Below are 72,089 nucleotides of genomic sequence, written 5' to 3'. Positions count from 1 at the left end.
ACAGTCATCTTTTCCTAGCAGAATGTGAATTCTGACCACGATACCTATTTCCAGCCCAGTCCCTTTAGCCTTGTTAACTACTCAACTTCCAACTCATAGAAATGTTTGTCTGGTTTTTGAGCTCAGCTATGTCATTTTGGTTTTACCACTGTTAAAAGATAAAACTGGAGGGGGAGGAGCAAGATGGAGGAGGAGTAGGAGACCTAAATTTCGTCTGGTCCCAGGAATTCAGCTAGATAGGGATCAAACCATTCTGAATACCTGCGAACTCAACAGGAGATCAAAGAAAAGAATAGCAACAACTCTCGGAACAGAAAAGCGACCACTTTCTGGGAGGTAGGATGTGGGGAGAAGTGAATTTGAGGCAATATTCGGGAAGATAGACGGTGGGTCGGGACCTCCATCAGCTGCTACTGGCAAGTAATAGAGCAGCGGAGCACAAAATCAGAATTTTAGAAGTCTGCTCCACTGAGGGACTCATTCCAGTGGCTAGCGGGGGGTGGAACCCTCGCTGGGACAGTGTGGTCTCAGGACCTTCGGGCCCACAGAAAGACTGGGGGTGCCTGAGGAGAGCAGGGCTCCCAGGTATCAGAGCAGGGAAGCCAGCTGCAGAGCCAGAGCCGAGAAGTGGGTGCTCAGCTCGGGGTTGCCATAAACCATGATCCATGGCACAGTTGGGCCACTGCTCTTCCAGCAAAGACCCAACAAGCAGCAGATCTGGGGAGACTCCCCTTCCTCCCTAGGAAGGAGCAGCACAGGAGTGCACCACAGGAATCTTCTGGGTTTGGAGATTACAAACAGGGTCCTGTGCCAGAGATAGAAATGCTCGGTCACAGGCCAGATGAGCACGGAGTGCGGCCGAGACCAGGGAGAAAAGAGTGATTGACTGCTTTTCTTTGGGAGCACATTGAGGAGTGGGGCTCCGAGTTCTGGGCTCCTCCAGGGTAGAGATTGGGGCCTCCATTTTCACTCTTGTCCTCCAAAGCTGTAGGGAAAACTTGCAGGGAACAAAAGCTATGAGAGCAAATCCGAGCAGATTACTTAGACCGGACTGGCAAGGGCATGGCAATTCTGCCTCCGGCAAAGACATTTGAGAACCATGGCAACAGGCCCCTCCCCCAGGAGATCAGCAAGAACAGCCAGCCAAGACCAAGTTTACCGATCAATGAGAACGGCAGAATTCCAGCACTAGGGGGATACAGCACATAGAATTCAAGGCATTTTTCTCCCTGATTCTTTAGTCGTTCAAAGTTAATTTTTTAAATTTTCTTTTTTTCTCTTTTTCTTCTGAATTTTTCTTTCCCCTTTTTCAACCAACATCTTATCAATCCCTTTTTTAAAAATATTTTTTATTTTTCATTTTTAGAGTCATATTCTATCCCTTCATAGTAGTTAACCTCATTTTTGGTGTATATATATAAGTTTTATCTTTTTAAAATTTTGAGATACAATTTCTTCTAACAGACCAAAATATACCTTAAATCTCTAGTGTATGGCTTTTTTCTAGTCTCCTGCCTGATCATATTCTCTCCCCCTTTTTTTTTTAATTCCTCTTCTTTCTTTTTTCAACCAACTTCTTATCTTATCAATTCCTTTAATAAAATCTTTTATAATTTTCATCTTTACAGTCATATTCCATCCCTTCATCATATTTACCCTTATTTTTGTACATATATAAGTTTTTCTTTCTTTAAAATTTTGGGAGGCACTTACTTCTAATACACCAAAATACACCCAAAATCTAGAGTGTGGCACTGATCTATGCACCAGCCTGATCATATTTGATCATATTCTTTTCTTTTATATTTTTCTTTTTCTTTCCTTTTCTCTTTCTTTCTTTCCCTTCCTTTTCCCCCGGTTTCAGGTCTCTTCTGATTTGTTTAGTGTATATTTTTCTGGGGTTGTTGTTACCCTGCTAGCATTTTGTTCTCTCATTCATCTATTCTTCTCTGGACAAAAGGACAAGACGGAAAAAATCACCTCAAAAAAAAGGAACAAGAGGCAGTACCAACTGCCAGGGAACTAATCAATATGGACATTAGTAAGATGTCGGAACTAGAGTTCAGAATTTTAGAGATACTAGTTGACTTTAAAAAAGCAGGGAAGATATTAGAGAAACCTTTCTGGAGAAAAAAAAAAGAACTAAAATCTAACCAACTCGAAATCAAAAAGGCTATTAATGAGGTGCAATAAAAAATGGAGGCTCTAAGTGCTAGAATAAATGAGGCAGAAGAGAGAATTAGTGACATAGGAGACCAAATGATGGAAAATAAAGAAGCTGAGAAAAAGAGAGTTAAACAACTCCTGGATCACTAGGGAAGAATTCAAGAAATAAGTGATACCATAACAAAAAACAATATTAGAATAATTGGGATCCCAGAAGAAGAAGAAAGAGAGAGAGGGGCAGAAGGTATATTGGAGCAAATTGTAGCAGAGAACTTCCCTAATTTGGGGAAGGAAACAGGCATCAAAATCCAGGAGGCACAGAAACCCCACTCAAAATCAATAAAAATATTTGAACACCCCGACATCTAATAGTAAAACTTATGAGTCTCAGAGACAATGAGAAAATCCTGAAAGTAGCTCAGGAGAAGACATCTGTAACCTACAATCATAGAAACATTGGATTGGCGACAGACCTATCCACAGAGACCTGGCAGGCCAGAAAGGACTGGCATGATATATTCAGAGCACTAAATGAGAAAAATATGCAGCCAAGAATACTTTATCCAGCTAAGCTGTCATTGAAAATGGAGGATAAAAAGCTTCCAGGACAAACAAAAACTAAAGGAATTTGGAAACATGAAACCAGCCCTCCAAGAAATATTGAAAGGGGTCCTCCAAGCAAAGAGAGAGCCTAAAAGCAACATAGACCAGAAAGGAACAGAGACAATATACAGTAACAGTCCCCTTACAGACAATACAATGGCACTAAATTCATATATTTCAATAGTTACCCTGAATATAAATGGGCTAAATGCCCTAATCCAAAGACACAGGCTATCAGATTAGATAAAAAAACAAGACCCATTGATATGCTGTCTGCAAGAGACTCATTTTAGATGCAAAGACACCTCCAGATGGAAAGTGAAGGGGTGAAAAACAATTTACCATGCTAGTGGACACCAAAAGAAAGCTGGGGTGGCAATCCTTATATCAGACAAATTAGGTTTTAAACCAAAGACTATAATAAGAGATGAGGAAGGACACTATATTGTACTTAAAGGATCTATTCCAACAAGAAGATCTAACTATTGTAAATATCTATACCCTTAACATGGGAGCAGACAATTATATAAGCCAATTAATAACAAAAGCAAACAAACACATTGACAACAATACAATAATAGTGCAGGACTTTAAGACCCCCCCTCACTGAAAAGGACAGATCATCTAAGCAAAAGATCAACAAGGAAATAAAGACTTTAAATGACACACTGACCAAATGGACTTCACGGATCTATTCAGAACATTCCATTCCAGAGGAAGAGAATACACATTCTTCTCTAGTGCCCATGGAACATTCTCTGGAATAGATCACATCCTAGGTCACAAATCAAGTCTCAGCCGGTACCAAAAGATTGGGATCATTCCCTGTATATTTTCAGACCACAGTGCTTAGAAACTAGAACTCAATCACAAGAGGAAAGTCAGAAAGAACTCAAATACATGGAGGCTAAAGAGCATCCTACTAAAGAATGAATGGGTCAACCAGGAAATTAAAGAAGAATTAAAAAAAATTCATGGAAACCAATGAAAATGAAATCACAACTGTTCAAAATCTCTGGGATGCAGCAAAGGCAGTCCTAAGAGGAAAGTATATAGCAATACAAGCCTTTTTCATGAAACAAGAAAGGTCTCAAATACACAACCTAATCCTACACCTAAAGGACCTGGAGAAAGAACAGCAAATAAGGTCTAAACCCAGCAGGAGAAGAGAAATAATAAGGATCAGAGCAGAAATCAATGAAATAGAAACCAAAAGAACAGTAGAACAGATCAATGAAATTAGAAGCTGGTTCTTTGAAAGAATTAACAAGATTGATAAACCCCTGGCCAGACTTATCAAAAAGAAAAGAAAATTGACCCAAATAAAATCATGAATGAAGGAGGAGAGATCCCAGCCAACACCAAAGAAATACAAACAATTATAAGAACATTTTATGAGCAACTCTATGCCAGCCAATTAGATAACCTTGAAGAAATGGATGCATTCCTAGAGATTTATCAACTACCAAAACTAAGCCAGGAAGAAATAGGAAACCTGAACAGACCTATAACCACTAAGGAAATTGAAGCAGTCATCAAAAATCTCCCAAAAAATAAGAGCCCAGGGCCAGATGGCTTCCCAGGGGAATTCTACCAAACATTTCTGGAAGAATTAATACCTCTTCCTCTGAAACTGTTCCAAAAAATAGAAATGGAAGGAAAACTTCCAAACTCATTCTACAAGGCCAGTATTATCCTCATTCCAAAAGCAAAGACCCCATCAAAAAGGAGAATTACAGACCAATATCCCTGATGAACATGGATGCAAAAATTCTCACCAAAATACTACCCAATAGGATCCAACAGTACATTAAAAGGATTATTCACCACAACCAGGTGGGATTTATCCCTGGGCTGCAAGGTTGGTTCAACATCTGCAAATCAATCAATGTGATACAATACATTAATCAAAGAAAGAACAAGAACCATATGATCCTCTCAATAGATGCAGAAAAAGCATTTGAGAAAGCACAGCATCCTTTCTTGATCAATACTCTTCAGAGTTAGGGAGAGAGGGTACGTACCTCAATATCATAAAAGCCATCTGTGAAAAACACACAGAGAATATCATTCTCAATGGGGAAAAACTGAGAGCTTTCCCCCTAAGGTCAGGAACATGCCAGGGATGTCCACTATCACCACTGCTATTCAACATAATATTAGAAGTCCTAGCCATAGCAATCAGACAACTAAAAGAAATAAAAGGCATCCAAATCAGCAAAGAATGAGTCAAACTCTTACTCTTTGCAGATGATATGATACTTTATGTGGAAAACCCAAAAGACTCCACCTCAAAACTGCTAGAACTCATACAGGAATTCAGTAAAGTGGCAGGATATAAAATCAATGCACAGAAATCAGTGGCATTCCTATACACCAACAACGAGACAGAAGAAAGAGAAAGTAAGGAGTCAATCCCATTTCAATTGCACCCAAATCCATAAGATATCTAGGAATAAATATAACCAAAGAGGCAAAGAATCTGTACTCAAAAAACTATAAAATACTAATGAAAGAAATTGAGGAAGACACAAAGAAATAGAAAAACATTCCATGCTCATGGATTGGAAGAACAAATATTGTGAAGATGTCAATGTTACCTAGAGCAATCTGCACATTCAATGCAATCCCTCTCAAAATACCATCAACTTTATTCAAAGAAATGGAACAAATAATCCTAAAATTTGTGTGGAACCAGAAAAGACCCCGAATAGCCAGAAGAATGTTGAAAAAGAAAAGCAAAGCTGGCAGCACCACAATTCCGTTTTCAAGTTCTATTACAAAGCTGTCATCATCAAGACAGCATGGTACTGGAACAAAAACAGACACATAGATCAATGGAACAGAATAGAGAGCCCAGAAACGGACCCTCAACTCTATGGTCAACTAAACTTCGACAAAGCAGGAAAGAATGTCCACTGGAAAAAAGAGAGTCTCTTCAACAGTGGTGTTGGGAAAATTGGACAGCCACACCCAGAGGAATGAAACTGGACTATTTCCTTACCCCACACACAAAAATAGATTCAAAATGGTTGAAAGACCTAAATATGAGACAGGAGTCCATCAAAATCCTAAAGGAGAACACAGGCAGCAACCTCTTTGACCTCAGCCACAGCAACTTCTTCCTAGAAACATCACCAAAGGCAAGGGAAGCAAGGGCAAAAATGAACTATTGGGACTTCATCAAGATAAAAAGTTTTTGCACAGCAAAAGGAACAGTCAACAAAACCAAAAGACAACCGACAGAATGGGAGAATATATTTGCAAAAGACATATCAAAGGCTAATATCCAAAATCTATAAAGAACTTATCAAACTCAACAACCAAAGAACAAATGATCCAATCAGGAAATGGGCAGAAGATGTGGACAGACATTTTTCCAAAGAAGACATCCAAATGGCCAACAGACACACGAAAAAGTGCTCAACATCGCTCAGCATCAGGGAAATCCAAATCAAAACCTCAGTGAGATACCACCTCACACCAGTCAGAATGGCTAAAATTAACAAGTCAGGAAATGACAGATGTTGGCGGGGACGCAGAGAAAGGGGAACCCTCCTACACTGTTGGTGGGAATGCAAGCTGGTGCAGCCACTCTGGAAAGCAGTATGGAGGTTTCTCAAAAAGTTGGAAATAGAGCTACCATATGACCCAGCAATTGCATTACTGGGTATTTACCCCAAAGATACATATGTAGGGGTCCGAAGAGGTACATGCACCCCGATGTTTATAGCAGCAATGTCCACAGTAGCCAAACTGTGGAAAGAGCCAAGATGTCCATTGACAGATGAATGGATAAAGACGATGTGGTTTATATATACAATGGACTACTATGCAGCCATCAAAAGGAATGAAATCTTTCCATTTGCAATGACATGGATGGAACTGGAGGGTGTTATGCTGAGTGAAATAAGTCAACCAGAGAAAGACATGTATCATATAACCTCAGTGATTTGAGGAATTCTTAATCTCAGGAAACAAACTGAGGGTTGCTGGAGTGGTGGGGGGTGGGAGGGATGGGGTGGCTGGGTGATAGACATTGGGGAGGTTATGTGCTATGGTGAGCACTGTGAATTGTGTAAGACCGTTGAATCACAGACCTGTACCTCTGAAACAAATAATACATTATATGTTTTAAAAAAAAAGAAGAAGATAGTAGGAAGGGGAAAATGAAGGGGGAGAAACTGGAGGGGAAGATGAACCATGAGAAACTATGGACTCTGAGAAAGAAACTGAGGGTTCTAGAGGGGAGGCCAGGTGGGGGAATGGGTTAGCCTGGTGAAGGGTATTAAAGAGGGCACGTACTGCATGGAGCACTGGGTGTTATATGCAATGAATCATGGAACACTACATTAAAAACCAATGATGTAATGTATGGTGATTAACATAACCTAATAAAATTAAATTTAAAAAATAAAACTAAGCATATTAAACGCTTTGCTTTATTTTCACAAATATCACCTCAAATCAGGCAGCAAGAAACCATAAGTGGTTAGGAGCACCCCACTCACAGCAGCTAGAGGAAAGATTTTTATAGAGAAATTGTGAAAGCAAAACAAGGAAATTATTTGATTGGCATCAGGAGTTGCATTATTTGGAAAAGACTAGTTGATTATTTGTAACTGGTTGTCCTTAGGTTTTGATTTCTTAACTTTGAGGCATTTATAGGCTTAGGTTTTAGTTTATTTACCTAGGCTGCTAAGGTGTTAGGGCTGCCTCAGCCTAATGGCCTTGTTTAATTAATTTAACACCAGTAATTGCTATGTCATTTGATCAGAGAGGGCAATTAAAGCATGAATTCTTTGTGTCACTTTGGCTGGAGTTTTTAATCATGTTTATACATAACTGTATCCTTAACTAGGGTTCACGCCTTATTCATCTTGGTGTTAGTCCAGCAACTGACACAGTGCCTGCTGTGTGGTAGAACTAAACAGAAATGATTAGATGAATGAAATGAACACTTTTTTTATTTCAAAACTTATCTCAGTGTCATTTTATAATGTTTTCTTTTATTTAGTTTAATATGGGACTCTGAGTTTCTATTTTTGTTCTTTCTTACAAGATTTAAGTGTCATGAATTTTTGTTTGCTTTTTTTTTAATTTTAAATATTTATTTTTTTGAGAGAGAGAGAGAGAGAGAGCGGGGGAGGAGGAGCAGAGGGAGAGAGAGTCTTAAGCAGACTCCAAACTCAGCACAGAGCCAGATGTGGGGCTCGATATCACAACCCTGAGATCATGACTTGAACTGAAACAAAGAGTCAGACACTTAACCAACTATGCCACCCAGGCACCACTTGTTTGCTTTTTTTATGCAAGTTTTTTTTAATAGTTTTAAATCTATAGAAAAGTTACTAGGGCAGTATAAAAAACTCTAGGTTTTCCACTTAAAATTTCTATTTACTACATTATTGCCATCCTCATCCTCCTCTCCCTTCTCTATGTAATATGTGTACACACACACACACACACACACACACACACACACAGAAATGATGCCCCATCACCCCTAAATACTAGAGGGCATAACTCCTAAAAACAAGAACACTCTCTTACATCACGATCTATAATCCTCCCAGTCAGAAAATCACCAATGTAACAATACAAGCGTCCAATCTATAGACTCCATTCAAATTTTCCTCATTATTTCAACCACTTATTTTTTCCTTTCTGGTTTAGGATCTTATGAAGAAACTAGTACATAGTTAGTTGTTATGTGTCTTAGTCCATGACCATAGTCTAGGTAGCTTATAAACAACACACATTTATTTCTTAGAGTTCTGGAAACTGGAAGTCTGAGATCAGGATGCCAGCACGGTTGGGTTGAGGGCCCTCTTCTTGTGGCAGTTTTCTTGTATCTTCATGTAGTGGAGAAATAATACTTTTTCTCTAGCCTTCTGTGTTCATGGCTGAGACCTGCCTATAATACAAGACAGATTAACAAGAGAAATAAAACAATTTTAATTACGTATGTACATATGGGAGCCCCACAAAAACATTAACCTCAAAAGGCAGCCAGACTATTAAGGCTTATATATCAGCCTGAGCTGGGATAGAAATTGGAAATGATAGGGGTGGGGCTTCAAAGAGGGGAAGGCAATTCACAGGAAGGTGAGAGGAGAAAATGTTCCACAAACAAATATTCCTTGCCCTGCAGCTAAGTCTCTCAGGTGAAAAAGTTTTCTTTGGTAGTAGTTCTCTACCTGGTATAGGCTCACTTTGTAATGGAAATTTCCTTTATAAGTCAAGATTTTCCTTACAATAGGGTAACTTCTACTCTGCTTTCTGAGCTTCTTTTGTGTATGCAGTTTCTTAAAATAATCAGCTCAAGATAATTCTTATGACAAAAAAAAAAAAACATATGTTGGAATGGCATATTCTGCTACCCTTCACCCACATGGTGGAAGGGCAAACAAATTCTCTCTGGCCTCTTTTATAAGGGCATGGATCTCATGACCTAATGATTTCCGGAAGGCCTCACTTCTGAATAACATCATATTGGGGGCTAAAGTTTCAACATAAATTTGAGGTGGGCACAAACATTCAGAGCATAGTATCACACTGCATCAGTTTCCTTCAATCTGGAACAGTTCTTCTCTCCTGCTGTCTTGGTCCTTCTCAGGCATTTCCTTCTGTTAAATGTTCCTTCACCTGGGCCCATTCAACATTACCCTGGCCAGACTCAGGCCATGCATGCTTGCCAGGGAATCCCACAAAATTTCTGCTGCTCCTTTCTTAGCTCATCAATTATATGGGACACAATGTTGGTCCAGACCATTGTTGGTCATGTTACTCTTGATCATCTGGTCAACTTGGTCTCTCCCAGGTTTCTTTACAAAAAAAATTGTCATTTTCTTTGTATTTGATTAGCATTTTGTAAGGAGATAGTCCAATATTACACCAATATCATATTTCTCACCAAATCTCCTCCATTGAAGAGGAACAGAATGTGACACCCCAAAATATGTCTCTTTGGCATAAGTATTATCCTGAGATGGTTAATTTTAGGAAACACCAGGCATAGGTGAAGCTCCAAAAACTGAGGGGAAGTTATTCTTTTCCAAGGGACATTTACATTTATAAAGGAAATCTCTTTTTAAAAAAAAGTTTTTATTTAAAGTTTGATTAGTTAACATACAGTGTAATATTAGTTTCAGGTGTACAATTAGTAATTCAACACTTACATACAACACCCAGTGCTCATCACAACAAATGCATCACCTATTTCTCCCACTCCCCCACTTCGTCTCTGGTGACCATCAGTTTGTTCTCTAGAGTTGAGTCTGTTTCTTGGTTTGCCTCTTTTTCCCCCTTTGATTGAAATCTCCATTTGTAAGCGTGTATCCTTTTCTCTACCAGGAAGAGAAGAAAGGCTCTAAATCACATGGCACTCTTATTAATGAAGAAGTCACTTACTTAAATCTACATAATAGCTTTACCCTGGTTTTCTGTGTTTTTCCCTGATAACCTCCCATAATGGCACTCCTCCCTCTGCTGACACCAGTATCTTTTGTCTTTAGCTGAAGATGGTATTTAAGGTATTGTCTCAAGCCATTTGTGCATGTTATTCAGTTTTCTTGGGTATCTCTCATGTATACAGAAGTTTACATGTTATTAAACATCTGTTTTTCTATTGTTAATTTGTCTTTTATAATAGAGGAGTCTCAGCTAAAAACCTAGAAAGGTAGAGAGGAAATTAATTTTCCTCTTCTGTTCATCAACTTCAGCATCCATTGATGATTCCTGCCTATATCAACTGGCACTGTCACAGTTGACAAAGAATTATTCCCTATTTCCATTGATGGGGTTCAGAGTAGTCCACCATAAAATATGCCACTTTGGCATATTGATCACTTTGAATCAAAGTTACTTAAGAAGCAGCTGGTATAAGGTGCATTTGACCCTCCCCTGTCCCCCTGAAAGCAGGAAGTATATCTTCCCTATGAAAGGTACCCTCCCTATACCAGAAGGTAGAGAGATATTTTTATCACGAGAGAGAGAACTTAGGGTTCCAAGCCTATATAGACTGACCTATTTCTTCACCAATTTACTACAGAAGCCCAAATTTTTTTGTCTTGTCAATTCCTTGTGAATGCATTGTCCTTTTGTCCAAAACATGCCTGCTTTGGTCACTTCTTTGAGTCTCATATTTCTATAAGCTCCCAGATTTTTGAGATTAAAATTTGTTTTTTCTTCTGTTAATTTGTCTTGTGTCAATTAAATTATTAGACTAGAACTGAGAAAGGAAGAAAGGAAAACTTCCTTCCCTACAGTTTTGGTGCCCAATATGAGATCCTCCACTGGCTGCACACTGCCCATCTTAGGACTATTGCAGCTGAGAGATCCCGGGACCTTTGACAATAGCTGGCATAAGGTAGAAATTCTTACCACAAAAGCCTCTTGGATCTCTGCCTGCAAAATCTGGTGGAAGCAAGAGTGGTGAAAGTCCTTTTCTTTGTCTAAATTTAAAATAGCAGGAAAAAATACTTGTGTGAATTCATTTCTGGCATATAGTGACTTTGATAAAGATTTGTTATAAGTAGTCTTCATGTCTACTGATCCCATTCCTCCCAGAGATAGTCCTTGTTTCCTTTTGTTTCTGCTACATTTTCTTTGTCCAGCCATGCCAGCTCTCAGAGGAGTTTGTCATAAGAGGTTCCAGTCCATTAGGGGCTTGTGAGAGAGAAGAGACACTGTTTACACTATACTTACTGCCTATGACAATAAAGGTCTTTGCTTTCTTAGGATAACTCTGAGAGTAAACTTTTCAGTCATGGATGCTGTATCTTCTGCACCCACTTCAGGACTGCCTCTCACATTCATGGTAAATATTTATTCTAAACCTCGGAAGTCACCTCCAAGTCTTTCCATAAAAAGACACATAGGAATATCAGGGCTAGCCTTAGAGACTCCTTTAACAAGATGAAAAAAAAAAAAGAAAAAAGAAATTGAACTTAGAACAAAAATTAAAATCCACATCCAATGTAAATTCCCTCTTTACACCCTCTCCTACATCTCATTATTCCCAACTCCCTGTCTTTGACCCTCCAGAAGATTTTTTGGATGTCTGGGCCCCTGGTCTAAATTCCCCTTTTCAAAATCCAACCCTATCACCTCAACAAATTTCCTTAGCTCCCCAAACTTCTCCAATGTCCTCAGAAAATACCTAAACACACACCTACTTGTTTTATCATCTCTTTCCTTAGAAGATTTACAGAAAACACCATGACCTGACCTCCACGTCCAGGGTATACAGTTTATTTCTATAAATGCCAAATGTCAGGAATGAATGTAGCAGAAACACCTAGGACAGGTGGTGATGATGATTGTTTTATTGTGTCTTGCAGCTCCTCCTTCCTTCCAGTGATCAGTAATCAGGTACTACCAGTTTGGGGCCTTCCTATGCAATGTCCATTGTGGGTATATCTTGGACCCCCACAGTGAAGAATTCATTTCCCTTGTATAACAGATCTTTTAAATTATAAATTATAAATTAAATTATAAAGCCCTTTTACTTCTATGTTCAGAAGATCCTACGAAATTTAGAGGGCAATTAGAAAGATTGGTGGCCATTCACGATTCCTCTCACAGAGACTGCTAAGGGGTGTTTTTCCCCTCCCATGATTATACTGTAGTTAAATAAGACAGATGGACCCCTAGAGAAAACCTCCCCTCACAAGGAAAAAACAGATGGCCAGAAACTCTCCCAGACCCTTATAAACGTGACCAGGAAATAGCTCAGCTAGAGGATGATATTCAAGACTTGATAGGTAAAATTTTAGAGGCTTTCCACCCTAAAATGAATTAGTCTAATGTTGTATTGCGCACTCAGAAAGGAGAGCATCTGAAGGTCTTTGCTGAATGCTTTATGCAAAATTTTCAAAGGCATTACTACACTAAACCCAGAAGCTCCAGAGCACAGGAATCTTTTTTTTTTTTTAAGAAAGGAAACTTTTAATTTCCACTTTAGTAGGAAATTTCTCCCTGACATAAAGAGGCAAATATAAAATAATGTAGTTGGATGGGCCAGCCAGCCTATAAGTGTCATGATAGAAATAGTTACTCAATTATTTGAGAATAGGTTTTAGGAAAACAGGGGGAAAAACTTAAAATCAAAAATTGTTGCTCTGCAACTTAAATCTTTAGAGAGATGAAAGTATAGCTTTAAAACCAACTCAAAGCCTTCCTATTTTTCCTCTAAGCATTTGCAGACATTGTGAAAGAAAAAAAAAGCAGGCCATTGGAAGAATAATTGTCCTGCACTTAAGAGAAAAGAACATTTTAAAAATAATCCTCCAAGGTCCCAGCACCCCCAGAGAGTCAACTTTTTCCCTTCCTATTAGACAATTCACTACTGACTGATGAGATCAGCTGATCCTCAGTCACGTCCCAGAGCTCACCATTAGATTTTTTTAAGAAGAATCAAAATCTGGATTTTAAAATTGACACTGGTGGGAATTTACGATCTGCTAAGAGGATTTATCTCTACCTGTCACCTCTGATTCTAATGAGGTTGTCAGAGTCTCAGGGCAATCTATTTCATTACCAATATCTCAGGTCACCCCAATATCTTTAGGCTTTCTTAACAACACCATGCCTTTCTAGTTTCCAACTCCTCACCAGCAAAACTTTTGGTAGAGATCTATTATGCGACATTTAATGCCACTATGAAATGTAATGAGAAATGCATTTTTATTTCTCCCCTTTCAGACAAAACCTTAAATTTTCTACTTTTCTTTTTAGCAAGCCCTCATGTTCAACTATAGACCACAACAGTTAAAACCAGAAATAGATACGATCACTTAACTCACATTCTTAACTGAAAACTATTGTGTTTATTTCTTATCACACTTTATTGAGACATTAATGAAGGTGTATTGCAATGACTGGAACATCCCAATGCCAGACCAGAAAAGCCCTGATCATAATGGAATGCTGAGAGGATCACACCTCACACATCCTCTCCCTGTCCCTGATAATTGGCTGAACACATACCAGCCCCCATCCATGATCACCCACTCTCTGCCTGCTCTCTTGTATATACTTCCTTAATCTTTCCTCATAAAACTCTGTCCATCTTGTAGGCAGAGAGGTGGGATTTTAAGGTTGAACCTGCCACCTCCCCTGGCTGCCAGCACCCAAAATAAATTTCTCCTTTATTCTTTTCCAAATGCTCATCTCTTGAGTTATTGGCTTCTCTTGCACTGAGCTTATCCAAGTTTGGCAACAGTGTTGTGAGTGTGGCTGGGGACTGTGCTCTCGATTTGTCCAGCCCTCCTGGGATTCCCTGGGAGGGAACAGTTGGTCACAGTAGCACACCAGGGTTTACCTCTTCATTTCCTGAGTTAGCAGCTGTGATAGACCAGTCAGCAACATCCTTACTAGAAATTCATTTAGATTTAAATTCCTCTGAAGAGTATCAGTCTTTAAAAGATATTGTGGATATGGCTGCCATGAACATTGGGGTGCAAGTGCCCCTTTGTTTCACTACCTCTGTATCTTTGGGGTAAATATCCAGTAGTGCAATTGCTGGTTCATACAGTAGCTCTATTTTTAACTTCTTGAACAACATCCATACTGTTTTCCAGAGTGGGCCTGTACCAGCTTGCATTCTCACCAACAGTGTAAGAGGTTTCCCCTTTCTCCACATCCTCACCAACACTTGTTGTTCCCTGTCTTATTAATTTTTGCCATTCTAACTGGTGTAAGGTGGTATCTCATTGTGGTTTTGATTTGTATTTCCCTGGTGGCTAGTGATGTTGAGCATTTTTTCATGTGTCTGTTGGCCATTCGTATGTCTTCTTTGGAGAAATGTGTGTTCATGTCTTCTGCCATTTTTTGACTGGGTTATTTGTTTTTTGGGTGTTGAGTTTGATAAGTTCTTTATAGATCTTGGATGCCAGCCCTTTATCTGTAATGTCATTTGCAAATATCCTCTTCCATTCCGTGGGCTGTCTCTCAGTTTTGTGGACTGTTTCCTTTGCTGTGCAGAAGATTTTTATCTTGATGAAGTCCCAGTAGTTCAATTTTGCTTTTGTTTCCCTTGTCTTTAGGATGTGTCTTGTAAGAAGTTGTTGTGCCCAATGTCAAAGAGGTTATTGCCTAAGTTCTTCTCTAGGATTCAATGGATTCCTGTCTCACATTGAGGTCTTTCATCCATTTTGAGTTTATCTTTGTGTATGGTGTAAGAGAATGGTTGTTTCATCCTTCTGCATGTGGCTGTTCAATTTTCCCAGCACCATTTATTTTTTTATTAATTTTTTATTGTTATGTTAATCACTATACATTACATCATTAGTTTTTGATGTAGTGTTCCATGATTCATTGTTTGTGCATAACACCCAGTACTCCATGCAGAATGTGCCCTTTTTAATACCCATCACCAGGCTAACCCATCCCCCTACACCCCTCCCCTCTAGAACCCTCAGTTTGTTTTTCAGAGTCCATTGTCTCTCATGGTTCATCTCCCCCTCTGACTTACTCCCCTTCATTCTTCCCCTCCTGCTATCTTCTTCTTCTTTTTCTTTTTTCTTAACATATGTTGCATTATTTGTTTCAGAAGTATAGATCTGTGATTCAACAGTCTTGCACAATTCACAGTGCTCACCATAGCACATACGCTCCCCAATGTCTATCACCCAGCCACCCCATCCCTCCCACCATCCACCATTCCAGCAACACTCAGTGTGTTTCCTGAGATTAAGAATTACTCATATCAGTGAGGTCATATAATACATGTCTTTCTCTGATTGACTTATTTCACTCAGCGTAACACCCGCCAGTTCCATCCACGTCGCTATCTCCAATCATAGCCTTTTAGCCAGTATAAGAAAGCTGGTATGGTAGACATCCTTCAAAGATGGCTCTCTTTATAAACCATGCCTCTTGCAATCCACACCCTTATGTAGTCCCTCCTCTCAGAATCTGTGACTTGCTTGTAACTACTAGAATGTGATAGAAATGAAGTCTTGTTGCTGCCCCCAATCTCTTTGAATTTTCACTCTGAAGGAAGCCATGTGCTGTGTAAGAAATTTGACAACCAGTCCACCATACCTCAGGAAAACCCAAACTAGCCACAGGCCGAAGCCATATGTGGATAGAGAGAGGGATGCCAGGTCACCTTGACCCCTCCCAGCCCACAACAATTTACATCACCCTAGTTGGGGTCCCAGATACTGTGCTTCTAAATCAAACCATCCCTGAGGAATCCATCCGAATTCTTAACCTATATATAAATTTGTGAAATATAAAAATAAAACTTTTTTTAGCCACTAAGTTTCAAGGTAGTTTTTTATACAATAGATAATTGGAACCCCTACAAAGTCATTGAGCCATTAAATGACCTGCTGAGCCCCTTTTTATGGCTTTTATATCATAGGATTCCAAGCCCATCACTTTCAGTTAGGATTCCATCATCCTATTTATTTATTCAACTATCTTATTTATATTATTTCTTAAATCTTCAGATTTATTTGAGTCAATCAGCATCTAATCTGAAGGTTACAGCAACTTCCCTCATGGCTTGGTTGGATCTTACTTTTGTTTGTTAGTTAATTTATTTTCTTTTTGTCTGGACTAAAAATTTCACAGAAATTAAATGACGTCTGATTGGATTCTGCATCCCTTTCTTTGTCAGGCTCCAAGACCACAGATTGAAAATCTGCTAGTGAGAAAAAGACTCCTGCCTCTGACAGCATGTAGAATCCCCTAAATCAGCAGTTCAGGGAGGTACTTCCCTGAGGTAGAAAGCATTTGCCTCAACTCTGACCCATTGCTGCCATGAGACCAGGCAGCTGGAGGACTGATTTGCTCAAAAGACACTAGAGCTATAGTGCTTAGGGACTTGAAACTTGTTAAGGTTTGAGACCTACAGAATATATTACGGCTTCAAAATATGCTGACAAAGCTACAAAATCCAAATAGAAAACTATTAAATTAAAATGCCCACAAATACATGTTAACTTCATTAAACACTGAATTTAGTACTTACAAAAAGTTTCATTATGTTTAAACACAATTTCAAGTTAAATGTTTTTTTAATATTACAAGAATTCTTGAGAATGTACCATGAGTGCCAAAACATTAGTCATTAGTAAAATAAATTACAAAAAAATCAAAAGTAAAAATATACTTTAAATTTTTAAAATTATATTAATGTGGATTAAGGTATATTGCAATATTTTCATGATGACAGTAAGACTCCCACAAATAGGAATTTGAAATCTCTACTTGGTCCTAACATGGTCTTGGAAAACAGGCTGGCTTGCTTTAAAAACAACCCAGGCCCATTTTTAACATACAGTCATTCCCCTTTCTGTCTGCTTAGTCGTCCTTGGCTGTACACCATCCTTTCACTGCATCTCTTACAGAATTAGAACCTAAATGGTCCTGTAGTGGGGTACCTGGGTGGCTCAGTCTGACTCTTACTTTCAGTTCAGGTTGTGATCTCATGGATCATGGGATCAAGGCCCACATGGATCTTCCTGCTGAGCAGGGAGTCTGCTTGAAATTCTCTCTCCTGCCCACCCCCTCTAGTTCTCTCCCTCTCTCTCTCACACTCAAACTAACTAACTAAATAACTAACTAACAAAATAAATAAATAAATAAATAATGTTTTAAAAAAATAAATGGTCCTATAGAGATTTGTTCCTATCTTTAGACAGGTAGTGTGTTATTGACAATTTTAGAAACAAGTCACAAACAAATGAAATGCTTTGCCCAAAATTTCATGGCTAGTAAATAGAAGAGGGGCCAAGACTGGAATCCATGTTTCCTGACTTTGACATTCTTTATTCTCCTTATTTTTCCCTTCAAAGCACCTTATAACATTCATTTTATTCACATTTTGAAAAGCATTATTGGGGCAGGAAAGGTATACCATGCAATTGTCTCATTCTGCTGGCTCGTGAATCTACACCCGTTGACCAAAGAATCATTCTTAGAACTGTGCCTTAACAAAAATGGAGATTAAGAAAGACTACGTTGCAAAGGAAGAAAAGATTTTGAGCAGTACAAAGTTTAATAATACCCCAAACCAAAACTGCTCTGTGTTGTCTTGAGCCAGTCCTTCTGCTAACATACATCCTAGATGGGGTTCAGGCAGAGGTTGGAGTATAGGAGCCAGAGTAGTTTCTGTGATTGGATCCTGAGAAGCAAGGAGCTAAGAGGGACAGATTATTAGAAACAGACTTGATTGTCTTTGGGAAACTAGTGTTTTTATCTCCCTTAAAATAAAACCCAATTCCCAGAAAAAAAAAAAAATCTGTTCTTGGTCACTTACACAATCCAAGTCAGTAAATAACCTCTCCAAGGGGTGTTTGCATTTTAGCTGTCTTATTTTGGCTGTAAGAAATAGAACTAAATTTTGGCTAACTTTTGTTAATCATGTGGGATTTCATGTTGTGTCTTTCTGTTTACATATACACCTCTGCTTTCATGTTGAGATTTGGCCTTAATTTTTCTTACCATTAAATTCTTTATTGTAGAAACAATTATATTTAAAGGTACCTCTGGACATTTTTGTTGCTAGAGTATAATTTATTAAGCTGAGGAATAACTATGTCCCCTGCAAATATTTATTTTCCCTAAGGTGATTTCATCTCTTAAATCACATCATATAATCTTAGCCTATTCCACTGACAGAAGGTAGCTGCCTTGTCCTCATCATCCCCAAAGAGGCTGCAGAAGCCCCTGACCCATCAGAACTCTTTTTTTTTTTGGAATTCTAAGCAAAGGACAAAACACCCAGGCAGTCTGTGTGCCTTGAAACTTAGAGAAAAGCAAGCCAAAAAAACCAGGGGAATAAGTAACCCTTTAAAGAATTTAAAAGTAAATGAAAGTTCTTTTCAGTATTTTGATAGGAAAAAACTGAAATAATCCTAAATATCAAGAAGTTAATTTACTTTACCTTCATGTTAATTCTCTGATGGTTCTGCCAGCTCTTCTTCACTCCTTCCCCTCCTTTTGAGAGTGTTTCCTTAGTTTCTCCACCCATCTAATACTGGTCCTGGCTCCATCTCTCAAACATTCCCATAGGAGATCCTCTCAAGTTCACTGGAAGAACATCCAGAGAGGTATCCCAATCTCTACTCTGTGATGCTCTGCCTGGACTGTGCCTTCCATCTGGAGGCCATTGTGACTGGATCAGAAGTGTGAGTCTTTCCCAGTCAGGAGAGCGGGCCTGTCAGTTCCTGTTGCCCCACAGTAACCTGTAAGACTCCGCATCTTTCACTGCCCTGCAATAACCCCATCCAGCTCTCTTGTGTCAGGGAAACAATTGTTGTGTGTTTATTGAAGATGATACCCAGAAAGGATCATAAAGAGACCATTAAGCAACTCCCCTAGAAGAACATGGTCTACTAACCTAGTTTAGGAGCTTAGACCCAGGGCCTGTGTTATTTTTTATAATTCCATCCATTCTATTCTATTTCCTCCTTGCTGCAGGCTCAGCAGAAATGAAACACAGCTGGTTGTCATTATTTTCTCCACCACTACTGTCCACAAAATTGAAAACAATTACTCCAGACTTTCCTTCCTCAGACGAAATAATGCTAAATCTATAAATATTTCCTCCATGTTCCATTTTTCAACCTAAATAATTTTCAGTGTGAACATCTCATTTGGGTAATTGATTTAAAATCAATGTATTTTTTCAAAGACAGATATTCAAATTAGATAATGTTAAATTATTTTTAAAAAATAATTTATGCATATGTGCAAAAACTTAAAAGGTGCAAGAGTGGATAGAGTGCAAAGGTAGTCTCTCTCCTACCTCCATCCCTCAACAACCCAGCTCCCTGACCCAGAAGCAGTTACTATCACTAGTTTCTGAGGGTTCTAGTAGAAATGGTCAGTGCATTACAAAACTTACATGATTCTATATTTCCCCCCCACACAAGTGGTAACAAACACACTGTTCCGTAATTATTTCACTTAATATATTTTTAGATCTTCCCAAGTCAATATACATAAGCTACATCTTTGAAATGACAACATATAGCAATATAGTGATACAGCATAATTTATTTAGCTTTTCACTATATTAAATTCATTTTCAATATTTTGTTATTACAAACAACAATGTAATTAGTATCTGTGTATATTTACCACTTCACATATGTAAGAATTTATATGTAGGATAAAAACTTAAAAGTATTGCTGGGTAAAACATATATCAATTTTCAATTCTGAAAGATACAGTTGTAAAAGTACTCCCTCCCACCTGCAGTAGAGTCAGTCCCCCTGCACTCTCATTGGCACCATTTTTTATGAAACTTTCTTTCTTCTTTCTTTTTTTAATCACCTCATTGTAATTTTAGTTTGCATTTTTATTACTTTGACTGAGTCTGAATATCTTTTCATAAATTTTAAAACCATTCATATTTCTTAACATGTGACTATCTGGTCATATCTCTGCCCAGTTTTATAAGAATTCACTAGACTCTTCAGTATTGACTTGTGGTGCTAAGGAATTTAACTCTGTGATTTGTGTTTACTTTCTTTATGTTTAAATTTTTAAACCATATGGAATTTATTTAGATGTGACATATGAAATAGTGATCAATTATTTTCCCAGAAGGCTACTCTGTTGTTCCAATACCATTGGTTAAATAATCAATTCTTTTTCAATGATGTGAAATGTTAATTTATAATATACGTATATGTACATATTAAATATAAACACATATGCACTAAAATTATATGTGTATTGAGTCTCTTTTTTCTCCATTGATCTGTCTTTTCATGCACCAGACAACACTATTTTAATGACTTGTAGTTTTTTAATATATGTTAATATTTGGCACAGTTTGTCCTTAGACATTATTTTTATTATTTTTCAGAATCTTATTCTTACCTCTTTATTTTCCATGTGATTTTCAGAAATGTAAATATTTGTTGTTATTAAAAAATTGTATTGGTATATTTATTAGTTTCAAAATAAAATCTATCGATCAATTTAAGGATAAAATATATTTTTACAATTCTTAATTCAGCAATTAAGTCAGCAGTTCTAATCAAGATCATGGTATGTGATTCCATTTGTTTATCTTTTTCTGTGTCCAAAATAACAACTTTGAAATCCATTCTTATTCTTTTTTAAACTACTTCCTACATATTCAATCTTTTTTGTTGCTGTTGTAAAGTCTTTCAATTTATATACCAACTTTGTACATATGAAGGCTATATACTTTTTGTGTATTAATTTCACCCCCAGCCACCATACTGAATTTTGTATCAAGTATAATAAAATTTCAGTTGGTTATATTAGAGTTTTTAGATATATAATCTTATCATCTTCATGTAATCATAATTTTCTCTTCCTTCCTTATGTTTATATAACCTTGTTTTTCAATAAGTTTCTCAAATTTATTTATATAGAGTTCAGCAAAGTAATCTCTTTTGATTATTTATGATAATTTAAATTTCCTCTAGAGCTATAGTTATTTCCCTAAATATCCTTTCTTATCTTCAGAATTTACAAGTTTTCCTTTTTATGTGATTAAGTTAGCCAATCATATACTCATTTAATCTTTATAAAGATGTAACTTTTGAATTAATTTATTAGTTCCATTATTTTTTCTGTTTTCCTACTCATTTTTTTGTGTTTCTTCCTTTTTTTTTTTGTTTCTATGTCCCTTAGGTTTATTTTGTTATTATTTTTTCTAATCTCTGAATAGATGTTTCATTTATTTTCATAATTCCTTTTTTTAAAGATTTTATTTATTTGAGAGCAAATGAGAGAGAGAGAGCGTGAGGGGGGAGGGTCAGAGGGAGAAGCAGACTCCCCGCTGAGCAGGGAGCTTGATGTGAGACTCTATCCCAGGACTCCAGGATCATGACCTCAGCCGAAGGCAGTCGCTTAACCAACTGAGCCACCCAGGAACCCTATTTTCATAATTCTTATTTATTAAGTGCTTAGAAGCATGAGCATTGTTTTAGCTGAATTCTGTGAGTACTGATATGTAATGTTTTTATGATTGTTATATTCTAGGATTCTGTCATTTGTATTTTATTTTTCTCTTAAACCACAGAGTTCTGTGAGAAAATTTTTTGTTTTTCACCTCTCTATTGTCAGTTTGTTTGTTTCTTTCTTTTTAGTTATGTTATTTATTATTGGTTTTATTATATTGTGATCGTGGCTATCTGTACCATGTCTACTTTTTGGAATTTATCGAGATTTTATTACTGGTTTTGTATTTATGGTCAGTTATTTTTATAATGTTACACATGACCAGAAGACATTCTCCCTATTTTAAGGAGAAAATGACAGAGATGAAAATAAGAATGGCTTCATCTCATTGTTATTTAGGCATTTTATGCCATTACCTAACTTTTGACCACTCAAATATTCATAGGTTTAAAAGTGATTCAAAGCCTTTGATAGTCTATTTTTTAATTTCCTATGAAGTTTGCTGTGTGAATAGTGATTCTCTATTATTTGATATATTAGCAACTATTGGATTTTTATTTTAGATTGTGCATCTTATTATGAAAAGACATCTTCGTCTCACTTAGTGTTTTGGCTCTGAAAATAATTTGGTCTGCTACTAACCTTACAACTATGCTTTTTGTTTTCTTTTTGTTTTTTTTAAGATTTATTTATTTTAGAGAAAGCAAGTGAGCAAGTAGGGGGAGCAGAGAGGGAGGGGGAGAGAATCTCAAGCAGACTCCCATTGAGCATGGAGCCTGATATAGGCTCCATCTCAGGGCCCTGAGATCATGACCTGAGCTGAAATCAAGAGTCAGAGGCTTCACCAACTGAGCCACCCAAGGGCCCCTGCTTTTTGTTTTCAATTGCATATATGCCTTTTTCAACTTCTATTCTCAGCTTGACTGAATTCTTTTGTTTTAAATATTTTTCAAGCATGCTGTACAAAGTTGGATTTTTCTTTTTGATCATAGCTGAGTCACTTGCTTTTAATAGGTGGGTTTATATCAAACATTTGCCTTTACTGAAGTTACAACATATACAAGATAGGCTTGTAGTTAATTTTTAAAATGTTCCTATATAAATATTCAAACTTTTGCACAATAGAAGGTATGACAGACCAGTTTTAAAATTTTTACCCAAGAGTACTGAAGAACAATTTTGATGTATTTGGATACAAGAATTCTGAGGCATATTCCTGTTCCGTTGTCTCATGTTTAAAACAAAGCTAAATATATAAAATGGATCAAATAAAATCTAATATACATATACATATATCAACATAAATACCAACAAATATGTCAGATACTTTCACATCTCATTTAATTTTTATTAAATCAAAGTATAAAATTTGGCTCAAAAATCAACAGGAGCAGAGGAGTTAAATGAAAAATGACAATTCTCTGCCTCAGAGGCGGCCACTTTGAATTATTTTTATTTTTAGTTGTTTAATAACTATATATTCACATTTCTAAACAATACCTTTACTCACCTGTTTCTATGTTTATTAATTTTAGACATTATCCATTGACATTTTATTGTGGCAAATGAGGGTTTTGTTCATTTATACACAGTTCCTTCGTCCCACTCTATACTACCAATATCATTGCCTTCTTTATTTACTTTTTTGTTGATTACTTTGTTATTCTTATTATTTATTATTCTTGTATTGTTTATTGCTATGCAACAAATTACACTAAATTTTAGTGATTTACAACAGCAATAAACATTTATTATCTCACACCGTCTCTGGGTCAGGACTTCAGAAGCAAATCATCTCAGTGGTCCTGGCTCATGAGATCGTAATCAAGATGTCAGCCGGAACTGCAGTCATCTGAAGACTTAACCAGGGCTTTGAGAATTTGCTTCCAAAATGGCTCACTCACATGGATGATGAGTTTGTGCTATTATCAGAAGACCTTTGTTCCTTGCCATGTGAACTGCTTTACAGGGCTATGTAATTGTCTTCACTACAAGACATTAGCTTCCCCCAGAGTAAGTGATCCAAGGAAACGCCAGGTAGAATCCTCCACATGTTTTATGGCCTGTCCTTGAAAGTCACACACCATTATTTCTACAATATCATCTTGATTTATATAAGTCAGCCTGGTTTAAAGATGACACAAGGTCAAGGTCAAGGATAACAGAAATGGGATCAGCTTGGAAATTGCCTCCAGTCTTCCTTCTGGTCTCCCATGATTCATATCTCTCCTACATGAAACAAACAAAAAAAACACTTAACCCTTCCCAAGATGTTATACAGGACTGATCCCTTTATAGACTGCTGGAAGTCCAGGATCTTAAATCAGCTATAGGTGTAAGTGTGGTTACCTCAGTACAAGTCCTAGAGTATAATTCCTGCTAATCTGAAGAACTGTGAACTGAGGAGACAGGTTATTGCTCCACACATCCAACACATAATGACAGACATAGGATAATCACCATAGACTCATTTGAAAAGGGGGTAAAAGTAATCATTGCTCCATATAATTCCAAAATCCAGTTGGAATTTTCTTGACTTAAAAGTTCCTTGCCTTAGTCCTACTCTTTTCCTGGAATGATTCTCCATGGCTTGTGGCAATATGCCTCCTGGGCTACTGTAGCCATCTTTGGATTATTCTACATTTTCCATAAAAGATTGTCTGTGTTTCCAGCTGAATAATCTCTTTGCTTGCTTCTTGCCTGTAAGTTTGTGGGTCCTTCTTTTTTTTCCCATATGGTTCCTATCCCTTTCAATACAAACTAGCAATATTTTTTCTGATATAATTTTCTTTTTGGGGATTCACTCCATTGGACAGAAGATTCACACACCTCGGGGGGTTCTTTATGGTAAGTTCTTCATCTTGATCTTCAGCTACCACTGTTGAGAGACAGCACCCTCAACTTCTTAGAAAGTTCTATTGCTTAAAGCATCACCATAGATCTTTCTGGGGTGTTAACAGGATTTTATAGTCAGACCCTGGGTTTTTACCTTTAGAAACTGTTTTCATGACAGTGAGCAAGCTTGCATCTTTTCCTAGAAGTCATATCTTAATTTAGCATTTTTTCCACATCAAGATGCTGGAAAATTTCAAAACCTGCCTTCATCAAGTTCTGGCTTCTTTCTGTATAGAAGTTATTTTCTTAGCTTATCTTTTTCCTCTGATATTTTAATATAAGCTGTAAGAAGAAACCAGCTGACACCATCAACTCCCTGTCTGGAAATCTTCATTAGATCATTCAGGTTATTAGGGACATTTTCTGTTTTCCATATTATTTCAGGCAGCAATATTGCTACTTTATGTCACTACATAACAAGGATTCTCATTCCTGTTTTCAGTAACATTTTCACTAGTTTCTTTTAAGCTCTCACCAGTAGCCTCCTCAATGGCTATCCAGGGTCTACTAAAGTCACTTCAAGGCACTTTAGGTTTTCACTAACACTCTTTTTAAAGTCCTTGCAATTTCCACCCCAGTTCCCATGACATGCCCACACTTTAGGTATATGTTATGGCATCACCTCACTTCTAGTAATAGGTCTGTATCAGTTTTCTATTGTTACTTAAATAATTGCTCCAAAACTTAGCTTAAATTAAGTTTAAATCAATTCCACTTCCTTCTAACTCAACAGTGATCAAAATTATGCCACTTATTAATTTCTTATTTATATAAACCATGCCCTTCCTCTGTCATTTTTACTTCTCTGGAGTTTAATTGTCCATTTTTTTTTTATCATTAGAAGAAACCCATGCCTCCTAAATACATCCTTGTTCTTAATTTTTTTTCCTATTAATTCAGTCTGATTTTTCTGTTGTTATGGATGTACCTACTCAGTGCTTTCAGTCTCAAAGAATAAAAAGCAACTCAAACTGAATTAAATGACTGAAAATCCAAAGTAAGATGTCTTTTCAGGTATCTGGGGGTTTTGTTGCTGTTGTTGTTTTTGTTGTTGTTTTTCAAGAATATAGGGTAGCTACCTTCACTTCAAGGTGCTTTTTTCCTCATTATGACAAGTTAAAATAGAGAGTAACTCCCAGAAGCTTTTCCAGAAGAATAAGGAATGTTTCCAAATCACCCAGGCAAATCTTTTCTACTGCCTTTGTGACCTGGATTATTGTTCCTCCTGACCATTCTTGAACCTGTCATTCAGAAAAATTTACTCAGATTGGCATATGCCAATAAGGCTCTGTTCCTAATGCTGGAGACAGAGCCATTGTCTCCTAAATCATATTAGCTAAATGGAAGTCTAGAAAACTGAGTATCAGGGTTCTCTTAGGAGGGAGTTGTGAATTCTGGGTTGGCAGTTAACTATACATTAACTATAACTATAAATTGTTAAATGGATGGCCTTTTATTGTCTTTGAATTCTTTAGATTTGGAAATTTTGCAGTGATGTTTTAGGGTGTAGTTCTTTTTCCTTTATCTTACTTGGCACATAATAGGCTTTTTCAATTTGAAGTCTTATGTTTTCCTTCAACTACAAATTTTTTTATGTTATTTCTTTGATAATATCTCTCCCATGATTTTTCTCTCTCTCTAGCCTTTAGGTCCATTATCTGATTTGTCTTCATGAAGTAAATGACTGTCTCTAATGAATCTCCAGTTTTGATCCCTAGTTTCAATCCAGATATTCATCCTTTCCTAAACTTACTGAATCATTTACTAAAATTCTGCTAACTACTATTACATAATAGACACTGAGCTATGTGTTAAAAGTACAAATATAGTTAAGATATTTCCCTTGTGCTCAAAGGGCACACAGTCTAGTGGGGAAGATATACTTTTAAATGGGGGCAGTGCTATAGTTAAAATATGTGCAGAATAGAGTTGGAGTATAAAGGAAGAGGTAAATTATTCAATGGGCAGTAAACAGAAAGGACATTGTCAAGAATGTAATACTTAGGCTGCATCTTGAAAGATGAGCAGCTACTTAGCAGATCAATGGTGGGCAAGGGGTCAGGACTTTCCAGGCAAGAGAAGCAAAGTAGCGTGATGCCATTAGAGAAACTTGAAAGAGTTTGAGATGGTGTAATTGTAGAGTTATGGTGTTATAGAATGAGGAGGAGGACCTAGGCAGTACCCAAATCATGGAAGACCTTATATGACAGGCTATGGAGTTTTGATTTTATCTTGTAGGCAATGGGATTCCCTTAAAGGGAAGTCTAGAGAGTGGCATGATCATAATTATGTGTTAGATATACTACGCTGGTTATTGTACAGAAAGTGAATTGAGGTTCTTAGAGCCTAGGAAACTAGTTAGAATACTTTTGTTATACTTCAAGTGTGGGATAATGATTACATGATCTTGTAGGAGATCAGAACATGTTACCCCAAAATATGCCACTCTGGCATAAGGATTATTTTGAACTCAAGGCAATTGAGAAAAAAGGCACAGGATGAGCTCTCTGCCTTCCTACTATCTATCTGAAAACAATATAATAAAATCCTCTTGTGAAGACGTACCCCCATCTCTTACCTAAACCAGGGAGGGAATTAACAGTCTTATGACCAATGATGAGATGGCACTGAGAAAGAGTCTACACAAACAAACCTTACTAACTACTTCTTACCTACCATTAGTTTCCCATATTTTTGCCTTCCTGCAATTTATTATCCCTAGAAGCTCAAAATTCTTTTCCTTTGTCTTGTTAGTTCTCTTTAAATTTATCCTAATTTGGTCAAATGGCATAAAAGCTCAAAGATTAGCCATTTCTTTGGAAGTTTTCTCTTCTTTCTATGAAGACCTACTTACCCACCCCATACCACATAACACTCATAACATCAAATAAATGTGTATGCCTTTTCTTAATCTCTCTGTTGTCTGTTTATTTCACAGACCCACCTAAAGACCCTAAGAGAATAAAGAATTTTTCTCCCCTACAATCTGAAGTCACAGAAAAGGGTATGAAGAAATATGAATAATGTGATTGAGTTTTAGTTAGATGTGAATGAAGATAAGATAAGGAAATATCCAGAATGACAATCAAGTTTCTGGCTGGATGAACGGCTGTGCTTTGATACCATTCACTGAATTATCAAACACAGGATGAAGAATAACAGAATATTTCAAGAGAAGATAATGTATTTATGTGTGTGTCCTGTTTAATTTCACATACTTGTAGGACATTCAATAGATATCTAATGGAGAGTTGTATGGGTTTGTGCATGCATGTGCATGAGTCCACATGTCAGTGCATGCACACACACAGCACAGGAAAGGTGATTGACTATAGATAAAGATTTCAATTGAATTTAGCATTACATGTGTTAGGTGAAGACATGAGAGTTGATGAGGTCACCCAGGGACTGTATAAAGAATTAGAAAAGTAAATGATCAAGAACAGACTCCAGGAAGCACTAGTACCTAGTAGGTACCTGATAAATTTATTTTCAATACATGCACTTTAATCTACATGATTTGCTTGAACAACTTAGAGTATAAACACAGCCACATTTCTTCTATTTTTTCAACTATCTTGAGTTCTCACATGCCTTCACTAGCAGCAAGTCTAGTACCTACCTCAGAAGACCCCCCCTAATATCTGAATTTGGGTATAAATCTTTATCAGCTTCCTCCCAGAAGACTCTTGGACCCCCCTAGTACTGGTGTCTAACCAGGTGCCCAAGCCAAAAACAAAAATCTAAAAGTCATTCTTAATTCCGCTTTGTTCTTTATTCCCCACCACACACTAATCCTGTAGCAAGGTCTATTACCTCTATCTCTAAGCATATCTTAAATATGTTCATTTACTTTTCCCCATAGCCACTACTACCAAAACACTATCAGCTCTTGACTGGACAATTGCAATGGCTTACAAATTTCCCACTTTTACTCTTGTCATATAAAATTCATTTTCCATGTAACAGCAAAAATTATCTTTTTAAAAAGGTAAATAGATCATATTATTATTTGGGTTAAATACCTCGGTGCTTTCCACTGTATTTTGAATAAAATCTAACATTATTACAATGTGCTACAAAGACTGCAGGATAATTTCAATTCCTCTGTCTATTCTCTTTCTCAATTTTCTCTAGTACCATTGTACTGTAACCCTACTCCACTCTCCAGCCCCACCCTTTGGAAAACACCAATCTTGTTCCTTCATTAGGATACTTGCATTAGCTCCTCCCACAACCCACCTATAGGGCTCTTCCCCTTGCTCTGTCCATGGTTTGCTCTCTCCTGTTATTTAGGTCTTAGTTTACATGTCACTCCCTCACAGAGACCTTCCTTGACCACCTAAATTAGAATAGCACCATGTGTCCCATTACATCATATTGTTCAGCACTCCCTGCTATCTACAAAGACAAAAAATAGCGCACAATGAAGGAGATAATTTTATTCAGCCTATTACAATAGAAAGAACATTCATTAATGAGAAGTGTCTCAAAGGAAAAGAAGGGAGTCTGGAGTTTTATCGGGGTAGGTAAACAAGAAAGTTCATAGCAAGACTTAGTGGGAGTAATGAAGAAGTAGGGAGGGGGATATGCAAGAACAGGGTGAGTCTTTGTGGCTGGCTCTTTCTCACAATACAGAAAAATTTGTCAACATCATTGCTTTCTGTAAGCCCAGGGCTTAAAGTTCAACACACTCTCTCTCTCTCTTTCTCTCTCTCCTCCCTCCCTGTTTATTTATCTGTTTAATAGCAAACTTATAGATATTTGAAATAAAACTCTTAATAGTTTCAGTAGGATTAGATTAGATGCTCAAAAATCACTTTTTCTGGCTTAAAATCAAATTTTAAAATGCTATATTGGGTATTTATTATCTACTTTGACTTAAGGCTTACCGGCATATTACAAGTCTTTGGATTTGCCATCTTGAAAATGTTCAGTGATAGATCCAGAGATTAATCTAAATCTGAATTTTGAAGGAAATAGTGGAAACTTAAGCCTAAAAGACAAACCTTCAAAGTACTCAAATATGACAGGAAGTCAGATTTCCAAAACAATACCATGGGTAACTACATAAAGTCAGAATATTAGAACTGTTGGAGACCTCAACCAGTCTAAACCCATAATTTTCCAAAAAAAGAAACTGAGTCCCAGAGGAAATGAAATTATTTCTCCAAGGGCATATGGGACAGAGAGGAGTCTGGAGCCAAGTCTCCTAATTTCTAGTCCAGTGTTCTTTTCAATATATCATTTCTCCATGTGTTTAAACACAGAAACAAAAGTCAAGAACATTGTTTTATAAGTTGTCTCCTCTCAAATAAAAATTAAATTGTAGTCATTTTAAACTAAAAACAAAAAAAGAAAAAGAAAAGTGGATGAATCTTATCGGATTCTTATCTTTTAAACTCAAGTGGACTTAAGCCAGATTGTTGAAATAAAGTTCATTTAAAGTTTGAATTTCATTAATAATTTATAGACATACCCATTGCAAATTTTTCCTTGGACAAATCGTTCTGAGAGCCCATGCCCTTGATTAAGTCTTTGCCCTGGGGACACCTTTATTTTGAGAGGCAAGAGTTCTGCTTTTGAAAAATTTTTAGGGTCTTAGATTAGTGAATAAATAAGAATGCTTTTAATTAGCATATCAGTTCATTTTGGGAAAATTGATCCAAAGAAGTCATAAGTATGTTTCTTAGAAATAGGTCTCTTAAAGTACTGAAATGGTTTAAAAAACTTCCCAGAGATGTTAGTTAAAATGCTGAAAATATTTTCTTTTTATTCTTAGATAAGATACTTTAACCCATGCTATACCTTTTCATTGGTAGTAAAAAAAAAAAATCTCAAAACCAGGGGAGTTCAAATTAATGAGTTTTAGAGTCCCTTCAATATGTGATTTACATTATACCTGGTATTTTTAAGGAAGCAAAATCTAATAGGCCAATTACTAGATACGTTGTCAATATTTAATAAATATCAAAGAGAATAAGATCACTTTTTTTAAAGATTTTATTTATTTATTTATTTATTTATTTGACAGAGAGAGAGAGACAGTGAGAGAGGGAACACAAGCAGGGGGAGTGGAAGGGGGAGAAGCAGGCTTCCTGCAGAGTAGAGAGCCCAGTGCAGGGCTCGATCCCAGGACCCTGGGATCATGACCTGAGCCGAAGGCAGACGCTTAACAACTGAGCCACCCAGGCACCACTAAGATCACTAAAAGAATAACTTGGATTATAACCTTTTACATAGGATTGCTTTCCTCCCAAAATGAATTCATAAAAGTCCAAGATTCTTTAGGAGAGTTCATTTTTTAAACTCTTAAGAAAACAAGAAATTCAAATCTTAGTTTATGCAGTTTTTATACTTAAAAACAGTAGGTCAAGAAAAAATACCTTTATAAAAAAAACATGGTCCAAACAATTAGTATCTTTTGAGCATTGACTATTTATAAAGTATCATCTTAGGCTGGACAGTGAGAGAAGTTGAGGTAGATAAGACTGAAACAGGGTTCCTAACTTTAAGAAGCTTGCAATCCACTAGAAGAGATAAGATATATGAAGAAATATCCTTAATGCAAAATAATTTTGGTATGTCAAAAGACAGGCAAAAACACAAGGATATAACATTTCAGAAAGGGGCAACAGGGATGCAGCAGCAAGCAAAACAAAATCCTTTTTCAAGGAGATTTCATTCTACTGGGAAAGTCACATTGTATACAAATAAATAATCTATATCCATATCTATAATCATACTTATCTATATGTGTATATAATGTCAGATACAAACTAAGGTGAAGACAGAAGAGTGAAACTATTTTAGACAGGGTGTTCTGAGAAGGGCTCTCCTGATACTGTGCTACTTGAGACTTGATAGAAGAAAGAAAATTAGCCAAAGGAGTATCTGACGGAGAAGAGCATTCTATGCACATGGGGAAAAATTTCTGGGAATATTTCAGTGTGGCTAGAGCTCAGTCAGTATTGGGGGAAGTAGTCATGAGGTTAGTTAAGAAATGTGGCTGGAAAGATAGCTGGGACTAAATCATCACTCCTCAATGCCAAGGGCTTTGAAGGTTCTTGAAAGGACACTGGATTTTGCTCTGAATAAGATAGGAACCACTGGAGAGCTTTGACTAAAGCAGTGGTATAATCTGACTTGGGTTCCAAAAGGATTACTCTGATTGCTATGGGGCACAAGTACAGAGGAAGGAAGACCATTAGAGGGATGTATCAGTTTCCTAGGACTGTATAACAAATTACCAGGCAAAAACACTAGGTGGCTTAAAACAAGAGAAATATATTCTCACACAGTTTTGGAAGCTAGAAGGTGACCATACAGTTGATTCCTTCTGGAGTCTCTAAGGAACAATCCATTTCATCCCTTTCTTTCAGCATCTACTGGTAGCCAACAATCCTTGGTGTTCCTTGAATTGTAGACATATCACTCTAATCTCTGTCACCCTTTTCATATGGACTTCCTTTCTGTGTCTATGTCCATTTCTACTTTTTTTTTCATCTCTTATAAGAATATTTGTCGTTGCATTTAAGGCCCGTTCTAAGCCAAGAAAATCTCAAGATCCTTAACTGAATTATATTGACAAAGACCCTTCCTCCAAATAAGATCACATGCTGAGGTTCTGGGTGGACATGTATTTTTAGGAAGCTACTATTCAACCCAGTGCAGGGAGTGTTTGAGTAATTCAGACCAAGGGCATTAGAGTGATGTGGGGAAAAGTCAGATTCTAAGGTTCTTCTTGAAGGCAAAGAGCAGGGTGTGTCTATTTTGTTTATTTTGTGTGCTCAGGCAGTAGAACAATGCCTGGCACATATGAGGTGCTCCATAAATGTTGAAATAATCTGCATTATATCCTCTGCTCATCAGAAGGCCAGGACATCAACAATACTCCATGGTCAGGAAAACCCCTTGCTTCACTGAGGTATGCCAGCCTTGCTCAGGCCATTCCCCATGAAGCCCTCAATGACTCTTCCTGTTCCTTCTTTAACCTCCTATAACCCTGACTGTCACTTCTTAAGTGAGCATTCGCAGAAGCCTTTTATTTATTGTATTTTTATCAATTTATCAACTCTGCTGAGGGCTCAAGGAACATTTCCTACCTTTGCATTCAGCAAAACAAAAACTATTAACATCCTATGTCTAAAACCCCTCTACACTCGGATTGAATAACTGTTGATTGCTTGTCTGAACAATCCAGAACAGCCTAGGAAGCTAGAGATCTTTAAGCTTTCTAACTACCCCTGTATCGAGAGGAGGAGGGGGGTTTAGTCTACAACTCACAGATACCTATGTCTAATAATATGATTATACTCATAATCTGTGCTGAAGGTCTTGTCTTTCTCATTTGTGATTTCTCTCTGAATTGGGGGAGAAACCCATTCTATTCTTTAATTCCCATATTTCTAAGTCAGTATCATCATTCCTGGAGGTCCCTGTTAGGACAATGGTTCTCAGACTTCCATGGCTATACATGGAAATCACCTGGAGGAATTTTTAAAAATAGAGATGCCTGTGTCCCATCCTTAGAAATTTAGTTCATAGGAGATGTGGCTGGGCACTTGCATTTGTCAAATATCCCCAGTTAATTATAATATACAGTAAACTTTGAGAACCATTGTCTTGGGGTGCCTGGGTGGCTCAGTGGGTTAAGTATCTGATTTTGGCTCAGGTCATGATCCCACTGAGATCAGAGTGGAGCCTGGCTTCAGGCTCCCTGTTCAGTAGGGAGTCTGCTTCTCCCTCTGCTCCTCCCCCACTCATGCTCTCTCTCTCACTCACTTTCTCTCTCTCAAATAAATAAATAAAATCTTTAAAAAAGAGAGAGAGAGAGAACCATTGTCTTTGTGGAATGTGTAGGGCAGGCTTCAGCTGATACCAATTAATTATTCTGGTGGGGCCTGTTGCCTCTTTGCACTTTTTGTATGAGAAACCAGCAAGCTAGATAATTCTACAGGAAACTCCCCAATGCCAAACCCACATGTTGCTTTAGAGCCAGCTGTAGTCACATGCAAATCACAGCCAGGAATTATGAGAAAGAATTTGTCCAAAAGTAACCTTCCTTTGCCCACCCACCCCCCCCAACCACTTGGAATTTTACTGTTTAAACACTATTCTTCATGCTCAGTCTACAATAAGTGACTCGATAAATTTTTAGGAGAGACAGCCAATGCAAGTCGCATGACAATATTTTTCCCTTCAAAAACATTAGAGAGGCTAAAACAGTTGTTTTTAATTAATGTTTGTTTCTTAGGCCAAAGAATAGCTGCCTTCTCTGACCATGATAGTTTCTATTTTTCCTTTAAACACTTAAATGCAGTGGCTCCCAGTAATACACTAGGGATTTTGGTGTTTTAGCATATTAGACTTTGTCAGAAAGAGGAAAGGAGGAGGAGAGGGTCTGGCCTGAACCTCCCTAGGTAGGGTATACTGAAATCCTCAAGAAGCGCGTAGAGCCTAACACTAGAATTTCATGGTTTCAAGTTTCCCAGGGACTAGAAACTATGTTAGTTACTGCTTTCTAGTAATAATTCTAATTAGACACAGTTACACAAACATTAACAAAATATCTTTTAGTAATTTTTAAATTGTTCTGGATATTTTTAATTATTCAAGAAATCATTTGGCATCTCTCACTCCCGTACACCCCATGACTCCCAGCAGCTCTGCAAGACTTTACAAGTCTCAGATTAGGAGACACGATGCCTTTGAAAGTTTTTTTAAAGAATTACTTATGAGGTGCCCATGTTCCTCACTAACTCTGAAGGATATGTGATGTAGGAAAAGATAGAAATTACTCACAAGAATTCACATTTACTTCAGGAAAAAGTATAAATCCCTTTGTAGCTGAATTAACACGAGTTTCTTCCTTGGTGAGTTACAGATAGAGATTGCACCAGATAGAGTTGTCACACAAGGGAAACTTTATTTTCAGCAAATAAGGAGACCACAGGGAATAATTTCCAAAGCCATGACTCCTACAGCAGGGGTGAGTGGGCTCCTTTTATTTAGGGTTAGGATGAGTATTCAAAAACTGGAGCTTTGTCATGATATGTAGAAGTGGACATAAGGTCATGCATGTGTCTTAAGGAAACATGCTTATATGCACATTGTATTTATGTTAATGAGGTTTGTGCTCCTCCTTGTGTGGAGATTTTACCATTATATTGAGATAGAGGTGATTATGAGACACACCATGGTCCATATGCATAGGTGTGAGTTGGTGGTCCAGCTCAAACTGGTCTAGGCCTCAGGAGCTCTTCCTGCTGTTTGCCTCTAAGAGATAAAGTTAACATTCCTGTGAAGAAGAGGGATCAAAGGAAGTCTTGTTGGTGACAGTTTTAACCCCATTACCCCTATGAGTTATGGTTTCAATCCTGCAAAAACAACTCAAGAACATGTGTTAAGTCAATCTTTACTCTTGAAACTGCACTGGAGTTTTACCATTGACTTATTGTCACTGATATAGTTAGGCTATTTCCTGGCCTGGTAGAGATTGTTTATGCATTGCATTTGTTCCCTTAAAATCCTCAACTACTAAGGATTTTGCATTTCTTTGTTCTAACACCTTCTAAGAAGTTCTACAAGAAGTGTGCTCCCCAAAATAGAGCAGTTAAGGCCTAAATCTAAACAGCTGGGAGCGTAAAAAGATTTCTTTTGTGTCATGAAATCTGTGTCTCATCTTTCTTTTTCTGGGGACTCTTAACTCTTTCTACTTACACATTTATTTTCTGTGGTTGCTTATTTGTTCAGAAGCTATCATTTTACCAATGACTGAAGAAACACAAATGTTAATTTTCCAGTTAGTGGTAATCTAGTCAATCTCCCGCTCTCTCTCTCTCTCTTTCTCTGTCAGAAATTCTCTTCTGCAAAGCTTCTTCCCACCCCTTCTCAGTATGAGTACTCATCCTCATGGAATTGGGGTGGGGGCCTGGCTTATGTGCTGACTTTTACTAATGGTGGCTGCTGACCTTTCTGGAGACTCACTCGGTCCTCCAGAGTTGGTATAAAAATTATTTTAAACTAAAAATATCTGAGCCAGGGGAGCCTGGATGGCTCAGTTTGTTAAGCATCTGCCTTCAGCTCAGGTCATGATCCAACATCCTGGGATGGATGTTAGGATCATGACCTGCTTAGCAAGGAGCCTGCTTCTCCCTCTCCCTCTGCCGCTGCCCCTGCTTGTGCTGTCTCCTGGTCACTCTCTCTCAAATAGATGGATAAAATCTTTAAATAAAAAAAGATCTGAGCTAAATAAGTTGCAGAAAGAAATCTTATTTGAATGTCCCTTATCAGACTTAAGCAGAGTCCCCAGAAAATATAGCTGCCATTAATGCCCCTCTAAAGGAGTTACCTGTGAATTCAGCTGCCCTAGTGACAAACTGTCCATTTTCTTTATTTTAATTTAAATTCAATTACCAACATATAGTATATCATTAGTTTCAAATGTAGTGTTCAATGATTCATCAGTTGTGTATAATACCTAGTGTTCATGACATCATATGCCCTTCTTAATTTCTATCACCCAGTTCCCCATCCCCCCAACCCACTTCCCCTTTCTCAATGCTGTTTGATTCCCAGAGTCCACAGTCTCTCATGGTTTGTCTCCCTCTCTGATTTCTTCCCATTCAGTTTTCCCTCCCTTCCCCTATGACCCTCTGTGCTTTCTTATATTCCACATATGAGTGAAACCATATGATAATTGTCTTTCTCTATTTCACTTATTTGACTTAGCATAATACCCTCCAGTTCCATGCATGTCCATGTAAATGGTAGGTATTCATCATTGCTGATGGCTGAGTAATATTCCATTGTATATATGAACCACAACTTCTTTATCCATTCATCTGGATAAAGATGAAGGACATCTCAGCTCTTTCCAGAGTTTGGCTATTGTGGACACTGATGTCATGAACATTGGGGTTCAGGTGCCCCTTCATCTCACTACATCTGTATCTTTGGGGTAAATACCCAGTAGTGCCATTGCTGGGTCATAGGGTAGCTCTATTTTTAACTTCTTGAACAACATCCATACTGTTTTCCAGAGTGGCTATACCAGCTTGCATTCCTACCAGTGTAAGAGCATTCCCCTTTCTCTACATCCTCACCAACATTTGTTGTTTCCTGTCTTATTAATTTTAGCCATTCTGACTAGTGTGAAGTGGTATCTCATTGTGGTTTTGATTTGTATTTCCCTGATGACAAGTGATGTGGAGCATTTTTTCATGTGTCTGTTGGCCATTTGTATGTCTTCTTTGGAGAAATGTGTGTTCATGTTCTTCTGCCCATTTCTTGACTGGATTATTTGTTTTTTGGGTGTTGAATTTGAGAAGTTCTTTATAGATCTTGGATACTAGGCCTTTATCTGTAATGCCATTTAAAATATTTTCTCCCATTCCGTGGGTTGTCTTTTAGTTTTGTTAACTGCTTCCTTTGTTGTGCAGAAGCTTTTTATCTTGATGAAGTCCCAGTAGTTCATTTTTGCTTTTGTTTCACTTGCATTTGGAGACATGTCTTGCAAAAAGTTCCTGTGGCCAAGGCCAAAGAGGTTGCTGTCTGTGTCCTCCTCTAGGATTTTGAAGGATTCCTGTCTCACATTGAGGTCTTTCATCCATTTTGAGTTTATCTTTGTGTATGCTGTAAGAGAATGGCCCAATTTCATTCTTCTGCATGTTGCTGTTCAATTTTCCCAGCTCCAGACTGTCTTTTTTCCACTGGATATTCTTTCCTGCTTTGTCAAAGGTTAGTTGACCATAGAATTGAGGGTCCATTTCTGGGCCCTCTATTCTGTTCCATTGGTCTATGGGTCTGTTTTTGTGACAATACCATGCTGTCTTGATGATCACAGCTTTGTAATACAGCTTGAAGTCAGGCATTGTGATGCCCCTAGCTTTGGTTTTCTTTTTCAACATTTCCCTGGTGATTCTCGATCTTTTCTGGTTCCATACAAACTTGAGGATTGTTTGTTCCAGCTCTGTGAAAAATGTCCCTGGTATTTTGATAGGGATTGCATTGAATGCTTAGATTGCTCTGGGCAGGATAGACTATTTAACAATGTTTATTCTTCCAATCCAGCAGCATGGAATGTTTTTCCATCCCTTTGTGTCTTCCTCAATTTCTTTCATAATTGTTCTGTAGTTTTTAGAGTATAGATCCTTTACTTCTTCGGTTAGGTTTATTCCTAGGTAGTATGGTTTATGGTACAATTGTAAACGAGATTGAGTCCTTAATTTCTCTTTCTTTTTTTTTTAAAGATTTTATTCACTATTTGTCAGAGAGAGAGAGAGAGCACAAGCAGGGGAAGCATTAGGCAGAGAGAGATGCAAGCTCCCCACTGAGCAAGGGGCCTGATGCAGGACTCAATACCAGGAATTTGGATTCATGACCCAACCTTAAGGCAGATGCTTAACCAAGTGAGCCACCCAGGTGTTCCCTAGTTTCTTTCTTCAGTCACATTTTTAGTGTATAGAAATGCCACTGATTTCTGTGCATTGATTTTGTATCCTGCCATGTTGCTGAATTACTGTATGAGTTCTAGCAATTTGGGGGTGGAGTCTTTTGGGTTTTCCACATAAAGTATCATGTTATCTGCAAAGAGTGAGAATTTGACTTCTTCTTTGCCAATTTGAATGACTTTTATTTCTTTTTGTTGTCTGATTGCTGAGGCTAGGACTTCTAGTACTATGGTGAACAACAGTGGTGAGACTTGGTATCCCTGTCATGTTCCTGAGAAACTGAGAAAAGCTCTCAATTTTTCCCCATTGAGAATAATCTTTGTCGTGTGCTTTTCATAGATGGCTTCTATGATATTGAGGTATGTTCCTTCTATCCCTACACTGTGGAGAGTTTTAATCAAGAAAGGATGCCGTATTTTGTCAAATGCTTTTTCTGCATCAATTGAGAGGACCATATAGCTCTTGTCTTTTCTTTTATTAAAGTTCTCTATCACATTGATTGATTTGTAAATGTTGAACCACCCTTGCATCCCAGGAATAAATCCCACCTGGTCCTGATGAATAATCCTTTTAATGTACTGTTGGATCCTATCGGTTAGGAACTTGGTGGAATTTTGGCCTCCATGTTCATCAGGGATATTGAATTGTATTTCTCCTTTTTGATGCAGTCTTTGTCTGGTTTGGGGATCAAGATCATGCTGGCCTCATAGAACAAGTTTGGAAGTTTTCCTTCTGTTTCTATTTTTTGAAACAGCTTCAGTAGAATAGGTAGTATTTCTTCTTTAAATGTTTGATAGAAATCCTCTTGGAAGCTATCTGGCCATGAACTCTTGTTTTTGGGAGGTTTTTGATTACTGCTTCAATCCTTGTTGGTTATGAGTCTGTTCAGATTTTCTATTTCTTCCTGTTTCAGTTTTGGTAGTTTGTACATTTCCAAGAATGCATCCATTTCTTCCAGATTGTCCAATTTGTTGGCTTATAGATGCTCATAATATGTTCTTTTTTTAAAAATTTTTTATTGTTATGTTAATCACCATATATTACATAATTTGTTTTGGTGTACTGTTCCATGATTCATTGTTTGTTCATAACACCCAGTGCTCCATGCAGAATGTGCCCTCCTCAATACCCATCACCAGGCTTACCCATCCCCCCACGCTCCTCCCCTCCAGAAACCTCAGTTTGTTTTTCAGAGTCCATCATCTCTCCTGGTTCGTCTCCCCCTCTGACATACTCCCCTTCATTCTTCCTCTCCTGCTATCTTCTTCTTTTTCTTTTTTCTTAAAATATGTTGCGTTATTTGTTTCAGAAGTACAGATCTGTGATTCAACAGTCTTACACAATTCACAGCGCTCACCGTAGCACATACCTTCCCCAATGTCCATCACCCAGCCACCCCATCCCTCTCACCCCCTACCACTCCAGCAACCCTCAGTTTGTTCCTGAGATTAAGAATTCCTCATATCAGTGAGGTCATATGATACATGTCTTTCTCTGATTGACTCATTTCACTCAGCATAACACCCTCCAGTTCCATCCACGTCGTTGCAAATGGCAAGATCTCATTCCTTTTGATGGCTGCATAATATTCCATTGTGTATATATACCACTTCTTCTTTATCCATTCATCTGTCGATGGACATCTTGACTCTTTCCACAGTTTGGCTATTGTGGACATTGCTGCTATAAACATTGGGATGCACGCACCCCTTTGGATCCCTACATTTGTATCTTTGTGGTAAATACCCAGTAGTGCAATTGCTGGATCATATGGTAGCTCTATTTTCAACTGTTTGAGGAATCTCCATACTGTTTTCCAGAGTGGCTGCACCAGCTTGCATTCCCACCAACAGTGTAGGAGGGTTCCCCTTTCTCCACATCCCCGCCCACATCTGTCGTTCCCTGACTTGTTAATTTTAGCCATTCTGACGGGTGTGAGGTGGTATCTCATTGAGGTTTTGATTTGGATTTCCCTGATGCCGAGCGATGTTGAGCACTTTTTCATGTGCCTTTTGGCCATTTGGATGTCTTCTTTGGAGAAATGTCTGTTCATGTCTTCTGCCCATTTCTTGATTGGATTATTTGTTCTTTGGGTGTTGAGTTTGATAAGTTCTTTCTAGATTTTGGATACTAGCCCTTTATCTGATATGTCATTTGCAAATATCGTCTCCCATTCTGTCGGTTGTCTTTTGGTTTTGTGGACTGTTTCTTTTGCTGTGCAAAGCTTTTTATCTTGATGAAATCCCAATAGTTCATTTTTGCCCTGGCTTCCTGTGCCTTTGGTGATGTTTCTAGGAAGAAGCTGCTGTGGCTAAGGTCGAAGAGGTTGCTACCTGTGTTCTCCTTTAGGATTTTCATGGACTCCTGTCTCACGTTGAGGTCTTTCAACCATTTGGAGTCTATTTTTGTGTGTGGTGTAAGGAAATGGTCCAGTTTCATTCTTCTGCGTGTGGCTGTCCAATTTTCCCAACACCATTTGTTGAAGAGACTGTCTTTTTTCCACTGGACATTCTTTCCTGCTTTGTCAAAGATAAGTTGACCATAGAGTTGAGGGTCCATTTCTGGGCTCTCGATTCTGTTCCATTGATCTATGTGTCTGTTTTTGTGCCAGTACCATACTGTCTTGATGATGACAGCTTTGTAATAGAGCTGGAAGTCCGGAATTGTGATGCCGCCAGCTTTGCTTTTCTTTTTCAATATTCCTCTGGTTATTCGGGGTCTCTTCTGGTTCCATACAAATTTTAGGATTATTTGTTCCATTTCTTTGAAGAAAGTGGATGGTATTTTGATGGGGATTGCATTGAATGTGTAGATTGCTCTAGGTAGCATTGACATATTCACAATGTTGGTTCTTCCAATCCATGAGCATGGAACGTTTTTCCATTTCTTTGTGAATTCTTCAATTTCTTTCCTGAGTATTTTATAGTTTTCTGAGTACAGATCCTTTGCCTCTTTGGTTAAATTTATTCCTAGGTATCTAATGGTTTTGGGTGCAATTGTGAATGGGATCGACTCCTTGATTTGTCTCTCTTCTGTCTTGTTGTTGGTGTATAGGAATGCCACTGATTTCTGTGCATTGATTTTATAGCCTGCTACTTTACTGAATTCCTATATGAGTTCTAGCAGTTTTGGGGTGGAGTCTTTTGGGTTTTCCACATATAGTATCATATCATCTGCAAAGAGTGAGAGTTTGACTTCCTCTTTGCCGATTTGGATGCCTTTGATTTCTTTTTGTTGTCTGATTGCTGTGGCTAGGACTTCTAATACTATGTTGAATAGCAGTGGTGAGAGTGGACATCCCTGCCGCGTTCCTGACCTTAGGGGAAAAGCTCTCAGCTTTTCCCCATTGAGAATGATATTCGCTGTAGGTTTTTCATAGATGGCTTTTATGATATTGAGGTATGTACCCTCTATCCCTATACTCTGAAGAATTTTGATCAAGAAAGGATGTTGTACTTTGTCAAATGCTTTTTCTGCATCTATTGAGAGGACCATATGATTCTTGTTCTTTCTTTTGTTAATGTATTGTATCACGTTGATTGATTTGTGGATGTTGAACCAGCCTTGCAGCCCAGGGATAAATCCCACTTGGTCGTGGTGAATAATCCTTTTAATGTACGGTTGGATCCTATTGGCTAGTATTTTGCTGAGAATTTTTCCATCCATGTTCATCAAGGATAATTGGTCTGTAATTCTCCTTTTGGATGGGATCTTTGTCTGGTTTTGGGATCAAGGTAATGGTGGCCTCATAAAATGAATTTGGAAGTTTTCCTTCCATTTCTATTTTTTGAAACAGTTTCAGGAGAATAGGTATTAATTCTTCTTTAAATGTCTGATAGAATTCCCCTGGGAAGCCATCTGGCCCTGGGCTTTTGTTTCTTGGGAGATTTTTGATGACTGTTTCAATTTCCTTAGTGGTTATAGGTCTGTTCAGGTTTTCTATTTCTTCCTGGTTCAATTTTGGTAGTTGATACATCTCTAGGAATGCACCCATTTCTTCCAGGTTATCTAATATGCTGGCATAGAGTTGCTCGTAATATGTTCTTATAATTGTTTGTATTTCTTTGGTGTTGGTTGTGATCTCTCCTCTTTCATTCATGATTTTGTTGATTTGGGTCATTTCTCTTTTCTTTTTGATCAGTCTGGCCAGGGGTTTATCAATCTTGTTAATTCTTTCAAAGAACCAGCTCCTAGTTTCGTTGATCTGTTCTACTCTTCTTTTGGTTTCTAGTTCATTGATTTCTGCTCTGATCTTTATGATATCTCTTCTCCTGCTGGGTTTAGGCTTTATTTGCTGTTCTTTCTCCAGCTCCTTTAGGTGTAGGGTTAGGTTGTGTATTTGAGACCTTTCTTGTTTCTTGAGAAAGGCTTGTATTGCTATATACTTTCCTCTCAGGACTGCCTTTGCTGTATCCCAAAGATTTTGAACAGTTGTGTTTTCATTTTCATTGCTTTCCATGAATTTTTTTAATTCTTCTTTAATTTCCTGGTCGATCCATTCATTCTTTAGTAGGATGCTCTTTAGCCTCCATGTATTTGAGTTCTTTCCGACTTTCCTCTTGTGATTGAGTTCTAGTTTCAAAGCATTGTGGTCTGAAAATATGCAGGGAATGATCCCAATCTTTTGGTACCGATTGAGACCTGATTTGTGACTTAGGATGTGATCAATTCTGGAGAATGTTCCATGGGCACTAGAGAAGAATGTGTATTCCGTTGCTTTGGGATGGAATGTTCTGAATATGTCTGTGAAGTCCATTTGGTCCAGTGTGTCATTTAAAGTCTTTATTTCCTTGTTGATCTTTTGCTTAGATGATCTGTCCATTTCAGTCAGGGGGGTGTTAAAGTCCCCCGCTATTATTGTATTGTTGTCAATGTGTTTCTTTGCTTTTGTTATTAATTGCCTTATATAATTGGCTGCTCCCATGTTCAGGGCATAGATATTTACAATTGTTAGATCTTCTTGTTGGATAGACCCTTTCAGTAGGATATAGTGTCCTTCCTCATCTCTTATTACAGTCTTTGTTTTAAAATCTAGTTTGTCTGATATAAGGATTGCCACCTCAGCTTTCTTTTGGTGTCCATTAGCATGGTAAATCGTTTTCCACCCCCTCACTTTCAATCTGGGGGTGTCTTTGGGTCTAAAATGAGTCTCTTGCAGACAGCATATGGATGGGTCTTGTTTTTTAATCCAATCTGATAGCCTGTGTCTTTTGATTGGGGCATTTAGCCCATTTACATTCAGGGTAACTATTGAAAGGTATGAATTTAGTGCCATTGTATTACCTGTAAGGTGACTGTTAACTGTCTGTTGTCTGTGTTCGTTTCTGCTCTTTGCTGCTTTTAGGTTCTCTCTTTGCTTAGAGGACCCCTCTCAATATTTCTTGGAGGGCTGGTTTCGTGTTTGCAAATTCCTTTAGTTTTTGTTTGTCCTGGAAGCTTTTTATCTCTCCTTCTATTTTCAATGATAGCCTAGCTGGATATAGTATTCTTGGCTGCATATTTTTCTCGTTTAGTGCTCTGAAGATATCTTGCCAGTCCTTTCTGGCCTGCCAGGTCTCTGTGGATAGGTCTGTTGCCAATCTAATATTTCTACCATTGTAGGTTACATACCTCTTCTCCCGAGCTGCTTTCAGGATTTTCTCTTTGTCTCTGAGACTCGTAAGTTTTACTATTAGATGTCGGGGTGTTGACCTATTATTATTGATTTTGAGAGGGGTTCTCTGTGCCTCCTGGATTTTAATGCCTGTTTCATTCCTCACATTAGGGAAGTTCTCTGCTATAATTTGCTCCAATATACCTTCTGCCCCTCTCTCTCTCTCTTCTTCTGGGATCCCAATTATTCTAATATTGTTTCGTCTTATCGTATCACTTATCTCTCGAATTCTGCCCTCGTGATCCTGTAGTTGTTTCTCTCTCTTTTTCTCAGCCTCTTTATTTTCCATCATTTGGTCTTCTATATCGCTGATTCTCTCTTCTGCCTCATTTATCCTAGCATTTAGTGCCCCCATTTTTGATTGCACCTCATCAATAGCCTTTTTGATTTCGATTTGGTTAGATTTTAGTTCTTTTATTTCTCCAGAAAGGGTTTCTCTAATAACTTCCACGCTTTTTTCAAGCCCAGCTAGTATCTTTAAAGTCATGATTCTGAACTCTAGGTCCGACATCGTACTAATGTCCGTATTGAGTAGGTCCCTGGCTGACGGTACTACCTCTTGTTCTTTTTGCTGAGGTGATTTCTTTCGTCTTGTCATTTTGTCCAGAGGAGAATAGATGAATGAGAGAACAAAATGCTAACAGGTTTACAACGTCCCCAGCAAATATACTGTATACAAATCAGAAAAGACCTGAAACCAGGGGAAAAGAAAGGAAAGAAAGAAAAGAGAAAGAGAAAAAGAAAAGAAAAAGACAAAGAAAGATAAAAACAAAAACAAAACAATACAAAAAAGGCAGAATATGATCAAATATGATCAGGCTAGTGCATAGATCAGTGCCACACACTAGATTTTGGGTGTATTTTGGTCTGTTAGAAAAAAGTGCCTCCTAAAATTTTAAAGGAAGCAAGACATATATGTACAAAATAAGGGTTGATACAATGAAGGGATGGAAGATGACTGTAAAGATGAAAATTATAAAAGATTTTATAAAAGGACTTGGTAAGATAAGTTGTTTGAAAAAAGTAAGAAGATTTAAGAAAAAAAAAAAAGGAAAAAGGGAGAGAATGTGATCAGGCAGGAGACTAGAACAAAGCCATACACTAGTGATTTAGGGTATTTTTTGATCTGTTAGAAGAAACTGTACCTCAAAATTTTAAAGAGAGAACAACTTATATATATATGCCAAAAATAAGGGTAACTACTATGAAGGGATAAAATATGACTCTAAAAATGAAAACTAAAAAATGTTTTGTTTTTTTTTTAAAAAAAGGGATTGATAAGATGTTGGTTGAAAAAGGTAAGAGAAAAATAAAAAAAAAAACAGTCAACAAAAATTAACTTTGATGAAATAATGAATCATGGTTAAAAAAAAAAAAAAAAGCCATGAATCTATGTGCAGTATTCCCCTAGCGCTGGAGTTCTCCTGTTCTCCTTGATCGATCAAGTTGGTCTTGGCTTGCTGGCTGTTCGTGCTGATCTTCTGGGGGAGGGGACTGTTGCTGTGGTTTCCAAATGTCTTTGCCGGAGGTGGAATTGCCCCGCCCTTGTCCCGGAAGCTGCTCCGGTTTGCTCTCGGGAGCTTTTGTTCCCTGCAAGCTCTCGGTACAGCTTTGGAGGACCAGGGCAAAAATGGTGGCCTCCCAATCTCCACCCGGAGGAGCTGAGAACTCGGGGCCCTGCTCCTCAGTGTGCCCCCAGAGAAAAGCAGTCACTTCCGTGTCCCCGGTCTCCGGCCGCACTCCGTGCTCACCTGGCCTGTGACCGAGCGTTTCTATCTCTGGCACCCGACCCCGCGTGGAGTCTCCAAACCCAGCAGATCCCTGCGGTGCGTTCCCGCGCCGCTCCTCCCCGGTAAGGAAGGGGAGTCTCCCCGGATCTGCTGCTTGTTGGGTCCCTGCTGGAGGAGCCGTGCCCCGACTGGGCCGCGGATTACAGTTTATGGCCACCCCGAGCTGAGAGCCCACGACTCTGCTCCGTCTCTGCAGCCGGCTTCCCCGCTCTGATACCTGGGAGCTCTGCCGCACTCAGGCACCCCCGGTCTCTCTGTGACCCCAAGGGTCCTGAGACCACACTGTCCCAGGAGGATTCCACCCCCCGCTTAGCCACTGCAGCGACGTCCCTCCGCGGAGCCAACTTCTAAAAGGTCTGATTCTGTGCTCCGCAGCTCTATCACTTGCCAGAAGCGGCCGGCGGAGGCCCCTCCCCCGCCTTGACCTATTCATTCTTTAATAGGATGCTCTTTAACCTCCAGGTTTTTTAGTTCCTTCCAAACCTCTTGTTGTGATTGAGTTCAAGTTTCAAAGCATTGTGGTCTGAAAATATGTATGGATACTACCAGTATTTTGGTATTGGTTGAGACCTGATTTGTGACCCCGTATGTGATCTATTCTGGAGAAAGTTCCATATGTACTCAAGAAGGAGTATTCTGTTGTTTTAGAATGGAATGTTCTGTATTTATCTGTAAAGTCCATCTGATCCAATGTGTCATTCAAGGCCCTTGTTTCTTTGTTGATTTTCTGCTTAGATTATCTGTCCATTGCTGTGAGTGGGGTGTTGGAGGTCCCTGCTATTAATGTATTCTTATCAATGTGTTTCTTTACTTTAGTTATTAATTGTTTTATATAGGTGGCTGCTCTGCATTGGAGGCATAACTATTTTCAATTATTAGATCTTCTTGTTGGATAGACCCTTTAAGTATGATATAACGTCTCTCTTCATCTCCTACTACAGTCTTTAGTTTAAAATCTAATTTGTCTGATATGAGGATTGCTATCCCAGCTTTCTTTTGAGGTCCTTTAGCATGGTAAGTGGTTCTCCACGCCCTTAGTTTCAGTCTGGAGGTGCTTTAGGTCCATAGTGAGTCTCTTGTAGACAGTATATGGATGGGTCCTACATTTTATCCAATCGGATACCCTTTGTCTTTTGATTGGAACATTTAGCCCATTTACATTCAGAGTAACTATTGAAATATATGAATTTAGTCCCATTGTATTGCCTGTAAAGTCCCTGTTTCTGTAGATTGTCTCTGTTTCTTTCTGGTCTATGTTACTCTTGGACTTTCTCTTTGCTTACAGGATCCCCCTTAATATTTCTTGCAGGACTGCCTTGGTGGTCACATATTCTTTCAGTTTCTGTCTGTCCTGAAAGCTCTTTATCTCTCCTTCCATTCTGAGTCACAGCCTTGCTGGGTAAAGTATTCTTGACTGTATGTTTTTCTAACTTAGTACCCTGAATATATCATGCAGCCCTTTTTGGCCTGCCAGCCTTCTGTGGATACATCTGATGTTAATCTGATGTTCCCTCTTCTGGAGGTAAGGAGCCCCTTGTCTCAAGCTGCTCTCAGGATTTTCTTTTTCTCTAAAATGTGCAAGCTTCACTATTATATGTTGGGGTGTTGATCTGTCTTTATTGATTTTAGAAGGGGTCCTCTCTGCCTCTTGGAGATGAATGTTTGTTTTCTTCCCCAGATTAGAGGATTTTTCAGCTATGATTTGCTCAAATATACCCTCTGGCCCTCTCTCTCTCTCTCTATTCCCCCTCAGGCACCCCAATAATTCTGACATTGGTATGTCTCATGGCAACATTAACTTCTCAAAGCCTTTCTTCATGGGCTATTAGTTGTTTTTCTCTCTTCCTCGACTTCTTTCCTTTCCATCAGCCTGTTTTCTAGATCACTTACTCTCTCTTCTGCCTCATTCACCCTAGCTGCTAGAGCATCCAATTTAGACTGCATCTCAGTTATAGCATTTTTATGTTCAGCCTGATTAGATCTCATTTCTACACTAAGAGATTCTTTACTGTCTATTATGCTTTTTTTCAAGACCAGCTATTAACTTTATAATTTCTATCCTGAATTCCATCTCTGACATCTTACTTTTATCCATATCGATTAGCTCTGTGACAGAGAACATTACCTCTGGTTCTTTCTTTTGTTGTGAATTCCTCCTTCTAGTCATTTTGACCAGAGAAGAATGGGTGATCTAGTGAGCAGGATAAAAAATATCAACCACTCCCCAAGCAAAATACACACTAGAGAAATCCAAAGTGGTTGGAAAACAAAATGGAAATGCAAACAAAAACAAAACAACACAAAAAAGAAAAAAAGAAAAACAAAGAGGGTGGAGGAGAGAGACTATAATCTCACAAGGTGGACAAAGCAGGGTGATCCACTTGTTCCTGAGTGAATTTTCATCTCTCTGTTAGAAGACAGTAAACCTCCAAATTGCAAAGAATGCAAAACTTATCTAGATTACCCATTCTTCTCATTTCCCCTAATCTGGGGAAGGAAACAAGCACTCATGTCCAAGAGAGAGAGAAGACCCCTCTCAAGATCAATAAAAATAGATCAACACCCTGGCATATATTAGTAAAACTTGCTAATCTTAAGTGAAGGAGCTATCCTGAGAGCAGCTAAGGGGAAGAGATTTCTTATGTATTGAGAGCAGGGTAAATGAGGCAGAAGAACGAATTAGTGATCTAAAAGATAAGCTGATGGAAAGGAAGGAAGCCGAGGAGGACTGGGATAAACAACTAGAAGTCCATGAGAACAGATTTAGAGAGATCAGTGATGCCATGAAACGTTCCAATGTCAGAATTATTGGAATCCTCAAGGGGATGGAGAGAGAGAAGGGACTAGAAGATATATTTGAGCAAATCATTTACCCTGGCTGTTAGAGTATCCAATTTAGATTGCATCTCATTTGTGGCATTTTTAAGTTTTGCCTGATTAGATCTCATTTCTGCCCTTAGAGATTCTATGTTGATGCTAATGGTCTTCTCAAGCCTAGCTATTGACTTCATAATTGCTACCCTGAAGTCTATCTCTGACATCTTGCTTATATCCATATCCATTAGGTCTGTGGCAGGGTCCATTGTCTCTGTTTCTTTTCTTTTTTGGGAGTTCCTCCTCCTAGTCATTCTGTTGAGGGATCATTGAGGGATCATACAGAGTCCAAAATATCAACCACAACCCAAGCAAGATGCACCCTAGGAAAATCCAGAGCAGTTGAAAGCCACCACCAAAAAAACGAAGCCAAAATGAAACCCAAGAATAGAATTTATAGAATTAAATTTTTTTAAAAAAATTAAAAATCAAAAAAAAGAAAAGAGAAAGGTGGGGTTGAGGGGAAGAGGGGTTATAATCCTTTGGTGTGGACAAAGTAGGGCATTTTAGTTCTTCCTGGATGTATTTTGATCCTTTTGCTAGAGGGCATTACTTCCCAAAATTATAGGGAAAGTAAAACTGGTATATATATATAAAGGTTAATATTGAATAGGGGAAAAAAGGACCACACTAAAGCATATATCTATATAAAAAAATATAGGTATGAAAATGTACAAGTTAAAAAGCTACTATGAATTATAAGTTGATAATATTGAACATCTGGTTGAAATGAGAAGAAGGAAAAAGAAAAAAAATGAGAAGAAGCATAAGAGAAAGAATAAAAAGAAAAGGAGAGTTATATCTGAAAAATACACAAGCTGTGAGACAATGCCTGGCACTCAATATCTTGTTTTCTCCTGGTGTTGGGACTTAACAGTTTTATGGGGGCCCCCTAGGGTTGTCCTCCTCTTGTTCTTCCAACCTGTCTTCTGGGGGAGGGGCCAGTTGCGCTGTTTCTCAGGCAACCCTGCTTGGGCAGAGTTGCCCTGCCCCCTGTCGAGGTGCTGGGCTCTGTGGAAACCGGTTTTTTGAGCTTTTGTTCTCTGGCAGCTTTCTGTGCCTCTTCTGAGTGTCAGAGCTAAAATGGCCACACCCAGACCTCTGTCCCAGAGCAGAGAAATCGCAGTCTGCTCTTCTCTGAACCCTCCAGAATACACAGTCTCCATTTCAGTATGCACCACTGAAAACTGCAGCCTCCTGGGATGGATGCAGGCCCACAACAACCTTCTCAGCAGTCAACCCAGCGGCCCAGGCTTATCTCTGTTCTTTGTGCTTCTAAAACCCCAAGTGGTCCTCAGTTCACACTCGTGCCTCCCCCTAGCCCCTGGATCCTGTTTGAGTTCTGCTCTAAAGCTCTTTCCTGGCCACGACCACTCTGCAAGTTTTTGCCCAGTTCCCAGCACAGGAAGTTTTTGCACTCGAGCGTTATATCACTTCCAGGCACCAGCTTATCACGGCTCCCTCCTCCTTCTGCTTATCTTCTGATATCTGCCCGCAGATTCATGACCCTGCCTTTCCTACCTCAATACAGGACATTTTTCTGCTTGTAAAGATCCAAATATATAAATACATATATATATTCTTACATCTCAGGCTGATTTCATGGGTGTTCAGAATGGTTTGGTAGATATCCAGCTAAATTCAGTGGAGTGGTTGAAAAGAGGTCCCCTACTCCTTCACCATCTTGCCCTCTCCCCCAAAAAAATTATTTTAGAGAGAGAGAGAAAGAGAGAGAGCATGTGGGGGAAAGGCAGAGGAAGAGGGAGAGAGAGAGAAACTCAAGGAGAATCTCCACTGAGTGCAGAGCCCAATGTGGGGCTTTGATCTCACAACCCTGAGATCATGACCTGAGCCAAAATCAAGAGTCAGATGCTCAACTTATTGAGCCACCCAGGCGACCCAGTTCTAATGATTTTTTTGGTGGAATCTTTCAGGTTTTCTACATAGAGTATCATGTCATCTGCAAATAGTGAAAGTTTGACTTCTTCCTTGCTGATTTGGATGCATTTTATTTCTTTTTGTTGTCTAATTGCTGATGCAAAGACTTCCAGTACTATGTTAAATAGTAATGGTGAGAGTGGACATCCCTTTCTTGTTCTTGACCAGAGGGGAAAGGCTCTCAGTTTTTCCCCATTGATGATGATATCAGCTGTGCGTCTTTCATATATGGCCTTTATGTTGAGGTACATTTCATCTATCACTACTTTGTTGCAGGTTTTTATCCAGAAAGGATGCTGTATTTGGTCAAATTCTTTTTTCTGAATCTATTGACACGATTAATATCGTTCTTATCTTTTCTTCATTAATGTGGTGTATCACATTGATTGATTTGCAAGTATTGAACCATCTCTGCAGCCCAGGAATAAATCCCACTTGATCATGGTGAATAATTCTTTTAATGTACTGTTGAATTTAGTGGGGTCTTTTGTCTGGTTTTGGAATCAAGGTAACATGGTCTCGTAGAAAGAATTTGGAAGTTTTTCTCCCATTTCTAGTTTTTTTTTTGAAACAGTTTGAGAAGAATAGTGTTAACTCTTTTTTTTAAAAGATTTTATTTATTTATTTATTTGACAGAGAGAGACACAGTGAGAGAGGGAACAGGAGCAGGGGGAGTGGGAGAAGGAGAAGAAGGTTTCCTGCTGAGCAGGGAGCCCAATGTGGGGCTCAGTCCCAGAACCTTGGGATCATGACCCGAGCTGAACGACTGAGCCACCCAGGTGCCCCACTATTAACTCTTCTTTAAATGTCTGTTAGAATTCCCCTGGGAAGCCCTCTGGTCCAGGACTTTTGTTTATTGGGAGATTTTTTTATTGCTGATTCAATTTCTTTGCTGCTTATGGGTCTTTTCAAATTTTCTGTTTCTTCCTGTTTCAGTTTTGGTAGTTTGTATGTAAATTTGTAGGAATTTGGCCAGTTCCTCCAGATTGCCTAGTTTGTTGGCATGTAATTTTTCATAGCATTCTCTTATAATCATTTTATTTCTGTGATGTTGGTTGTGAATTCTCTTTCATTCATGATTTTATCTATTTGGGTCCTTTCTCTTTTCCTTTTGATCTGTCTGGCTAGGGGTTTATCAATTTTATTAATTATTTTTTAAAGAACCAGCTCTTAGTTTCATTGATCTGTTTTACTGTTTTTGTTGTTGTTTGTTTCTATATCATCTATTTCTGCTCCAATCTTTATTATTTCCTTTCTTCTGCTGACTTTAGGCTTTATTTGCTGTTCCTTTACTAACTCCTTTAGGTGTCAAATTAGGTTGTGTATTTGAGACTCTTGATTCTTGAGGTAGGCCTGTATTGCAGTATAGTTCTCTCTTAGGACTGCCTAAGAATCCCAAAGGTTTTGGACTGTTTTGTTTCATTTTCATTTGCTTCCATGCATTTTTAAAAATTTCTTCTTTAATTTCCTAGTTAAATCCATTCATTCTTTACTAGGATGCTCTTCAACCTCCATATATTTGAGGCCTTTCCTTTTTTTTTTTTCTGGTGGTTGACTTCAAGTTTCGTAGCATTGTGGTCTGAAAGTATACATGGTATGATCTCACTCTTTTTGTATTTGTTGAGGGCTGATTTGTGACCCAGTATGTGATCTGTTCTGGAGAATGTTCCATGTGCACTCGAAAAGAATGTGTACTCTGCTGCTTTAGGATGAAATATTCTGAATATATCTGTTAAATCCATCCGGTCCAGTGTGCCATTCAATGACATTGTTTCCTTGTTGGTTTTCTGCTTAGATGATCTGTCTATTGTTGTAAGTGGGGTGTTAAATTCCCCTACTATTATTGTATTATTAATAATGAGTTTCTTTATGTTTATTATTAATTGATTTGGGTGCTCCCAATTTGGGGGCATAAGTATTTACAGTTGTAAGGTCTTCTTGGTGTATAGACCCCTTAATTATCATATATTGCCCTTCATCTCTTGTTACAGTTTTTGTTTTAAAATATAGTTTATCTGATATAAGTATGGCTATTCTGGCTTCCTTTTGATATCTATTACATGATAATCGTTCTCTATCCCCTCACTTTCAATCTGCAGATGTCTTTAAGTCTAAAATGAATCCCTTGTAAGCAACATATCGATGGATCTTGGTTTTCTTATCCATTCTGGTACTCTATGTCTTTTGATTGGAGCATTTAGTCCATTTAGATTCAATGATTTTTAAGAGATATGAATTTAGCATCTTGTTTTATATGTAGTGTTGGTGTTTCTTGTGATGTTCTCTGGTCCTTTCTAGTCTTTCTTGCTTTTGGTCTTTTTTCCCCACTCAAAGAGTTCCCCTTGATATTTCTTTGTAGAGCTGGTTTAGTGGTCACAAACTCCTTTAGCTTTAGTTTGTGGGGGAAACTCTTTATTTCTCCTTCTATTCTGAATAACAGTCTTGCTGGATAAAGAATTCTTGACTGCATCTTTTTCCCACTTACCACATTGAATGGATCCTGCCACTGTCTCCTGACCTATCAAGTTTCTGTGAACAGATCTGCTGGGAACCTGATCTGTCTTCCCTTGTAGGTTGACTTTTTTTTTCCCCCTTGCATGCTTTCAGGATCTTTTCTTGTCTGTATATTTTGTGAATTTGACTATGATAAACGTTGGTGATGGTTGGCTTTTCTTTAATTTAATGGGTATTTTCCATGGTTCTTGGGTTTTGATGCTTGTATCCTTCCCCAGATTAAGGAAGTTTTTAGCTATAATTTGCTCAAATAAACCTTCTACCCCTTTTTCTCTTCCTTCATCTTCTGGGACTCCTTCATATGAATATTATTCCATCTTAATAAGTCACTGATTTCCCTAAGTTTACCTTTATGATCCATTACCTTTCTTTCCCACTTCTTTTCAGGTTTATTATTTTCCATCATTTTTTCTTCTTTATCACTGATTCACTCCTCTGTTTCCTCCATCGTCATGTTTATGGCTTCCATTTGGGTTTGCATCTCAGTTTTGCGTTTTTAATTTCAGTCTGACTAGATTTTAGTTCTTTTATCTCTGCAGTAAGGGATTCTCTAGTGTTTTCTATGCTTTTTTCAAGCCTAGCTAGTATCCTTATGATTGTTGTTTTAAATTCTTGTTCAGACATCTTACTTATACCTGCATTTATTAAATATCTGGCTGTCATTTCTCCTTTTCTGGGGGTGGATACATCTGTCTTGTCATTTTGGAGGGAAAAAAAAGAAAAAATTTAAATTTAAATTTAAAAAAAATTAAAAATTTAAAAAATAAAATAAATAAAGCTAAATCCTAGGTGTGTTTTGGTCTGCTTGTTATGAGAAACTTGTTAGAAAAAAATGTAGACTGAAAGAAAAGAAAAAGAAAAGGAGTAAAGATAAAAATTTTAAAAATACAATAAAATAAAAAAAATGCTTCTTCTGTATCCAAGAAACAAAAAAACAAAGCAAAATTAACAGACAAAAGCAAAGACAAAAACAAAAGAATGCTAGATCCCTAGAGCTGATGCTTTGCAGCCTTCTACAATCAGCGGACTTGGTGTGGGTGAAAGGTTTGTGTTGGTCTTCTTGGGGAGAGTTTCCTGCTCTGATTCTCAGGTGAAATTGCCCTAGAGGAGATGTGCCTGCAGGGCACAGGGGGTAGGGGTGGGGTGGCAGCAGTGGGGCTTGGTGTAATGTCTCTCTTCTCCACTTGGTGGCACTGTTTAGCTCACTGATGTGGGTCAAACTGGTGGATACAGGGAGAAAATGGCTTTGTCCTGTTCTCTCCTTTCTGGAGTGGGAAATGCTCACCACCCTTCTTTAGTGAGCACTCAGAGATGCACAATGACCCCTCCTGTATCCCTAGTTTCCATTAGGTCCATGCCTTCACCCTGTCTGTGTCAGAATTGTCTGCCTGCCAAACGGTGCAGCACTCCTGTGTTTTATCTCAGGGATGGCTGCATTTCAAAACCCCACGTTTCAGAGACCCCCCCCAAACATGGACCCACACTGATCCTCTGGAGGAGGCTTTCCCTGCATTGTGGCTGGTCCTGGCTTGTAGCAGAAGACAGTGGCATGACCATTTAGCAGTTCAGAGTTTACAATGAATGGCAACACACAGCCAGCGTCAGGTTTTGTAGCCCTCAGCCAAGGTCTTTGTTCCTACTCTGGTGGCAGGGCAGCACTATGGCTATTTCAGGTTCCTTTGCCTGCAGAGAGGTTGTGACACCTTTCCCAAATGCACTCAAGCTGTGACCTATGCAGCTGGTCCCAGAAGACAGTGGCATGACCACACAGTGGTTCAGAGTTTATGGTAAATCACAACACACAGCCAGCATAGGGGTTTGTACCCCTCAGCTGGTGTCTTTGCTCCTATCCTGGTAGGTGGGGCAGCTCAATGGTACCCGGAAGGTCTTCTGCCCACAGAGAGGCCATATCACCTCCAAACAGAGGAACTACTTTCTCCGCATGTGACCTTGGGTATCTTTAGGCTTGCTGCTGCTATGGCTCAGCTCTGCTCCCCCAGCAGAGCACCACTCAGCTCTCCAGGCCTGAACCTATGTCACAAACCTCCCATACTTCAAAATCTGCACTCTGCTGTTTAAAGAAAACTGGCAGTATTGTAGTCCTCTCCTTCCCCCACACAATGGTTTTAAGCAATAGTTTTCTTGTGCAGACCCTTGCATGTGTTTTCACTCTTTTTTTTTTTGGCCCATGTGTTTTTCTCTCTCTTTCTTCTAACTTGCTACTCCCTCTGTAGTTAGGGCTCTCTCCCTTGAGAAGCACACACCACTCTTCTCCCACGGATCAACTCTCTGAAGTTCCTATGTCCCACGTGTCATTTTTCTGGTTTGTAGATGTGCAGCTTTGTTCTCTAAGACTTCTTATTGATTCCTTGGGTGTTCAGAATGATTTGATATTTATCTAGCTGTGTTCCAATGAGGAAGCAGGCTTAGGGTGGCCTAACTCCTCCACCATCTTACCTCCCTCTTCAATTATTTCTCATTATTTTGTCTTCTAGGTCAGTAATTTGTTCTTCTGCTTCTTCTAGCCTGCTATTTCAAGCTTGTTTCTAATCTCGATTATTGCATTTTTCATCTCTGATTGATTCTTTTTTAACTCTTTTATCTCTATGGTAAGGGTGTCCCTGATGCCTTCTATTCTTTTCTCAAGCCCATTGTGTATCTTGATGATTGTTGCTTTAAATTCTCCATTAGACATGTTATTTATATCTGTTTCGCTTAGATCTCTGCTTGTGGCCTTATCTTGTTCTTTCATTTGGGTTAAAATCTTGGCATTTTGTCTAAGTATCTGCCTTCTTCTCTGTGTTAGAAGAGCCTTTTACGTCTCCTGCTCCTGAAAATAATGGTCTTATAAAAAAGAGGTCAAGTAGTGCCCAGTGCCTAGTGCTTTAGGGAGTGTCCCTGGTGTGTGCTGCAAGCACTCTGCTGTTGTGTTTTGACTGCTCTATCCTTCAGGCCACTTGTCTGCAGAGGTTCTCCTTGCCTGCAATGGGCGGTATTTGGTCCTTGGTCTGAATGTGGTGAATTTTAACTAGCTATGCTCCATTCTGCTTGTGAAATGAAGTCTGTTGTTACTTCCATGAGAACTAAAGTCCTGCAGAACTCTGATTGGGAGTCATGGTGTAAGCAAGGGTTTGTGCTGGTGGGGTGAGGGGCCCACCACACTGGGACTGAGGCATGCTAAAGTGACAAGGGCTGTCCCACCAGAACATAGGGGCTTGGGGCTTGGAATAAGCAAGTTAGGCAGCCAGTGTTGGTACTGCGCTGCTTCCTTCAGGTGGCTCTGTGTGTTTATGTTGAGAGACAGGGGAGGAAAATGGCACCAGCTAGCTCTTTTATCCCAGGAGAGGAATCTCTGTGAAAGCTGCCTCTCAGAGATGCACTCCAAAAAGAGTGAAAAATCTCCCCACTGTTTGCACCAGGTGTTCTTCAAATCACTGCTTCCATGCCATCTGCCACTGGGTTGTTTGCCTGCGTTCTCTCTAGGAACAGAACAGTGCCCTCGGTGGCTCTATCTCAGCCAAAGCCACTGATCTTTAAAACTCCAGGCTTTAAGCCCTGTGGGTTGCAAGAATTCACAAAATTCAGCCCTTCTCATTTTCAAAGTCAATGGCTTTGGGAAAGCATTCTCCTTGTGTGTGTGTGCTTCTATCTCTCACCTTTCTCCAGGACCACAGCTCCCTCCCCTGTGCAGCACCTGTGTTCTCTTTCTCCCCTAAACCCTAGTCTCTGCATTTCCTACTTTCTTTGATGTGGCCCCATCTTTCTCTTTAGTTGTGGAATTTGTTCTGTCAGTCCTCAGGTCAATTTCTGGGGTATTTATGATGATTTGGTAGTCATCTAGTTCTGTTTGTGTGTTGAGATGTGCCAAAGGTCCACCTACTCCACCACCATCTTCCTTGTGTCAGGTAAAACTGTAAACTATTTTTTTAAAATTAATTAAAAGATACCAAAAAGTTGATGAAAGACATGTAAAAGCTGCATAAGTAAAATTGGAAAAATCAGAAATAATGTGACAGCATTCAAGGAAGAAGTAAAAATACAATAAAATTATTAAAAGTAAATTAGAAGGAATACAAATTCCATTCACTGAAAAGGCTTTGGGTTATTTTGGTACTCTGGTGGCCCCCAATAAGGCACACTGTCCTGCCTTTGTGTATTTTTCACCACATTGACTCTGGACTAGGTACTATGACCAGTTAATGAGACATGAACAAGTAATATACAAGCAGAGGCTTGATAAGTACTTGCACATTGAGGTCTATCCTCTTGTAATGTTAGGTCTTGGGATCTTCTTTGTTAGAATGTAGCAGCCATTCTGGGAGTAGCTATACTTAGCCATGTGGAGAAGCCCTGCAGGTGGAAAACTGAGACCTGACTGACAGCCCAAGCTGAGCTGCCAGATTACAACAGCAACTTGCTCTCCATGTGACTGATCTTCTAGCCCTGATAAGGATGTTCCAGCTGACATCATGTCCCAGATTACACTAATAGTGCACACCAAGCTTGGCCCAAATTTCAGGATTGTGAGAAAACAAAAGATTATTGTTGCTTTAAACTATTAGATTTGGGGATAGTTTATTATTCAGCAATTAATGATACAAGCCAAGACACGTTGAAAACTCAGTAACAGTAAACATTCCTGGCACCTATACTGCTATCTTAAAATACCATTTGCAACTAAAAGAAAACAAGGCTTCTTGGAGAAATGACTGGCTCAGGGTCTAGAACATGAAATGTATATGATGCATGTGGGGTGTCTTGATATACCAGAGAGCAAGGAATCTTCAAAGATGAATAGGGTCATATCAAAAATATAGGATCCAACTTGAAGAGGTTCCCACTGACCAAAGATGAAACAATCTGAGATTAGGAAGTATGTGTCTTGGAATAAAAAAAAATTTTTTTAAGTTCAAATGCTACATTTAAAAATATAATCAGTGTCATTCTAGAATGATAAGGAATTAATTTATTATTTTGAAAACCTGTAAGTAAAGGGAAAGAATCCAGCATAATTCCTGTCTTTCATTCTACTGAATTGGTGATTCTACTGAATCACCAAATAATATATGAGGGAAATATATCATGACTAGCTATCAGGGAAATAAAAATCAAAACCACAATGAGATACCACTTCACACTAGTCAGAATGGCTAAAATTAGCAAGACAGGAAACAACAAATGTTGGCGAGGATGTGGAGAAAAGGAAACCCTCTTACACTGTTGGTGGGAATGAAAGCTGGTGCAAACACTTTGGAAAACAATATGGAGGTTCCTCAAGATGTTAAAAATAGAGCTATCCAATGACCCAGCAATTGCACTACTAGGTATTTACCCCAAAGATACAAATGTAGTGAGAAGAAGGGGCACATGCGCCCCAATGTTCATAGCAGCAATGTCCACAATATCCAAACTGTGGAAGGAGCCGAGATGTCCTTCCAACAGATGAATGGATAAAGAAGCTGCGGTCCATATACACAATAGAATATTACTCAGCCATCAGAAAGGATGAATACCTACCATTTGCATCGACATGGATGGAACTGGAAGGTATTATGCTAAGTGAAATAAGTCAATCAGAGAGAGACAATTATCATATGGTTTCACTCATATGTGGAATATAAGGAATAGCACAGAAGACCACAGGGGGAGGGAGGGAAGACTTAATGGGAAGAAATCAGAGAGGGAGACACACCATGAGAGACTCTGGACTCTGGGAAACAAACTGAGAGTTACAGAAGGGAAGGGGTGGGGGGATGGGGTAACTGAGTGATGGGTATTAGGATGGCACATAATGTGGTGAGCACTGGGTGTTATACACAACTAATGAATCATTGAACACCATCAAAAACTAATGATGTACTATATGTTGGCTAATTGAACACAGTAAAAAATAAAATTAAAAAAGAATGAAATGATAGGATTACTGTATCACCATTTATTTTATAAACCCCAACAAACTGAATTTTGATGATGATCATCAAAAGTTGATAACATCACAAAAAGAGACACAATGAAAAGGCATGCTATGAAAAGAGACACACATGAAAAGACACACTATGATCTTGCCAACAGGATCAAACCTGAGTCTGATCAAGTCTCTGGCTCCAGCTGCCAATGTGCAGAAAATATGGAGAACAGAGGAACATACTGAGGAGTACCGTGACTAAACTCCTGACCAAGAAAAACTTGACAGGTCAAATGGGCGTGCTTTACCAGCAAATTAAATTTAACATTGTATAAAATTCATAATATATTATGACCCCATAGAGTTTATACCAGGAATGCAAGATTGGTTTAGCCTTAGAAAATCAATTGATGTAATTCACCATTTTTACTAACTTAGAAAGAAAATATCCCAGTATACACAGAAAAGAAATTTCAGAAATTACAACATCTAATTGCACAGCAAATTAGAAATAGAAGCTTGATATTACTCTGATAAAGAGTATCTAGGAGAAACCTACTACATATCTGAGAGAAGTCTGACTATTTCTCTCCTAAGAGAAGGAGCATGGCACAGAGATCCATTCTCACCATTTCTGTTCAACATTTTACTAGAGGTTCTCACTAGGTAACAAGGCAAGATAAAGAAATAAAAATATTCTGATTGGAAAGAAAAAAAGTGATACTTTCTATATTCACATTTGATGTGATTGTCTATGTAGAATCTACAATAAAAGAAAACAAAATTCTGTGGAATAAAAAAAGTAGATTCGATAAATTTAGCAAAATTATAGAATTCAAGACCAATATATAGAAATCAGTTGTATTTCCATGTTAGCAATGAACAGAGAAGTTGAAATTTTTTTTAAAAAAATGATGATTTATAATACTATGAAAATATGAGGGTGCCTGGGTGGCTCAGTCATTAAGCAGCTGCCTTTGGCTCGGGTCATGATCCCAGGGTCCTGGGATCGAATCCCACGTCGGGCTCCCTGCTCCGCGGGAAGCCTGCTTCTCCCTGTCCCGCTCCCCCTGCTTGTGTTCCTGCTCTCGCTGTCTCTCTGTCAAATAAATAAATAAAATCTTTAAAAAAAAAGATTTTAATACTATGAAAGTATGAAATAGGATAAATCTGACAAAAAATGTGCAATATCTGTATATTGAAAACTACAAAATAATGATGGTAATGTAAAAAATACTAAATAAATTATATATATATGCCATACTCATAGATTAGAATAGTCAATTTCACATAAATGTCAATTCTATCCATAATTATCCATAGGTTCAAAGCAATCCTAATCAAAATCCCAAAAGGACTTTTTTTAGAAATTAACAAGCTTATTTTAACATTCATATGGAAATACAAAGAATAAAGAATATCCAAAACAACTTTGAAAAAGAAATTTGGAAGGCTTATACTATCGATTCAAGACTTATTATAAGTTTACAGTAATCAAGACAGCATAATATTGGCCTCAAGAGAGTCAAATAGATTAATGGAACAGGAAAGAAAATCAAGAAAGAGACCATACTTATATGATCAATTGATTTTTGACAAAAGTACAAAAACAATTCAGTATAGAGTAGGTAGTTTTTTGACAAATGGTGAAGTAATAATTTGATATTCATATAAAAAATAGTTTGGCCCATACATGGTACTGTATCTAAAAATTCACTCAAATGGATCACAAACTAGAAATCCTATATCTCAACCACAAATCTATATAATTTCACTCATATGTGGAATTTAAGAAACAAACAAATGATCATAGGGGAAAAAAGAGACAGGCAAACCAAGAAACAGATTCTTTTTTTTTTTTTAAGATTTTATTTATTTATTTGACAGAGAGAGACACAGTGAGAGAGGGAACACAAGTGGGGGAGAGGGAGAAGCTGGCTTCCCGCTGAGCAGCGAGCCCAATGCGGAGCTCGATCCCAGGACCCTGAGATCGTGACCTGAGCTGAAGGCAGATGCTTAATGACTGAGCCACCCAGGCACCCCCAAGAAACATATTCTTAACTATAGAGAACAAATTGATGGTTACCAGAGGGGAAGTGGATGTGGGAATGGGTTAAATAGGTGATGGGGATTAAGGAGTGCACTTGTGATGAGCGCTGGGTATTGTAGGTGTTGAATCGCTAAATTGTACACTTGAAACTATTATTACACTGTATGTTAACTAACTGGAATTTAAATAAATCTTTAAAAAATCCTGTATCTCATAAAGGCCTTGTATCTGGAACTCTGAAGACTCAATAATGAGAAAATAAATAATCATTTTAATGGGCAAATAATTTGCAGAGATAATCCCCAAAGATATACAGATGGCAAATAAGTCCATAAAAAGGTGCTCAACATTATTAGTCATCTGGAGGTAATAGATATGTTCATTATATTAATTATGGAGATGGTTTCCTGGAGATATAAGCAGTAATTAGAAGAAAAGTTATGATTAAGTGCTATGTTAGAAGAGATGTTACATAGCAATGACTACTGTCTACCTTAAGAAACTAGAAAAGAAAAAGCAAATTAAACCCAAAACCAGTGTGTGTGTATATCTGTATATCTATCTATATCTATACCATAAAAATTGTGCACTTTAAACATGTGAAACTTATTGGTTTTTTTTTTCAGTATAGTTGCACATACAGGAACACACACACAAAGACAGACATAGAGAGAGAGAGACAGAGAAAAACAGGGAGGGAAATGCCATCTTTTAAAGCTATTTAGTCTATTAGTCATATTCTCACTGAACATATACTCTTTTGTCCAGAAGTAAAAGGAAGTCATTGCACTCATTTACTCATCTATAAGCTCCTCTTGGTACCTTCTGCAGACTGATAACATGAAAACAAACACAGGTCAATTTTGCCTCAATTCAATCCTGCCTCTCACCTTCAAAAGGAAAAGATATATTTATTAATAATGTATGTACTCATTTGTACACTACTTGACAAATTCTAATTTTAGGAGGAAAAAAATGTGTGCATTTTTAGCCTTTTTCACTTCACTTTCTGCCACTGGTAACTAGTACAGCTTTTGTCAGGCCTGGCTGCACTGTTTTCCAAAAGTGGAGATATTTAACAGGGTCTCACTGCTGTCAACCTCAGAAGAAAATTAAGCTCAGAATTAAATATGCAGGGGCCACTGTGTCCACAAGAAAATCAGACATAAAGTGACCAAATAATATACTTATTTTCAAGGATCTTGAGACTAATGTGTTATGCACTGAATTGTGCATAAGGTGTAGATTTCTGTTTGTTTTTTTTTTAAGTTTTACTTATTTAAATAATCTCTACACCCAACGTGGGGCTTGACTTCACAACCCCAAGACCAAGAGTTGCATGCTCTTCCAACTGAGCCAGCCAGGTGCCCCAGAGTGTAGATTTCTGAGGAGAAAGAAAAAAAAATTAGTATTTTGCAGCTCTCTCTATTGATCTCATCTGCCTTCCTTTGTTCCCCATGAATTTTCAAGACTGTAGGTTTGGGGAAGATTTCTTATTGAGGGACATTTGTAAAACTATTCAGGGACTTCCACTGATTTGAATAAAGTCTAATGGCACACAGTTTTGTATGATTTTGCCCCTGCCCTATGCACCATCCTCCTCTTGTGCCTCTTAGGCTCCATAAACATTGATTTTCTCTTTGTTATTCATTCTCCTAACAAATTTCTGTCTCAGAACTTTGCACACACTGTTCCCACCATCTAGAATACTCTCCCTTTCCTATCCCACTTTTTGCCTGAATAACTTTTATTTATCTTTCAAATCACAATTTAAAACAACCTTCTTCAGGGAAGGCTTTCTTGATCCCCAAATGAGGTTGGCATCGTTGTCAAACATCTGAGGGCCCCTGTTCTTTTCATTCTTGGCACATTATCTAAGATTATAATTTACTCTATCTCTCCATTAGACCTTCTCTCCATTAGACCTTCAGCGTCTTGAGAGGCAAGGATCTGTTTTATTCACCATAGACCTTGGCTCATACTAGGCATTCAAATATCTGTTAAATTAATGACTGCATAAATAATTGAATGAATAAAACTTGATATGTTTCAAGCAGAAATGCAAGTAGCTGTTTCATGTTAACTAAACTTTGAGTTTTGATTAAAAAAATTGTTTTCCTAGTCATGCTTTTAACTCTTTAGCACTTAATAGCATCTTCTTTCACATTAAAAAAAATTTAATAGTCTGCAGTCAGAATACTTAGTACTGCTAAGTCAAATAAGCAACTAAATCCTGTATTTTGGATTCTAGATCTTTCCATGGTAAATTAGCTTATGAATTGGCCAGCGTCATATTTCATAAGCAGCTATTATAAAGAGTAAGCACTGTTTATGGTTTGCTCTCACTCCAACTTCCTATCTATGGCAAATGGGGAATCTATGGCACCATCCTGCCTTTGGCAAAAGTACAACTGCCTCAAATTACTGTTGGAATCCATGCTTCTTTCACCCCATATTTTTTGGAGCTGCCACAGGCTAAGGCAGCCTTTCTGACAAGTTTATGAAGTAGAAGAAGGAAGAAGCTTTAATGTGGGGGTGGGGTGGTGGTAGTCCAGAATTTTGGGATCCTTCATTTCTAAGGGACAAGTGGTTGCAACAGATTCAAAGAAGACAGTTAGCTTTAGGAATGGAAATGTCTCTCAGTCTTGTTCTTTTGTACTTTGCAACATGATTTCTTCCATTTATAAAGACTTTCTTCAAAGGTCATTGTAACCAATATAAGGATAAACCATATAAGGAGAAGTATATTGTTATCTTCTATAAGAATCAAATTTTCTAATAATGGTCCTGGTCTCTCTAAGGACAACTGATACAGTTACACATTTCTCTTCCATTATTCTTCTCTTAAGATGTGACATTTCCCACCAGCATCTGACCTATCTGTTCCCCTCTTGTAAGTGTCAGGGACAATTCTTCCTCCAATTTTCTTTTTTTTTTTTTTAAGATTTTATTTATTTATTTGACAGAGAGAAACAGCGAGAGCAGGAACATAAGCAGGGGGAGTGGGAGAGGGAGAAGCAGGCTTCTCGCTGAGCAGGGAGCCCCATGTGGGACTCGATCCCAGGACCCCGGAACCATGACCTGAGCTGAAGGCAGACGCTTAACGACTGAGCCACCCAGGCGCCCTCTTCCTCCAATTTTCAAGAGCAACAGTAATCTGTGCAGATGCACACATCCTCATGAGCATCATGCATTTTGGGTGCTTTCCCAGTCTTTCAGGAGAAGGTGTGTATTTGAGTATGCCCTGCAACTGGCTGAACCCATTTTATTTTATTTTAAAGATTTATTTATTTATTTTAGAGAGAGGGAGTATGTGTGAGTTGGGGGAGAGGCAGAGGGAGAGAGAGAGGGAGAGAAGCAGACTGCCTGTTGAGCACAAGGCCCAACACAGGGCTCAATCCCACAACCCTGAGATCATGACCTGAGTCAAAATCAAGAGTGAGAAGCTTAAGCAACTGATCCACCCAGGTGCCTCCCTGAGCCCATTTTAAACTGTGTGTGTGTGTGTGTGTGTGTGTGTGTGTGTGTGTGTGTGACACCATATTGAATTATTTTAAATAAACTGTCCATAAATGATTTCATTTTGGACAGTCATCCTCAAGGAATCGGTTTCCAATACACAGGCAAATCGTTAGTATAATGATGATGATGATGATGTAGTGGCTGGGTGTATGCTATTATAGAAACCATACCTTGTGCTACATAAGAAAGAACAATGGATACATTCATTAATTAGGATCCTAATTGGATCCTAATTCATGCCTTCGGTTATGAAGGATGATCATTTGTTTGAACCAAAATACTGTGCTTTGATGAAGGCATGTGAGATAATGAAACTATGATTGGATATTTGTGTTTAGTTCTCTTTTATTTTTTTTTTTTACATTATGAATAGGTGGTATAGTAAAAAAGTTCAAAAAATGAAAGAACACTGAAAAGATATATTAGAGGAGCACTCTATTTCTGCAGAATCCAGTTCTTTAAGCATTACTACCATGGGTAACCACATTTGCTAGTTTATTCTGTATCCTTCCAAAGTTTCTTTATGCTTACAATTTTGTTTGTACAGCATCTTATAGGGATATCACAGGAGAGGAAATATTTCACCCTATGCTTTTAAACTACACTCTTTCATCAGCCAAAGGCTTAAGTTAAAATAATAAATGATTATCCTTCATAAGAGAAGCGCAGTAATACATGTTATGTGATATGATTTATTCCTTCCCTTCCCTTTTTCTTTAATTTGTGATTTCTAGTTAGTTAACATACAGTGTTCTATTAATTTCATGAGTACCATATTTAACACTTCCACACATCACCCTGTGCTCATCACAATAAGTGCACACCTTTATCCACATCACCTATTTAACCCATCCCCACACCCACCTCTCCTCTGGTGACCATCAGATTGTTCTCTATAGTTAAGAATCTGTTTCTTGGGCACCTGGGTGGCTCAGATGGTTAAGCTTCTGCCTTCAGCTCAGGTCACGATCCCAGGGTTCTGGGATCAAGCCCCGTGTTGGGCTCCCTGCTTAGTGGGGAGTCTGCTTCTCCCTTTCCCTCTGTTCCTCTCCCCACTCAAGTGGTCACTTCTATCTCTCTATCTCTCTCTCTTTCAAATGAATAAATAAAGTTTAAAAAAAAAAAGAATTTGTGTCTTCCTTCACCTCTCTCTCTTGTTTTCCCCTTTGCTGGTTTGTTTTGTTTCTTAAATTCCACATATGAAGGGCACATCTGGGTGGTTCAGCAGCTAAGGGTCTGCCTTCGGCTCAGGTCATGATCCCAGGGTCCTGGAATTGAGCCCTGCACTGGGCCCTGCACTGGGCTCCCTGCTCAGCAGGAAGCCTGCTACTCCCTCTCCCACTCCCCCTGCTTGTGTTCCCTCTTTAGCTGTCTCTCTCTCTCTCTGTCAAATAAATAAAATCCTTTAAAAAATTCCACGTATGAGTAAAATCATATGGTATTTGTCTTTCTCTGACTGACTTATTAGCTCTATCCATGTTATTGCAAATGGCAAGGTTTCATTCTCTTTGATGGCTGAGTAATATTCCATTGTGTGTATATACCACATCTTCATCAGTCAATGGACATTTGGGCTCTTTCTATAATTTGTTTATTATTGATAATGCTGCTATAAACATTGGGGTGCAGGTACCCCCTTTGAATCTGTATTTTTGTATCCTTTGGATAAATACCTAGTAGTGCAACTGCTGGGTCCTAAGATAGTTCTATTTTTAACTTTTTGAGAAAACTCCAAACTGTTTTCCAGAGTGACTGCACCAGTTTGCATTCCCACTAGCACTGTTAGAGAGTTCCAATATCTATTGTTTCCTGTGTTGCTAATTTTAGCCATTCTGACAGGTGTGAGGTGGTATCTCATTGTAGTTTTTTATTTGTATTTCCTTGATGATGAGTGATGTTAGATATCTTTTCATGTGTCTGTTGGCCATCTGCATATCATCTCTGGAAAAATGTCTAGTCATATCTTCAAAATGCCCATTTCTTAACTGGATTATTTGGTTTTTGGGTGTTTAGTTTGGTAAATTCTTTATATATTCTGGATACTAACCCTTTATCAGATATGTCATTTGCAAATATCTTCTTCCATTCTGTAGGTTGCCTTTTAGTTTTGAGGATTGTTTCCTTCACTGTGCAGAAGCTTTTTATCTTGAAGTCCCAATAATTCATTTTTGTTTTTGTTTCCCTTGCCTCAGGTGATGTGTCTAGTAAGAAGTTGCTATAGTTGATGTCAAAGAGGTTCCTGCTTGTGTTCTCCTGTAGGATTTTGAAAGTTTCCTGTCTCACATTTAGGTCTTTCGTCCATTTTGAATTTATTTTTGTGTATGGTATAAAAAAGTGGTCAGGTTTCATTCTTCTGCATGTTCCTGTCCAGTTTTCCAAACACCATTTGCTGAAGAGACTTTTTTCCATTGGATATTCTTTCCAGCTTTGTTGAAGATTAGTTGACAGTATAGTTGTAGGCCCATTTCTGCATTTTCTATTCTGTTCTATCGATCTATGTCCATTTTTGGACCAGTACCATATTGTCTTGATGACTATAGTTTTATAATATAGCTTGAAGTCCAGAATTGGTATGCCCCCAGATTTGCTTTTCTTTTTCAAGATTGCTTTGGCTATCCAGGGTCTTTTGTGGTTCCATACAAATTTTTGGATTGTTTGTGCTCTGTGAAAAATGTTGGTGATTTTTTATAGAAATTGCATTAGACCTGTAGACTGCTTTGGGTAGTATAGACATTTTAACAATATTTGTTCTCACAATCCATGAACATGGAATATTTTTCCATTTCTTTGAATCTTCTTCACTTTCTTCTGTAAGTGTTTTACATACAGTTTTCAGAACAGGTCTTTCACCTCTTGGTCAGCTTTATTCCTAGGTATCTTATGGTTTTGGGTACAATTATAAACTGGAGGGATTCCTTGACTTCTCTTTCTACTGCTTCATTATTAATGTATAGAAATGCAACAGATTTCTGTACATTGATTTTGTATCCTGTCACTTTACTGAATTCATGTATCAGTTCTAGCAATTTTTTGGTGGAGTCTTTCAGGTTTTCAGTCATGTCATGTCCTCTGCAAATAGTGAGTGTTTGACTTCTTCCTTGCCAATTTGGATGCCTGGTATTTCTTTTTTTGTTGTCTGATTGCTGAGGCTATGAATTCCAGTACTATGTTAAATAAAGTGGTGAGAGTAGACATCCCTATCTTTTCCAGACCATAAAGGAAAATTCTCAGTTGTTCCCATTGAGGATGATATTAGCTGTGGGGTTTTCATATATGGCCTTCATGTTTAGGTATGTTTCCTCTAACCCTACTTGTTGAAGGTTTTTATCATGAATGCATGTTGTACTTTGTCAAATTCATTTTTTACATCTTTCAAAAGGATTATATGGTTATTATCCTTTTTTATTTAATGTGGTGTATTATGTTGATCGTTTTGTGAATATTGAACAAAACTTGCAGCTCAGGAATAAATCCCACTTGATTTTGGTGAATGATTCTTATAATTTACTGTTGGATTCAATTTGCCAGTACTTTGTTGAGAATTTTTGCATACATGTACATCAGGAGTATTGGCCTGTAGTTCTTTTTTTAGTAGTGTTATTCTGGTTTTGGAATCAGGGTAATGCTGGCCTCATAAAATGAACTTTGAAGTTTTCTTTCTTCCCTTTTTTGGAATCATTTGAGAAGAATAGGTATTAATCTTTTTTATTTTTTTAAATTAAAACTTTTGGTATTATCTCTTCTTTAAATGTTTGGTAGAATTCCCTTGGGAAGCCATCTGGCTCTGGACCTTTATTTACTGGAAGATTTTTGATTACTGATTCAATTTCTTTGCTGGTTGTTGGTCTGTTCAAGCTTTCTATTTCCACCTGGTTTTTTTTTTCATAGTTTATGTTTCTAGGATTTGTCCATTTCTTCCAGGTTGTCCAATTTTTGGCTTATAGTTTTTCATAATATTCTCTTATGATTGTTTGTATTCTGTGGTTTTGGTTGTTATTTCTCTTCTCTCATTCATTATTTTATTGATTTGGGTTCTTTCTCTTTTCTTTTTGATAAGTCAGGTTTATCAATTTTATTAATTTTTTTCAAAGAACAAAGTCTTGGTTTCATTGATCTGTTCTACTCTTTTTTTGTTTGTTTTTAGTTTCTGTATCATTTTTTGAATGCTATAATCTTTATTATTTCCATTCTTCTGCTGGCTTTACACCTGAAACTAATATTACACTGTATGTTAACTAACTGAAATTTAAATAAAAACTTGAAAAAAATGAAATAAAATCTAGCCAAGAAAATAATTATATTTTTAAAACTACACTAAATCAAATTATTATTTCATTAACATATTTATGATACTGTCATATATTAATACCATACATAGGTCATCCACAATGTAGTATATTATTATAACACACTTGTAATAATTAATATAAATTTGAATTAAAATTTTAATAGATAAGGAAAGAAAGCAGTAGTTATCACAATGGTGTGGATGTGAACATATTAGAATGTCTGGGGACATTCCAGTTGAATGTGCTTGTCCTGTTCATTCACCTCTGACAAGGTTATAAAATGCCCCTCTAAGCATGGCTCCTTTTGATAAGGATTGGAGATGCAGTGTGACCTGGGGAGTGATACCAATTTGGTAGCTCTAGGTATACAGAGCTGGGGTCCTCTGAAGACCACCATGGGGACAAAAGAAGAGAAAGATGAAAGAAGGGCTTTTTAGAAGCCTATAGAACTGAATATTATAAGATGTGTAGGATTTCCTTAGTCAAGTCACAGTCTGTCTAGTTAGTTGCCACATCCTTATTTATTAAGTCCAAAATAATGTTGCTCAAAAGGACTTTTCTTGGCTTTACTGTACACCAAATTGTTTTCCAGACTTCTATTATTATACCAGGTGACTTATTACTATTAATCTATTAATAATGATGATGTCATCTATAATGGCCAGCACTTCTTCAGAAAACGAACTAGGATCTTTGCAAGGTAACAAATCATTGTTATAATTGTATTATGTAATTCGTATTATAATTCTTTAAATGCCGTAGCATTTCCAGATAACTGGAAGGCACAAAGCACTGTTCTTTCTACATTTTTGAACTTGGCTTGTTGTCCTGTGTATAGAAGCTAAATAGAGACATAGTGGAGCATTGTCGAGGTTGTCCAGGTGCCAGATCAGTTTAATTCAACATTTATTGAGCTTCCAGTAAATGTTCAAATCTGTGCTAGGTTAGGTGCTACAGGAAACACAGGAATAAATAAGACATAGTGCTGACCCTCCAGAGACTCACAAGGTAGCAGTTTAGAGACACGTAGTTGCCTGTGTGATAATGCTAAGTCAGATAGTGATAAATGCTAACAGAGACATAATTAAATGCACTATAAGATATATTTTAAATTCCTTCAAAGTCATCATTATTAATACCATATTCATAAAGAATTTGGTTGCTGTTTGTTTTGCCTTTGGATATATATATACCTTTTGCAAATAAGGTCAATTCACAGTTAATTTTCAAGATTCATAAAAGCATAATTTATTCGTTCTTTCTAATGGCATTTGATAGGCAGAGATTTTTAGCAAATTTTTTCTTGAAACAGAGACCAAAGGGAGACCAAAGTCTGTTTTTTGTTAACTTGTTGTGCAATAATGGCCTATGTGCCAAGGAATATAAAATGTAAATCTAGAAAGTCAGTATTCTCTGCAGACTTGTAGAGAATAAGAGTGGAGTCAGTATTATCAGACACAAAGTCAAGTAAAAAGTTATTGATCTGCATTTTATCTACCTTCATGATTATTTCCATTCCTGGCTTGGATCTTAATTCTATTCCAGCTGTGCACTGATATCCCATAAGTTCTTCACCCCTAGCCAGGACTTGTCTGCCCTCGTATCTACTAAATATGGAGGAAACAGCCAGGCAGGCTGCACTTGCTCAAGAAGTTCAGAAATAGTCTTCTGTTGATCTATGTCAACAAGCCAAATTACCAAGAAGGTCAAAGACTTCCAGTGCCTTGGCCTCTGATTCTCTCAGTTACTCTCCTTTGCAAGGCTAGCTAGCCTCTCTATCGATACTCTTTTAGCCGAGGTTCTCTGGAATGAGTATAACTTTTTTCCTAAAGAGTCTATAGTCTAGGCAGCAGACAGGAGCACCCTTATTTACAGCTATAACCTAAATCTGTAACCATGACATCAGTTAAAACTGGAGTTTCCATAAAATAAGAGCCACTGCTAACATTAATCTGGATGCTGAAATAATTTCTGAAAACTTCTACTTTCAGAATAGACCCTATGATTAGGAACACACATCAGTAACCCAGATGGGTGCGGTCTACATTTTGGGAGTCTTGTCTAATGTGGATTGCTACCCTGCTCAGTGCTACCCAAATCATTTCTGCTCTTAATATACCATGTGGCCAATACCATCTAGTATATTCTAACCTGGTTAGGAGCCAACACTGATCTTGTGATTTAAATAAGTATCAACCTTGCATCTTTGTCATGAACAGCTGCATTATCATCACGTAGGTAGCAAGGTTCTTGAAGTAAGGCACTGCCATGGACTGAATGCGTGTTTCCTACCAAAATTCATATGTTGAAACTTAATCTCCAATGTGGTATTTGAAGATGGAATTTGGGAGATGATTAGGTTATGAAGGTGGAGCTCTATGAATGGGATTAGTGCCTTATAAAAGAGACCCTAGAGAGTGGTCTTGCCTCTTTTGCCACATGAGGATACAGTGCAAAGACTATTATCTGTGAACCAAGAAGCAGGCCCTCAACAGACACTGAATCTGCTGGCACCTTGATCTTAGACTTCCCTACCCCAGAAATATGAGAAATAAACGTTTGTCATTTAAGCCACCCAGCCTATGATAATTTGTTATAGCAGCCCAAATTAAGATAGGAACCATGGCTTAACCTCTATGGTATGTCCCCCACAATTTAGCCCAGGAATGAATACATATGGTAGACCTTTACAAAGTATCAAGGAGCTGATTTGTGTTAGCAAAGAGGTCTTCTCAACTATATGCAGGAATAAAGGTTTAACAGTACAGAGGTTCTATTGGTTTTGTTTTCCATAGCAGCCCTGCAGAGTTCGTGGGCCTATCACCTGGATTCAGCCAAGCAACTGAGCCAATCCAGATCATGACAGGAAGAATATCAGTGACACATCCCACCAGCCTGGGAAACTTAGAATTCTAATTAGTGGTGTTGCCATTCAGACACTGTGGACATTAGACCCAACAAGTCACTGCCTTCCCTGCTTCCCCATCATGTTGGCTAAGCTCCCAGGACAGGCCATCTACTTCAGTGTCCCTACTGAACTCACTTGTCTAGCACATCCTAGTCATCCTGCATAGATTTTTATAATTTCTCCCTGATATAGATGCAGGATGGGTTCCCTCTATGTTAAGATGAATCCCCTGAAGCACAGCACCACTGCCCACCCCACCTGAATTCCAGGCCCATATGCCTCTTTCCACTAGACTGGCTCTTGTCTGCTGCTAACACCTGCCAGAATCTAACCTTAGCTTGTCATGCCCTTGGGACATTGAAAGGATCAACCCTGTAAAACAGGCCTTGAGACCAAGGTGTCCATATCAGGACAGTCCTAGAACACAACTGTTCATCCTTATTACCACAATAATCACTACTTACTCTCATAAACAATCACCAAAACTTCCAACACAAAGAATCATTCCCCATGATACTACAGTCTTTTAAGCCATTCATTTCAAAATAAAAATTTCTCTGTTGTTTGAAGATATGTGTGTGTATGCACGTGTGTGTGCACGCATGCACGTGTGTATGTGTG

The sequence above is a fragment of the Eumetopias jubatus genome, unplaced genomic scaffold (genome assembly GCF_037043125.1).
Source record: "Eumetopias jubatus isolate StellerSeaLion01/CBP00866 unplaced genomic scaffold, mEumJub1_p1.0 scaffold_2, whole genome shotgun sequence".
Classification (NCBI taxonomy): domain Eukaryota; kingdom Metazoa; phylum Chordata; class Mammalia; order Carnivora; family Otariidae; genus Eumetopias; species Eumetopias jubatus.
This window is presented reverse-complemented; position numbering follows the sequence as displayed.